The sequence below is a fragment of the Oncorhynchus clarkii genome, chromosome 21 (genome assembly GCF_045791955.1).
Source record: "Oncorhynchus clarkii lewisi isolate Uvic-CL-2024 chromosome 21, UVic_Ocla_1.0, whole genome shotgun sequence".
NCBI lineage: Eukaryota > Metazoa > Chordata > Actinopteri > Salmoniformes > Salmonidae > Oncorhynchus > Oncorhynchus clarkii.
In genome coordinates, this window is record NC_092167.1 from 10,169,880 (window position 1) to 10,241,968 (window position 72,089).

At 43.8% G+C, this 72,089-nt stretch overlaps 1 protein-coding gene across 1 annotated transcript; it reads left to right on the forward strand.

The window, feature by feature from the left end:
• Window positions 1-3,011: 3,011 nt before the first annotated feature.
• LOC139378508 (guanine nucleotide-binding protein G(i) subunit alpha-1-like) lies at window positions 3,012-28,210 on the forward strand. The gene is made up of 9 exons (XM_071120732.1): window positions 3,012-3,630; window positions 11,423-11,465; window positions 13,080-13,221; window positions 13,450-13,607; window positions 14,864-14,992; window positions 17,390-17,519; window positions 20,443-20,596; window positions 23,304-23,524; window positions 27,294-28,210. Exons 1-8 carry the CDS (start codon window positions 3,450-3,452, stop codon window positions 23,492-23,494), a joined length of 1,128 nt encoding a protein of 375 aa, XP_070976833.1. The 5' UTR covers window positions 3,012-3,449; the 3' UTR covers window positions 23,495-23,524; window positions 27,294-28,210.
• Window positions 28,211-72,089: the final 43,879 nt, after the last annotated feature.

The window sequence follows — 72,089 nt, forward strand, 5'->3', positions numbered from 1 at the left end:
TCTGTCAATGAGCTGATTGTTTAGGAATTGAATGAGTGTGCATTAACCCATTGAGACATGACATCATATCTAACCATGCAAATGATCAGAGGCTTGAAGATAATAGTTGCAGGATTTGAACCCATGCCTCACATGACGGAGATGTCTGTGTTAACCCGTCCTGTTCTTTCTTCACCTTTGCTAATAGCCACACCTTTCCTCCCCACTATCCACAGGGGAGCCAGTGCCCCCATCTACCCCTCCCCTATGGGGTATCCCTACCAGTGCACCATCCTGGGCAACCCCAGCCCACTTACCAGATACTGGATCCAGCAACACCACCTCCTACTTCACCATGAAGGAGAGACAGACTGAGTGGGACTCAAACCCACATTGCAAGAAATGTGACCTTGAAGTGCTGGGTGTGTAAAACCCAGCATATACCTCATGAGCCACTCCTGAGATCTGACAAGTGCTCATCTGAGATATTTAACCAGACAAGTCTAGAACACTTAAATACAAACATCTTGGACAAAGCTAGCATTCAAACCCATGTTGGAGTTGGCTTGCCACTCCAGCACTAACCTGTTGAGCTATCAAGGAACTCAGGGGTTGAGAGCTTCAAATGAGTATTCATAACTATGTTCTCTTCACTTGTATTCTCCACCAGATGGCCACCAGCATGATCCTGTGCAGTTTAAATGAGAGGCCACTCAAGGCTCCAGTGTATTAGTAAGTGAAAAAGATCCCGTTCATGGCCAAGTCAATTTTTTAAAATTGATATCACTGTAACATCTGCTTCCAGCTCACACTCTCAAACACCTAGATCCCCTGAACGTAGCTCACTTTCCAGCTCACACTCTCAAACACCTAGATCCCCTGAACGTAGCTCACTTTCCAGCTCACACTCTCAAACACCTAGATCCCCTGAACGCAGCTCACTCTCCAGATTCCAATCATCTGAATTATAATCACCTGTTCACTCACCTGTATGTCATTTACACACACTATTTAGTTCAGTTCTTTGCACCCCGTCATTGTGAGGTATTGTTTGTTTTGTGACACATGTTGTTCTGAGCACTGGGGGTTCCGCTGTGATTTATGCCGCTTGTGTATGATAGTTTTTGCCTGTACTTTAGCCTATCGGATTTACTGTTATCTGCCTATTGCCTGATCTCCTGGACTAGATTACTAGCATTTTCCCTGCCTGTACTGTTGCCCTTTTATAGCCCCTGTGTATGACCTTCTGCCTGCCCCTGGACCCAGCTACGTGCCTCCTCCTGTGGTCCTTTGCAATAAACACCTGCTGTGCCCTGCACTTGAAACCTGTTCTCTGTCTCACCTTGTGTTCATTACAATCACAAGATCTTTTATTTTGGATCTTGCTGAGGGCTTAAGCATATTCCGTTGGACAGCTTGGTGGTCGAGTGTTGGTTTGTGAAGATGGGCCCCCTATGGTAGGAAGTAGGTTATAATGTTCATTCACAGCATCACAACTCAGGCGAAGGACAGTATAGCTAATTAGACTGCTGCCCAGGTGTGAGGTTAGAGGCTAAAGCCTAGAGAGAGTCACTGTCCAGCAGGTCTCAGCTCCTGTTTCACCATCCTCAATGTCCTTGCCCACATCTGGGTCCTCAATGGTAGGAGTGATCTGTGGAGACAGACGCTTCCACGGCAGCCTTTTTTTAAATATATTAAATCAGTTTAAATTGAATTACATTTGATAATTGATATGCTCCTCAAACTTTTATCCAATTTGTTGGTATGAATTCAAATGATCCAACAACTGGCTCACCAGAAAACTGAAATGGCAGCTGTACAGGAATCTTACTGAATAATTCCACCTTTGTTGTCCAGAAACAACAACCATTATTCATTTCTATGCAACTATCCCTCAAAGTGGGCCTGAATGTCTCACGTTTTGTAATATGATTCAATGGGCTTGTTGAGGTGAATGGGTGAATGGCTTCTTGTTGACCAGGTTGGCACGGGGATCTTCCCAGAGCCGGTCTTGGGGAGACCTCTGACAATCAGCACCTTCCTGAAAGCAGCCACTAGATCGATGGTCTCTCTGACCAGGCTCACCATCTCCATCACCACATCTTCCTGGCTATTCTGTAAGACAGACAGACAGACCACAGGTGGAGAACCACCTCCAACTGGGCACGGACATCCGAGAATGAAGAAAGTATCACCCAGAACAGATTAGTTGAAAAATGGGCTTTCCATTAGCCAAGCTGTAACACTGTATGGAGCTGTCTCATACCACATTATAATTCTGTATCTACCTCTTATACTTTCCTCAGCACCTGGCCTGTATCTGTGGTCACAAAGGGAAATCTGTTTATAGGAAACCATTAGAATAGCAGGGGTCACCACCATTATTTTGCATGTACTCCTAAACATCCCCATTTGAAAGTAAAATTATATGTAAAAGGCATGCTGGAAATGTTCCCTGCATGCCTGGCTGGAAATAAATGAATGGAATGGTATCAAACACATGTTTGGTACAATTACATTCACTCCATTCCGGCCATTGTTATGAGTCATCCTCCCCTCAGCAGTCTCATGTGATGCAGACTATTCATATGTATCTCTATCAGAAGGTGGAGATGAGGTCTTTCCATGGAGTTTTCTCTCTAAAACCACCAGGTGGCAGAAATGCAACTACCACTCAGGTGTTGCATACCCTTTTGATATTGTTTTATTATGGAATTAAATGTTTTAAATCCAGAATTAATTTAATTAATTATATGTGTACTGTATATTAACTTTAGACGTAGGCTACTAGAAGCAAAGAATCTGGCTATGGAATAAGAAATCACGTATCTTTTAACAACTCTCATGGTTTGATAATGAAAATATATTATAACACCCTAGTAGCCTAATAATCTGCATGAACCGTATAATATATCTCTTGAGGTTTCTCTTGGGGGTGAATAGCATGTTTGCCTTGGTTTAGCTATATCGGTGTCAGAAGTGGGATGGCCCCAGTGTTCCCTATAATATTTTATACACAGACAAGAAACAGTAAAGTACAGTACATTGTTTTCTCGCGTGATATCAAATGTCACTTACAGTATTAGGCATTTGCAAAGACCACAATATATTGACTCAAAGGTCAGTCTGGTATTTTGACAGAAAAAAACTGAAACAGGAAGTATTTCGTGTAGCCAGCTGGTGGTAATTGTAGTTGAATGAGCAGAGCTCACTGTGGCAGTGAAAGACGGACGTGCTGAGACAGAGAGAGCAATTCGCCGTGGAACTGTTTTCATTTACAGCTATTTATGCCACGACGAGAGAAATAGCTTAGACTGACTGAAAGCGTAGAAATATAGTGGACTAAAGAAGCACACTCCTGGTCCTTTTTTTTATCTTAAAAAAAAAGTATAAATCCAAGCGACCCGATAGCTTCCACACAAGGGCGTGTGTGGGTCTCCGGGAGCAGCGGCTCGCTTTTTAACCCTTGCATGTTGGTACTGTATATATTTGATATTTTTTGCATCACTTGGGTCCGGAGGATTTGCTTGAGGATGGGGTGTACCCTGAGTACGGACGATAAGGCGGCGGTGGAGCGCAGTAAAATGATCGACAGGAATCTGCGGGACGACGGGGAGAAAGCCGCAAGAGAGGTCAAGCTACTGCTTCTCGGTAAGGGAAGTGGTTGTCCTTGCTTCGTCCCGCAACGTGAAACATTGTGGGACGAAACAATGGTTATCCGTGAACTTCACAAACTGTAATATTAGCTGCGATTGCGACATTGTAACTAAATGTCAAACGCACTATTTACAGTGATAAACAATTGGTCTGCATACATATAATGGCAACAATTTGAATTGAGAATTCTAGCACGATTTCATACAATTCCGCATAGCACACAAGCTGTCGTAATCACATTTAAAACATTGTCAACTTTTGCATAGACCTTGAAATCAGAGCACATTGGCGAAATTGGACGACCTAATAAAACAAAAGTTTAAGATTTTTTTTCCCCGATTTAGCCTATAAGCAGAACAAAGGTCGTTGTCCACGCTGGCTCATCAGTTCCAGCCTTCGGTATGTTATCACCCTTACAGGCAGTTGCAACAAAGTACCCCCTCTTTGTTACGCTTGTTCAGCAACACAAATGGTTTCTATGGGCCATATTCATTGGCTTAATCCTCCAGCATTTGACACCTTTTTTGTCGCCTCTCTGCAGCATTGTTTGAATGCGATGTCCAGCTGAGTGCATATGATGTTTCCAACTTGGTAATTGGCCCAGAAACTGTTGGAATAACGAATTGCAATAACTGTACTACTATGTTCAAAACATTTTTGTTTGAGACCTCATCGCCTTTTTTGCTACTTCAGGCATGGATGGATGGATGTATGTTGTTTATGATTCCGCCATTTCTTAGATAAACATAGGTCAAAATTAAACTTCAGGCTCTTTCTTACCGCTACTCTCATTGGTTGTTGCAACAGTGGATGGACTTATCTCTGAGTTTAGCCTACTGCACAATGTGTTTCACCTAACATCAATTAAAACCGTGGACATTCCATTGACAAACAAAGAAGCCCATTTCCCTTGACAGAAACTAGTGATTGTTTTTGAAATACTGCTCTACCATCCACTCCATTGGGGAAGAGAAGGACTATGTGTCTTCTCTATAAATATGGGTATTCTTCACTGATGCCATGAGCAAGAATGGCTGTCCTGAAATACCTGTATAACTGTAGGCCTGTCAGTGGATGGCTATGAAAGCTTTTGGCGAGGACATTGTCCCTATGTTTTTTGTTTTGATTTCCTGCTATTTTCTTCTAGTTGTACATGCTGATATTTATAAACTGGGTGGTTCGAATGCTGATTTGCTGACACCTGTGGTATACCACGAGTATGACAACTTTTATTTGTACTTTTCTAATTACGTTGCTAATCAGTTTATAATAACAATAAGGCACTTCTAGGTTTGTGGTCTATGGTTATATGGTATAAGCCTCTTCCTTGTTGTTGAGAGCCTAGGCCACATTCATCTGTATTGCTATGAATGATGAAACTGATTCGAAGCAAGTCGGGTCAAGTACTATGGTCTGGCTGCAGGCTGCGACTTAGGTCTCCAAATATTCCTCTGAGTGAAATTATAACGTTTGTGTAAAGTCGATCCCAGACCTGTGACGTCCAATATTTTGAACTCTTTTGAAAACGGTGTCTCCCAAAATCATTTACTGAAGAAAAATATAAACACAACACGTAAAGTGACATTTTCCATACACACAAAAATATTTTCTCCTTTCCATACGCACAAATTGTTTACATCCCTGTTAGTCAGCATTTCTCATTTGCCAAGATAATCCATCCATCTGATGTGGCATATCAATAAGCTGTATTAAACAGCACGATCACTACACAGGTACACCTTGTGCTGGGGACTATATAAGGACACTCTAAAATGTACATTTGTCACAACACAATGTCACAGATGTCTCAACTTTTGAGGATGTGTGTAATTGGCATGCTTGCCTGCAAGTATAGTGTACACCAGAGCTGTTGCCGGAGAATTTCTCTACCATAAACTGCCTCCAACATCGTTTTAGATAATTTGGCAGTACATCCAACCGGCCTCACAACCGCAGGCCATGTGTAACCATGGCAGCCCATGCCCTCAACATCTGGCTTCTTCACCTGTGGGTAGTCTGAGACCATGCACCCGGACAGCTGATGAAACTGTGGGTTTGTACAACAGAAGAATTTCTGCACAATCTCTCAGGGAAGCTCCTCCTGCATGCTCGTCATTCTCACCACTTGACCTGACTGCAGTTTCGTGTCGTAACCGACTTCAGTGGGCAAATGCTCACCTTTCATGGCCACTGGCATGCTGGAGAATTGTGCTCTTCATGGATGAATCCCAGTTTCAACTGTTCCGAGCAGATGGCAGACAGTGTGTATAGTGTTGTGTGGGCGAGCGGTTTGCTGATGGCAATGTTGTGAACAGAGAGCCCCATGGTGGAGTTATGATATGGGCAGGCCTAAGCTTACGGTCAACGAACACCGTTACCTTTTATCAAGGACAATTTGAATGCACAGAGAACCTGTGACAAGATCCTGAGGTCAGTTGTCGTGTCATTCATCTGCCACCATCACCTCATGTTTCAGCATGATAATACACAGACCCATGTCGCAAGGATCTGTACACAATTCCTGGAAGCTGAAAATGTCCCAGTTTTACCATGGACTGCATACTCACCAGACATATCACCCATTGAGCATGTTTGGGATGCTCTGGATCGACCTGTACGGACGACCGCGTGTTCCCGTTCCCGACAATGTCCAGAAACTTCGCACAGCCATTGAAGAGGAGTGGGACAACATTCCACAGGCCACAATCAACAGCTTGATCAACACTATGCGTCAGACTTTGTCGGTTGGCAACCAACTTTAAGGTGCATTACCACCACTGACTGGTGTGTGGACCGCAGTTCATCTTTCAATCACCCACGTGGGTATATGCTCCTAAAAACCAATGAGGAGATGGGAGAGGTGGGACTTGCAGCACGTCAAAAATCGAACCAAGTTCTATTTTTCACCTGGCCATGCAGATGTTCGTTGACGCGCGTGAGCAGTTTAGATGAAATGATTGACTAACATGTATTTGTCAATTTATTTTGCAATGCAAGGTCAGCATGTTAGAGCTTGCAAGAAAGGCATTTCACTGTACTTGTGCATGTGACATTGAAACTTGTTTGCGTGTTGGCACCCTGACCTGCTTCCTGTGTCAGCCGTTCAGGTTGGTAACCAGGTAACACACCCAGCCTCGTCAGATGACCGTGAGATATGCTAATAGAGGAGCAACAGGAAGGAATGTTCTAGATCAGGTCTAAACTCTAACACTCATTATAAATTGAGGTGTACTCATGGAGAGGAGGAAGATGTTTTGGTTTCTGTTTGTTTACATATTAGTATTTTCTGTTACTATACTTCTGTCACAAAAGTCTCAATTCCTCTCATCTGCCTCCTAGTCGCCCCACTAAACATACTTTGTTTAATTACATCCTGGTCAAGAGGTCACAGCCATATCAGTGATGCTGATGGTGCATACATCGGCACAGGCAGCACCTCAGAAACGGTGGTGAATATTAACAATTAAATCACTTCAAGGACACCAAGCGTCAAGCGTCTGTGTTTTACATTGTGTGGCGTTGATGAGCTGACCCTGTCCATGTCTGTGCTGTGGACTTCATGGGGGGTGGTATACGGTAGGATGCACGCACAAATACAAAACAATTGTTGTATTCTCCAGAAAGGAACCTGCATGTAAGCATTTCATTGGCCAGTGTATACCATGTGTATCCTATATGACTCATAAAACTTAACACACACACACACAGCATAATGAGCCCTCTGTCAGCGGAGTGTACCGGCATCCTGCTGTCAGAGGAACAATCATTTGTATGAGGAGTGCTATGAATGTTTGGGTGTATGCTGTCAAGTCTGTACAAGCAACATCTTGTCTATATTAGGCTGACTAAATCCAACCACATTGGTGTCAAGATGTTTCTGTAGGTGGTCTATGTAACATTTTATGTACAGCGTTATGGGTAGTACTTTTATTTTACAGTACTAATGCTTCCACTTGTATTTCCTGGATGTTTGATTGGAAACTGTCTTTCTTGTACTTCAAATAGTTCAACACATGGTGGTTAATTATCTGTTACCAAATGTGTAGTTATAACTCTCAAATAAACAAACAGGCAATTCCTAGGTTATCACTATCTGCTATTTTTACCATGTCATTTATCACATCGGGTGATTTATGTAGGTCTACTGTAAACTGAAGTGCTTATGAATTATGAGGAATTCAGTAGCTTCCACTTCTCCAGCACCGTCCCGTTAGATCTACTACTGTTACTGGTCTCTTCCAGTAAAGTATCGGTCTGCATGTAGTTTGTTTCCTAAATCTATTATCTATTGTTCTGGATGTGGGCAGATGAATCCAGCTGATTGAGCTACATGACTCCCTGGTGGGTTAATGCTCCTGTAACTTCCTGGGTTCCCTTGTGAGTCACTCACAGGCTCAACAGCTCCCAATGGTAACGAGGGATGGTGCCAGCTAATGTGGCACCACTAATGTGGTTCACGGAGAGCGAGCCAGGCCCAGCTGTAAGCCCATTCAGCCCTGCCCCTCACTGCCTCTCTCGCCCTGTCCCCCTCTCCCAGAGAACTTTATGCCCTGGCCAGCCTAACTGAACCCCAGGCAGGACGTGCCCTGGTTCTTCTGGTGACTCAGACAGAAAACCCCTCGGATCATTAGATCTGAAAGCCCTCAACTCCGGGACAGGCAGAGAGACTGAGCTCTGAGAGAGTGGGAGGAACTCCAAAAGTGATTCTCCCCACCCTGGTATTATATAAAAGCTCCAACTTAATCATCATTTAAGATTAAAATACAACAGCGCTGTCATTTGGAATGAAGACTTGATTGTAGCCAATCCTACCACAGCACTTTAAAACTTTCCTTCATTGTCGACATGCTTGTCCTCTTTACTGTCTGTGGAAAACCACCTTGGAGGAAGTTCCAGGAGAGATGGGTTGGATGGTTGGTGGGCTTTAGAAGTACTGTTCTGTAAACGTCCATTTAGTTTGCAGGCCTCAACAATTTTTCTTAAAATACATTCTTTTCCCAACCGCCAGAAAGCAGCTGCCTCGCTGTGGTTTTGGTCTGGCTCTTTGATGGGTGGGTAACATGACTCTGTCTATCCCAGCCCACGAGGTCCACTTTTCTGCCTTTGCTTTCTTTAATGGCCCATGTGGCTCAAATCAGGGCCATTAGACTTTAGTGATGTAATAGGGGTGTGGCCCTACACCAGTAACTTTAGAGTTGAAGGACGGAGCAAGGTCAGTCAGTCCAGACTGGAGCGTTTGTTTGCCTTACTTAAAGAAATGTCATAAGGGAAAAGTACCTTGGCGATATCATTCAATAATTATTCCTATGACTTGCTAACGTACATTTTGTTGACACTATGCAGGGTTTTGTGTCCCATATTAAGAAATCATGTGTGTCGGTCAGACAGTAAAACATATCTAGAGGGAGGGTTCAGTGAACACTACGGCCTGTAAAGAGGGTATGTTTATTCTAGATTGAGAGGCAGCCAGTCAGTGTGGTAGGGAGTGAAATGCTGTGTTGTGTCGCTGCCTTGGCACCGAGGCCCTTAGCAGAAGGAGGGAGATGACTTTACATGCTGCCAATGCTGTGTGTCTGTGTGCGCGCACGTTTGTTTTTATGTGTGTGTGTGTGTGTTACAGTGCACGTGTGTCTGCTGTCTCGTAGTCCCTCTGGGGTTCTTAGTGGCACATGTGACTGTTTGGCTCCGGAGCAATGAGATGTGTTAGTCCTCCTCTCTGGGGCCAGGGCCACAGCAGTGACATGTAATTAAAACAATTTGTCCTCCGGTGAAAGCCATTCCAATTAGGCTGAACAGTAGGAGGTACCTGCCTGGCTTGCACACTGTTAAAACACACACATTCTCACACACACTCTGTATCAGCATGCTCTAAGGCTCTGGAGAAAGGCTTGTCCACAGGAATTCACTTCTACATGTTGGTTTCAGGTTCTCTACTGCGTTAGAGAAAGTTCCAGGCCCCCAAGTTTCACTTGCCACAACGAGAAGCCCTGACGTGTGTGTGTGTGTGTGCATGTGCTCATTGTCTTGCTGTAATGTAATACTAGCTGGGTCTTGCGAGATGGGAAGATTGGGTGTTACAGAACTAGCTTCCTCCTGGCAACTCAGATGGGTGTTAGTACAGCCTGGACAGTTCTGAATAAACAGTGAATAACTTTAATCACACTAGTAACAACAACATTGTATTAAAATGTTATATACTACTTTGGTAGTTGCATTTTATTGCATAGCCATGGCGTTTGTAATTACACAACAAAAATTGGGACTTTTTTTAATCCTCTACTGAACTTCTATAGAATTGGTAAGTAATACTAATGAGTAAGGTTTAGACTGACATGGCTACTGCTCCCCTTTTTCTGACTGTGTTTATTGTGTGCGAGCTGAGCAACCCCTATGGGAAGGGACTTAGCAAGCCCACGAAACAAGTGAAAACAATATGTTTGTTTTCAGGGACAACCCATATTTCCCAGTGGCCAGTGACTGTCCCTGAGTGGAAAAACCCACCGGTGGATGTTATGTCGAGGAGGGGGCCTGGCTTAGTCAATCTCCATGACACATCCTCTACTTATGTGTTATGGGGGCATTGTGTGCAGTTTGGGGACATTTGCCTATCAATAATACATGCCCGGGCTATGGAGATGAGCCATCACTACACAATCACCCCTAATCCTCCTCAGCTGACCGTGTGGCGAGCGCTGAGATGTCTTTGGTAACGGAGCCGGTTGCCATGGCAGTGTGCCATGTGTGACGGAGGCACGGAGCCCCTAGCAGCAGCCAGGCCCAAGCAACGCTTATTCTGTGTTCCCTGCCTCTCTCATAGGAGTATTGCCATGTCAATCACCTCTCCGCCTCACACTCATTGGATGCTAGCTTTAGTGTCCACCCTCCCAGCTCTTGTCCTCGTGAGTGTTTTACACAGCCTATCAGTCAGTAATGTGTAATTCAATATAGAAGGCTTGTACCATCTTGAAGTAACACAATATGTGCTCATAGGCCCATTAAGGCAAACCCTGGTTACAACTGATTGTTGTCAGCTCTGATATACCACCAGAAAGACAACTAACTAATTTAATGTACCAATGACCAGATATTAACTGGTTGATGGCAACGTTGTGTTAGTGGTTGCTGGAAACTACTGCAGGCTGCATGCTTCACTGCTGTTAATGAAGATGAGGACTGTACTGCCAGTGATTTGGCCTTTGCAATAATACTGAGGACCATAATGTATTCACCTCTGTCCCTTCACTGTACTCCCATCCCAACACACACACACACACACACACACTCATCACTCTCTGAATGTTACTGTGTTTGGCTATGGTGCGGCTCATTCAGTGAGTCTTGCGACGCTGCCTGAGATGGGTCATTGGTTCCTGCTGCAGTAGGTAGGTCCATAATGCTGTGTTAGTGCTGCTGTTGAAATGTGCCGATAAAGGGAGAGGTGGGGAGGGTCCGTATCGACCGGACGGCTGCAGAGCGACGCTGTGGGTCAGAGGCGTCAATACAGAAACACAGGAAGGGAAATGATCAGAGTGTTTGACCACCTCGGGGTTCTCCACGATGGTCCATTTCAAAAGGAGTTGCATAATGGCCTGTAATGAGTAGCTCTTTACAATTGGACTTTTCTTTCTCAGTATGTCAGTGTTATCCCATACCAGGCAATCAACATTATGGTCAGTGTTGGCTTGAAATTCCACTGCAGATTCGGAACACATCGCTCTTATCGCATAATTGCAATTAGTTCCATTATACGCTTTGACTAGTTTGGTAAATGTGTTCTCTCTCTCAGGTGCTGGTGAGTCGGGGAAGAGCACAATAGTCAAGCAGATGAAGTGAGTATGTTCCTTCCATTCTTCCAGATGCCATATCTGCCACACCATCAAAACAAAGCATTGTTTTTGCCCTTCTGTGTGGACAGTTCTCAAAAATTAGTCATTGTTATTGTCCTAGTGCCCCATTCAATTCAGATGCTGTAAACATTGTTACCTGGATAGTGTTGTTATCAATGTTTGCTTTCCCCCCCCTGTCATTTTATGATGGAAAGGTTGCCATGGGTTTGGGGGTTATTGGTCTGCTATTTTCCTGTCTCATTTTTTGCTGTTAATAAAAATGAACGTGTTCTCAAAAACAGAAAGTGTTGCTCCATGTTCCTCATGGTGACTGACTGACGTGTTGCTCCATGTTCCTCATGGTGACTGACTGACGTGTTGCTCCATGTTTCTCGTGACTGACTGACGTGTTGCTTCATGTTCCTCATGGTGACTGACTGTGTCGTGTTGCTCCATGTTCCTCCTTGTGACTGACTGTCGTGTTGCTCCATGTTTCTCCTTGTGACTGACTGTCGTGTTGCTCCATGTTTCTCCTTGTGACTGACTGTGTTGTGTTGCTCCATGTTTCTCCTTGTGACTGACTGATGTGTTGCTCCATGTTCCTCATGGTGACTGACTGTGTCGTGTTTCTCCTTGACTGACTGTGTCGTGTTTCTCCTTGACTGACTGTGTCGTGTTTCTCCTTGACTGACTGTGTCGTGTTGCTCCATGTTTCTCCTTGTGACTGACTGTGTCATGTTGCTCCATGTTTCTCCTTGTGACTGACTGTCGTGTTGCTCCATGTTTCTCCTTTTGACTGACTGATGTGTTGCTCCATGTTCCTCATGGTGACTGACTGTGTCGTGTTTCTCCTTGACTGACTGTGTCGTGTTGCTCCATGTTTCTCCTTGTGACTGACTGTGTCGTGTTGCTCCATGTTTCTCCTTGTGACTGACTGTGTCGTGTTGCTCTGTGTTTCTCCTTGTGACTGACTGTCGTGTTGCTCCATGTTTCTTATTTTGACTGACTGTCGTGTTGCTCCATGTTTCTCATGGTGACTGACTGTGTCGTGTTGCTCCGTGTTCCTCATAGTGACTGACTCTGTCGTTGCTCCGTGTTTCTCCTTGTGACTGACTCTGTCGTGTTGCTCCGTGTTTCTCATGGTGACTGACTGTGTCGTGTTGCTCCGTGTTCGTCATAGTGACTGACTCTGTCGTGTTGCTCCGTGTTTTTCATGGTGACTGACTGTGTCGTGTTGCTCCGTGTTTCTCATGGTGACTGACTGTGTCGTGTTGCTCCGTGTTTCTCATGGTGACTGACTGTCGTGTTGCTCTGTGTTTCTCCTTGTGACTGACTGTCGTGTTGCTCCGTGTTTCTCATGGTGACTGACTGTGTCGTGTTGCTCCGTGTTTCTCATGGTGACTGACTGTCGCGTTGCTCCGTGTTTCTCATGGTGACTGACTGTCGCGTTGCTCCGTGTTTCTCCTGGTGACTGACTGTGTCGTGTTGCTCCGTGTTTCTCCTTGTGACTGACTGTGTCGTGTTGCTCCATGTTTCTCCTTGTGACTGACTCTGTCGTGTTGCTCCATGTTCCTCATAGTGACTGACTGTAGTTGTGTCCTCCGTCCCGTGTGTCAGGATCATCCACGAGGCAGGCTACTCGGAGGAGGAGTGTAAACAGTACAGGGCTGTGGTCTACAGCAACACCATCCAGTCCATCATCGCCGTCATCCGAGCCATGGGACGACTCAAGATCGACTTTGGAGACGCCGCCAGAGCCGTGAGTGGGCTAGACATGATGATGATGATGATGATGGATTGCATTTATCAAAGCCTTCTGACTAAAACTATAAACACACCCAATCACATGCCCAACACTGATGATGCCATGGCAGTATTATTAATGCTATTGATGGTGATGATGGTAGGGATGATTTTCACAGTGGAACTGATGGTGACGATTTGATGGTAATAGTGATGGTTGTGCTGACGGACTGCTCTCTCCCAGGATGATGCGAGACAGCTGTTTGTGCTGGCGGGGTCGGCAGAGGAAGGCTTCATGACGGCGGAGCTGGCCGGGGTCATCAAACGCCTGTGGAAGGACGGAGGGGTACAGGCCTGCTTCAGCCGCTCACGAGAGTACCAGCTCAACGACTCTGCAGCATAGTGGGTCACACACACACACACCACCTTGTCCTGGTCAGACAGTCTGCTCCCCTTGGTCTGATACACACACACTCACACACAGAGCTCCTGAAGTTCCTCTTCCTCCTTAATTCTCTTCTGCTGGAAGTAAATACATTCTCATTCCTCTAAAATAACCAAAGGCCTTGAGCAGTCCATTTATTACAGATGCCCGCCCACTCTCTGGCAAACATGTATATCTCTACTGCCTACAGTCCAGTCCGCTTGGTGTTTCAACCTTGAGTGAAACTGTCAATATTTGTTTTGTGTGGGGGTGTCACCCCTGTAGCAGGACTGTAACACGCAGGCTGCTGCGTGTCTGCTGAGTCCTTGACCTTAGACGGCTACATGAGCTAAATGCTAACAGCAGATTGGCCAGGGCTGTTGTGTTTATCAAACCCTGGTAGCAAAACACCACAGACAGAAGAGCTAGAAAACATGTCCAAATCCCTTTGTCAGTGGGCAGCGTTTGAGCTCGAAACTCCCTCGGTTCAGTTGTTTTTTCCTGAAGTGGTTGTTCTTTTTTCGTCCGCATTGTGCCACAGCCTTTCCATAAGCCAGTGAAGTCACCAGAGGGGCAGCCCCTGCGGTGTGTCATGAGAAACCCCTCTACCTTGTTTTGGAACGGAACAGACTTCACCGATTGGCTCTCTGGCCTCTGGTGCCGCAGCTGCTGGCCATTTCCAAATCAATACCCAGAATCCTTTTGGCCAGGGCTACCACACACACATAGAGAGGCACACATACCAGCGTCACGTAGCCTGCCGACCGGCCTCTACAGCGAAGCAGCTGACACCGATCTCTGCTGTTTGTTTGGGTTAAAACACCAGTGCTGCTGAGTAGTGTGTAATTACTGCTGCCGTGATCTTTTGGAAGAGTAATACAGGGTAGGCTGTTTGAGCTGGGGGGGGGGGGGGGGGGGGGGGGGGGTTCTACTGTAGATTTCACTGTTGAGGAAGGGGCAGGTGTGTGCGACAAGTCCAGAACTGAGCCCTATGTGGAAATATTGGATGAGGGACCGTTCTGAGGCAACAGAAGGGGGCACTGATAGTGTGGAAGAGTGGAAAAAATGTCACTTGTTTTTCCCAGTTCAAGATATAGAAGCAGACATGGTTCATGGCCAAACAAGATCTGTTTATTATTAGAATAGCTTATTGTCCTATTGTTCCATTGAAGTATGTGTATTGGATGCATTGACTCCCATCTAAACATTCTCTCTCTCCCCCTCCCTTCTCCAGTTACTTAAACGATTTGGACAGGATATCCCAAGCCACCTATATCCCGACCCAGCAGGATGTCCTGAGGACTAGAGTCAAAACCACAGGCATTGTGGAGACACATTTCACATTCAAGGACCTCCACTTCAAGTGAGCACTTCCCCCAAATCCCTTTTTAAGTGTAGTCATATTCCCTACTTTAAACAGGATAACTCAATCTACTTCCCTACTGTGCCTATTGAATCTCTCAAACCCATAGAAATGTCCTTAGTCCAGTGGTTCATTGTGACAGAGCTGAACCATACGACATAAGCAGTGAATCATATCTGTTCTAGTGTTCCATTGGCTGATACCAGAGAGGAAAGGGGAACGATTGGCTCACTGGTCAATACCCATATTTCCAGTGTTGGGGATTAGTGAACTACATGTAGTTCAACTAGTAATTGAACTGCATTTTACAGTAGCTTGGTGGTAGATCAACTAAATTCAAATCTAGGTAGTGTTTTCAGTAGTGAACTGTTTTACTATGTAGTGGTGTGGCTAACTACTGGATCTGCACACAACTTCTTTACCATATAGCGGTGTAGCTAACTACTGGAACTATACGCTACTTCTTTACCATATAGCGGTGTAGCTAACTACTGGAACTATACACTACTTCTTTACCATGTAGTGGTGTGGCTAACTACTGGAACTACACACTACTTCTTTACCATGTAGTGGTGTGGCTAACTACTGGAACTACACACTACTTCTTTACCATGTAGTGCTGTAGCTAACTACTGGAACTACACACTACTTCTTTACCATGTAGTGGTGTAGCTAACTACTGGAACTACACACTACTTCTTTACCACGTAGTGGTGTAGCGAACTACACACTACTTCTTTACCACGTAGTGGTGTAGCTAACTACTGGAACTACACACTACTTCTTTACCACGTAGTGGTGTAGCTAACTACTGGAACTACACACTACTTCTTTACCGTGTAGCTAACTACTGGAGCTGCACACGACTTCTTTACCATGTAGTGGTGTGGCGAACTACTGGAACTACAGACTACTTCTTTACCATGTAGTGGTGTAGCTGACTACTGGAACTACACACTACTTCTTTACCATGTAGCGGTGTAGCTAACTACTGGAACTACACACTACTTCTTTACCATGTAGTGGTGTAGCTGACTACTGGAACTACACACTACTTCTTTACCACGTAGTGGTGTAGCTAACTACTGGAACTACACACTACTTCTTTACCACGTAGTGGTGTAGCTAACTACTGGAACTACACACTACTTCTTTACCACGTAGTGGTGTAGCTAACTACTGGAACTACACACTACTTCTTTACCGTGTAGCTAACTACTGGAGCTGCACACGACTTCTTTACCATGTAGTGGTGTGGCGAACTACTGGAACTACAGACTACTTCTTTACCATGTAGTGGTGTAGCTGACTACTGGAACTACACACTACTTCTTTACCATGTAGTGGTGTAGCTAACTTCTGGAGCTACACACTACTTCTTTACCGTGTAGCTAACTACTGGAGCTGCACACGACTTCTTTACCATGTAGTGGTGTGGCGAACTACTGGAACTACAGACTACTTCTTTACCATGTAGTGGTGTAGCTGACTACTGGAACTACACACTACTTCTTTACCATATAGCGGTGTAGCTAACTTCTGGAGCTACACACTACTACTTTTGCAACAAACAAAAAAATCATACCTGCCTAATTGTCACTTGAAACAGTTTTTGTGTTATATTGGCTAAATTACACATTCAAAATAACTTTAGTTAAGTTAACTATGTTTTCCTTAATGGTAGCATTAGTGTAGCTTAACTTCTTCCAGTGTGAAGTAATCGGTAGCTCGGTAAACTATATTTTCAGAGTAGCTTCCACAACACTGCATATTTAGTTGTTTTATCATGTCTGTCCCCCACTCCACATCCTAGTTGAATAGCAAGCCCTTTAAAAATGCTCTTCCTCAACAGTTTGTTCAGCCAAGCCACTCAGTGCAACTCAGCAGAGAGAACTATGTGGAGCCATTCCAATGCAAACCATATCTAAGTACATTAGAGCCCCACAGCCGTCTGTGTGCCAATGGGTGGAAACTGGCTCACAAAGCGGGTGACATTATTAGGGCTTGTTCCCTTGGGTTACGTTAATGGGTTATACAGCTCAAAGTGCAAATTGGTACGGGTATAAACAAGAATGTTATTTAAAATACAAAAACATTACATTTAACAAAGTGTATCCATGTATACCCCATAAAACAATTATACCCTCCCTTCTAAATATTTTATTATGTGTTGAACATTTCTACTGTGTACCATCTCTCCACAACACAGAAAAGCATCCAAAAAATGAATGTATTCTCTGTCATTTCCACCTGGTGGCCTGTTAGATGGTTAAACACTTAAACCCAGAGCCCTAGGCCACAGCTCTGTTTTCTCTAGTGGCCAATGGCCAATAAAGTTGTTTGTCTTGTGTGCGGCATGCATGGAAACATACACCGTCTACATTGTCTGGTGCTCAGGATGTTTGATGTTGGAGGTCAGAGGTCCGAGAGGAAGAAGTGGATCCACTGCTTCGAGGGTGTCACTGCCATCATCTTCTGTGTGGCGCTCAGCGACTATGATCTGGTGCTGGCTGAAGATGAGGAGATGGTGAGTTCCTGTCCAACGATGGACATTAAATAAGAGTACATGTACAGTACCAGTCAAAAGTTTGGAAACACCTACTCATTCAAGGGTTTCTTTATTTTTACTATTTTCTACATTGTAGAATAATAGTGAAGACATAAACTATGAAATAACACATGGAATCATGTAGGAACCAAAAAAGTGTTAAACAAATCAAAATGTATTTTAGATTCTTCAAAGTAGCCACCCTTTGCCTTGATAACAGCTTTGTACACGCTTGGCATTCTCTCAACCAGCTTCACCTGGAATGCATTTCCAACAGTCTTGGAGTTCCCACATACGCTGAGCACTTGTTGGCTGCTTTTCCTTCACTCTGCGGTCCAACTCATCCCAAACCATCTCATTTGGGTTGAGGTTGGGTGATCTGATGCAGCACTCCATCACTCTCCTTCTTAGTCAAATAGCCCTTACACAGCCTGGAGGTGTTGGGTTATTGTCCTGTTGAAAAGCAAATGATAGTCCCACTAAGTGCGAACCAGATGGGATGGCGTATTGCTGCAGAATGCTCTGGTAGCCATGCTGGTTAAGTGTGTCTTGAATTTGAAATAAATCACTGACAGTGTCACCAGCACTGACAGTGTCACCAGCAAAGCACCCACCCCCCACACCACACCACACCATCACATCACCTCCTCCATGGAAACCACACATGCGGAGGTCATCTGTGTGTCTCACATTGACACGGAGGTTGGAACCAAACATCTCAAATTTGGACTCATCAGACCAAAGGACAGATTTCCACCGGTCTGATGTCCATTGCTCGTGTCTCTTGGCCCAAGCAAGTCTATTCTTCTTATTTGTGTCCTTCAGTAGTGGTTTCCTTGCAGCAATTCGACCATGAAGGCCTGAATCACGCAGTCTCCTCTGAACAGTTGATGTTGATATGTGTCTTACTTGAACTCTGTGAAGCATTTATTTGGGCTGCAATTTCTGAGGCTGGTAACTCTAATGAACCTATCCTCTGCAGCAGAGGTAACTGTGGGTCTTCCTTTCATGTGTCAGTTTCATCATAGCGTTTGATGGTTTTTGCAAATGCACTTGAAGACACTTTCAAAGTTCTTGAACTTTTACAGATTGACTTACCTTCATGTCTTAAAACCAGTTGCGACGAGCAAACCCGGATCCGGGATCCTATTTATAGCCTCAAGCTCATTACCATAACGCAACGTTAACTATTCATGAAAATCGCAAATGAAATGAAATAAATATATTAGCTCCCAAGCTTAGCCTTTTGTTAACAACACTGTCATCTCAGATTTTCAAAATATGCTTTTGAACCATAGCTAAACAAGCATTTGTGTAAGGGTATTGATAGCTAGCATACCATTAAGCCTGGCATTCAGCATGCAACATTTTCACAAAAACAAGAAAAGCATTCAAATATAATCATTTACCTTTGAAGAACTTCGGATGTTTTCAATGAGGAGACTCTCAGTTAGATAGCAAATGTTCAGTTTTTCCAAAAAGATTATTTGTGTAGGAGAAATCGGTCTGTTTTATTCTTCACGTTTGGCTGAGAAAAAAAACTGAAAATTCAGTCATAACGCAAACTTTTTTTCCAAATTAACTCCATAATATCGACAGAAACATGGCAAACGTTGTTTAGAATCAATCCTCAATGTGTTTTTCACATATCTATTCGATGATAAGTCACTCCTGGCAGTTTGGTTTCTCCTCTCTTCAAAATGGAAAAATGCGTGCACCTGGAGATTGCGCAATAGTTTCGACGGAGGACACCCAGTGGACACCTGGTAAATGTACTCTCTTATGGTCAATTTTCCAATGATATGCCTACAAATACGTCACAATGCTGCAAACACCTTGGGGAAACGACAAAGTGTAGGCTCTCTCCTTGCGCATTCACAGACATATAAGGAGACATTGGTACACAGCGCCTCAAAAATCTGTCTCACTTCCTGTATGAAATTTCATCTTGGTTTCGCCTGTAGCATTAGTTCTGTGGCACACACAGACAATATCTTTGCAGTTTTGGAAACGTCAGTGTTTTCTTTCCAAAGCTGTCAATTATATGCATAGTCGAGCATCTTTTCGTGACAAAATATCTTGTTTAAAAAGGGAACGTTTTTCATCCAAAAATGAAATACTGCCCCCAGAGTTTCATGAGGTTAAATGAATGATGGACTATCGTTTCTCTTTGCTTATTGGAGTTGTTCTTGCCATATTATGGACTTGGTATTTTATCAAATAGGGCCATCTACTGTATACCACCCCTATTTTGTCACACAACTGATTGGCTCAAACGCATTAAGAAGGAAAGAAATTCCACAAACTAACTTTTAACAAGCCACACCTGTTAATTTAAATGCATTCCAGGTGACTACCTCATGAAGCTGGTTGAGAGAATGCCAAGTGTGCAAAACTGTCAAGGAAAAGGGTGGCTACTTTGAAAAATATAAAATCTATTTTGATTTGTTGAAGACTGTTTTGGTTACTACATGATTCCATATGTGTTATTTCATAGTTTGATGTCTTCACTATTATTCTATAAAGCTAACTCTGGAATGAGGAGTGTGTACAAACGTTTGACTGGTACTGTATATCTGTATGAAACCAGCCAAGTCCTGAACAAAAAATCGTTCTCAATATAATATTTACATTGAACATGCATTTTACTGGGTCTGTGAAACTGTCTCTACGAGTCCAAACGTGTTTCTGAGTATATCTCGATAGTTTAAAAAGGCTTTCTCTCCTCAACTCCTTTCCTTCATCTGTACTGATCTGAAAACATAGGATAAAGCAATATGGTGGACGTCCTAGCATGTGTTTGCTTTCACTTGTCCCGTTATTCCACATCAGTGCAGGTGAAGTCCTGTAGCTCGAAGCCCCACAAAAGCTATTGTCCAATGTTGCCTTCTTCTCGCCCCAGAATCGGATGCATGAGAGCATGAAGCTGTTTGACTCCATCTGCAACAACAAGTGGTTCACAGACACCTCCATCATCCTCTTCCTTAACAAGAAAGACCTGTTTGAGGAGAAGATCAAGAAGAGTCCTCTAACTATCTGTTACCCAGAATACGCAGGTACAGTAACACAGCCAACCAGCCATGGTAGATTTATAGAATGATTGGGGATAACTGTGAATTGTGTGTGACTTATCGCTGGAGTTGTCTGTACATTTTCAATGATTTCTTTGTCATTTGCACACTTGAACAAATATAATTGAATGTCTACATGATTGGAAAGAGGATCTCATATAAACATGTACCGCCGGTAATATAGTGTAGTTACTGAACATATTCAGATGGTATGTTCCACCGCATCAGTGTTGTGACAGGAGACGTTCAACAGACATTGGTCACTTCTACCTTTTTAAAAACTTCTTCGGGATCGGTGTTCATTCCACAGGACGGTTGAGCTAACGTAGGCTAATGCGATTAGCATGATGTTGTAAGAAAGAAGAACATTTCCCAGGACATAGACATATCTGATATTGGCAGAAAGCTTAAATTCTTGTTAATCTAACTGCACTGTCCAATTTACAGTAGATATTACGGTGAAATAATACCATGCTATTGTTTGAGGAGAGTGCACAGTTTTGAACATAAAGTTATTAATAAACCAATTAGGCACATTTGGGCAGTCATGATACAACATTTTGAGCAGAAAAACAATGGTTCATTGGATCAGTCTAAAACGTTGCACATGCACTGATGTCATCTAGTGGCCAAAGTCTAAATTGCACGTGGGCTGGGATAGGCCATAATGTATTTTCTCTTGCATTTCAAAGATGATGGTACAAAAAAAACATTATTTTTTCTTTGTATTATCTTTTACCAGATCTATTGTTATTCTTCTACATTCCGTTTACATTTCTAAAAACTTCAGTGTTTCAAATGACCACCCCTCATCACTGTCAAACTCTCCCTAAAACACTTCTGCGAGCAGGCCTTTCTAATCGACCTGGCCCGGGTATCCTGGAAGGATATTGACCTCATCCCGTCAGTTGAGGATGCCTGGTCATTCTTTAAAAGTAACTTCCTCACCATTTTAGATAAGCATACTCCGTTCAAAAAATGCAGAACTACGAACAGATATAGCCTTTGGTCCACTCCAGACCTGACTGCCCTCGACGAGCACAAAAACATCCTGTGGCGGACTGCAATAGCATCGAATAGTCCCCGCGATATGCAACTGTTCAGGGAAGTCAGGAACCAATACACGCAGTCAGTCAGGAAAGCAAAGGCCAGCTTTTTCAAGCAGAAATTTGCATCCTGTAGCTCTAACTCCAAAAAGTTCTGGGACATTGTAAAGTCCATGGAGAACAAGAGCACCTCCTCCCAGCTGCCCACTGCACTGAGGCTAGGTAACACAGTCACCACCGATTTTAAATCCATGATAATCGAAAACTTCAACAAGCATTTCTCAACGTGAAATAAAAAATTGAAAAAGACGGTTGGGTAATTAAGGTCACAGTTATGAAAACTTAGGACACTAAAGAGGCCTTTCTACTGACTCTGAGAAACACCTAAAGAAAGATGCCCAGGGTCCCTGCTCATCTGCATGAACGTTCCTTAGGCATGCTGCAAGGAGGCATGAGAACTGCAAATGTGGCCAGGTCAATAAATTGAAATGTCCGTACTGTGAGATGCATAAGACAGCGCTACAGGAAGATAGGACGGACAGCTGATCGTCCTCGCAGTGGCAGACCACGTGCAACAACACTTGCACAGGATCTGTACATCTGAATGTCACACCTGCAGGACAGGTACAGGATGGTGGCAACAACTGCTCGAGTTACACCAGGAACGCACAATCCCTCCATCAGTACTCAGACTGTCCGCAATAGGCTGAGAGGGGCTGGACTGAGGGCTTGTAGGCCTGTTGTAAGGCAGGTCCTCACCAGACATCACCGGCAACTATGGGCACAAACCCACCGTCGCTGGACCAGTCAGGACTGGCAAAAAGTGCTCTTCTCTGACGAGTCGCGGTTTTGTCTCACCAGGGGTGATTGTCGGATTTGCCTTTATCGTTGAAGGAATGAGCGTTACACCGAGGTCTGTACTCTGGAGCGGGATCGAGGTGGAGGGTCTGTCATGGTCTGGGGCGGTGCCACAGCATCATTGGACTGAGCTTGTTGTCATTGCAAGCGATCTCAACGCTTTGCGTTACAGGGAAGACATCCTCCTCCCTCATGTGGTACCCTTCCTGCATCCTGATATGAGCCTCCATCATGACAATGCCACCAGCCATACTGCTCGTTCTGTGCGTGATTTCCTGCAAGACAGGAATGTCAGTGTTCTGCCATGGCCAGCGAAAAACCCGGATCTCATTCCCATTGAGCACGTCTGGGACGTGTTGGATCGGAGGGTGAGGGCTAGGGCCATTCCCCCCAGAAATGTCTGGGAACTTGCAGGTGCCTTGGTGGAAGAGTGGGGTAACATCTCACAGCAAGAACTGGCAAATCTGGTGCAGTCCATGAGGAGGAGATGAACTGCAGTACTCAATGCAGCTGGTGGCCACACCAGATACTGACTGTTACCTTTGATTTTGACCGCTCCCCCTTTGTTCAGATATTGCATGTTAAGTTTGCTAAATAATAAATGCAGTTGACAGTGAGAGGATGGTTATTTTTTTGCTGAGTTGATGTACTGTCTTGCACTTCAGTTGAATTCTCACTCCTATTAACATCAATTCATGACATAGTGAGAATGCCTGAAGTAGAGGCTGGGACTACGCCTTATGAGGAAAGTCATTAGAAATGTGGGGGTTTTCTTGTCTTGCGGCTAGGCTCCAACACATACGAGGAAGCTGCGGCCTACATCCAGTGTCAGTTTGAGGACCTGAACAAGAGGAAGGACACCAAGGAGATCTACACCCACTTCACCTGCGCCACCGACACCAAGAACGTCCAGTTTGTCTTCGACGCCGTCACTGACGTCATCATCAAGAACAACCTGAAGGACTGTGGGCTCTTCTAAGACCTGGATTTCATCGATGGAAGTTTTCTGGTAAGCCCACCTTTTTTTTTCGTTCCCTTTCTCCATCAATCTGTCCCTCTCTCTCCCTTCTCATCACTTCTCTATGTGCAACATAGCCCTGCCTACGCACTGCAGACAAATCAAATCAAATCAAATTTTATTTGTCACATACACATGGTTAGCAGATGTTAATGCGAGTGTAGCGAAATGCTTGTGCTTCTAGTTCCGACAATGCAGTAATCTAACTAACAATTCCAAAACTACTGTCTTGTACACAGTGTAAGGGGATAAAGAATATGTACATAAGGATATATGAATGAGTGATGGTACAGAGCAGCAAAGGCAAGATACAGTAGATGGTATCGAGTACAGTATGTACAAATGAGATGAGTATGTAAACAAAGTGGCATAGTTTAAAGTGGCTAGTGATACATGTATTACATAAGGATACAGTCGATGATATAGAGTACAGTATATACGTATGCATATGAGATGAATAATGTAGGGTAAGTAACATTATATAAGGTAGCATTGTTTAAAGTGGCTAGTGATATATTTACATCATTTCCCATCAATTCCCATTATTAAAGTGGCTGGAGTTGAGTCAGTGTCAGTGTGTTGGCAGCAGCCACTCAGTGTTAGTGGTGGCTGTTTAACAGTCTGATGGCCTTGAGATAGAAGCTGTTTTTCAGTCTCTCGGTCCCAGCTTTGATGCACCTGTACTGACCTCGCCTTCTGGATGATAGCGGGGTGAACAGGCAGTGGCTCGGGTGGTTGATGTCCTTGATGATCTTTATGGCCGCCTTCCTGTGACATCGGGTGGTGTAGGTGTCCTGGAGGGCAGGTAGTTTGCCCCCGGTGATGCGTTGTGCAGACCTCACTACCCTCTGGAGAGCCTTACGGTTGAGGGCGGTGCAGTTGCCATACCAGGCAGTGATACAGCCCGCCAGGATGCTCTCGATTGTGCATCTGTAGAAGTTTGTGAGTGCGTTTGGTGACAAGCCGAATTTCTTCAGCCTCCTGAGGTTGAAGAGGCGCTGCTGCGCCTTCTTCACGATGCTGTCTGTATGAGTGGACCAATTCAGTTTGTCTGTGATGTGTATGCCGAGGAACGTAAAACTTGCTACCCTCTCCACTACTGTTCCATCGATGTGGATAGGGGGGTGTTCCCTCTGCTGTTTCCTGAAGTCCACAATCATCTCCTTAGTTTTGTTGACGTTGAGTGTGAGGTTATTTTCCTGACACCACACTCCGAGGGCCCTCACCTCCTCCCTGTAGGCCGTCTCGTCGTTGTTGGTAATCAAGCCTACCACTGTTGTGTCGTCCGCAAACTTGATGATTTGAGTTGGAGGCGTGCGTGGCCACGCAGTCGTGGGTGAACAGGGAGTACAGGAGAGGGCTCAGAACGCACCCTTGTGGGGCCCCAGTGTTGAGGATCAGCGGGGAGGAGATGTTGTTGCCTACCCTCACCACCTGGGGGCGGCCCGTCAGGAAGTCCAGTACCCAGTTGCACAGGGCGGGGTCGAGACCCAGGGTCTCGAGCTTGATGACGAGCTTGGAGGGGTACTATGGTGTTGAATGCCGAGCTGTAGTCGATGAACAGCATTCTCACATAGGTATTCCTCTTGTCCAGGTGGGTTAGGGCAGTGTGCAGTGTGGTTGAGATTGCATCGTCTGTGGACCTATTTGGGCGGTAAGCAAATTGGAGTGGGTCTAGGGTGTCAGGTAGGGTGGAGGTGATATGGTCCTTGACTAGTCTCTCAAAGCACTTCATGATGACGGATGTGAGTGCTACGGGGCGGTAGTCGTTTAGCTCAGTTACCTTAGCTTTCTTGGGAACAGGAACAATGGTGGCCCTCTTGAAGCATGTGGGAACAGCAGACTGGTATAGGGATTGATTGAATATGTCCGTAAACACACCGGCCAGCTGGTCTGCGCATGCTCTGAGGGCGCGGCTGGGGATGCCATCTGGGCCTGCAGCCTTGCGAGGGTTAACACGTTTAAATGTCTTACTCACCTCGGCTGCAGTGAAGGAGAGACCGCATGTTTTCGTTGCAGGCCGTGTCAGTGGCACTGTATTGTCCTCAAAGCGGGCAAAAAAGTTATTTAGTCTGCCTGGGAGCAAGACATCCTGGTCCGTGACTGGGCTGGATTTCTTCCTGTAGTCCGTGATTGACTGTAGACCCTGCCACATGCCTCTTGTGTCTGAGCCGTTGAATTGAGATTCTACTTTGTCTCTGTACTGGCGCTTAGCTTGTTTGATAGCCTTGCGGAGGGAATAGCTGCACTGTTTGTATTCGGTCATGTTACCAGACACCTTGCCCTGATTAAAAGCAGTGGTTCGCGCTTTTAGTTTCACACGAATGCTGCCATCAATCCACCGTTTCTGGTTAGGGAATGTTTTAATCGTTGCTATGGGAACGACATATTCAACGCACGTTCTAATGAACTCGCACACCGAATCAGCGTATTCGTCAATGTTGTTATCTGACGCAATACGAAACATCTCCCAGTCCACGTGATGGAAGCAGTCTTGGAGTGTGGAGTCAGCTTGGTCGGACCAGCGTTGGACAGACCTCAGCGTGGGAGCCTCTTGTTTTAGTTTCTGTCGGTAGGCAGGGATCAACAAAATGGAGTCGTGGTCAGCTTTTCCGAAAGGGGGGCGGGGCAGGGCCTTATATGCGTCGCGGAAGTTAGAGTAACAATGATCCAAGGTCTTTCCACCCCTGGTTGCGCAATCGATATGCTGATAAAATTTGGGGAGTCTTGTTTTCAGATTAGCCTTGTTAAAATCCCCAGCTACAATGAATGCAGCCTCCGGATAAATCGTTTCCAGTTTGCAGAGAGTTAAATAAAGTTTGTTCAGAGCCATCGATGTGTCTGCTTGGGGGGGGATATATACGGCTGTGATTATAATCGAAGAGAATTCGAATTGAACTTGTGTTCGTATGTGTAGAGTGCTGGGGGATTGATGTTGGCGCTACATGGTTGAGGGCACATGTCTGACTGGTGGCTGCCATGAGTGCTCACAGTGCCAGTGTTGAGGACTTACAAACATATATTGTTTGACCATGCCATGATCATCTCCCAAACATCTTAATGGTGCAGAACATTTAATTAGACTCCCAAATCAATAGGGCTTCAAATGTCGCAACCACCAGTTTGATAGCTGAAACTGTTGGTACGTTGTCAAGGTTGGAGGTCACGTGTGTTGCGAAGCAGAGGATCAAGCCCAGAGGTTCGAGCCCAGTATGGGGACAGGGAGTGGAGGAAGCCAAACTGTTAGCAGCACACTGAGATCCGTTACACTAGCATGCTGCAGTCATAGCCAAGGCCGGTTTCAGGCAGGGTGCACGGTATTATCCACATTGCCAGTGTGCTAAACTAGAATGCTAGCTTTCCCAGATGGTGAAAGTTATCCACAGGAGCTCTTGTTGTCGTGTGTATCTCTACCTCCTGACGACTGGCATCCAACTTCAAACGTTTTAAAATCAGTTGACGGATTTGATTTGTAACAAGTTGAGCTGCTTCCAGGCTGCCTCAGAGATGCAGTTTAACCCTTTCATGATCAAACGCGTGTTAAATCTAATCAGCTGAAATCAAGGCCCTCTTGATTCGGGAGCCTAATCAAATGTTCTGCTCCATTAAGATGTTTGGGAGATGATCATGGCATGGTCAAACAATATTTTAAGGATATTTGAATGGAAGGCCGTTTGTACCGCCAAGCATACAATAAGATCTAATTGTGTCTATTTCTCTCTCTCACTCTTTCTCTATTTCTCACTCTTTCTCTCTCTAGGCGGTGAAAAGCCAGCATAATGTGCGTTTTCGGGGAGAAGTTCACAAGAATCTGATTGGGGAGAATCAATTATGGACCATTGCTGTACTATATGCCACTTTTAACAGATTTATTTATGTTTTTGTCTTGGAACAATTTGAATTAGCGTTTAAACATTTGTGTTGGATGTTTGTGTCGTTGTAAAATCATTTTCACACTTTTTTTTTTATTTTTTGGAAGAGCAAGCTTGTTTTATTTAGTTTGTTCCTTTTTTAAGCCCTCTCTAGAAAATGAAGCTTGCATTTTGGTGGAAATATTCCTTTTCTCCCTCCCCAATTGTTAGGGGAAAGGGATTTGAGCTCAGTTTGTTTGTACTTGTGCCTTTTGCATGTCCTTTTTCTCTGCAGTCACTGACCAAATTGCTATTTTTTTTGCCTGCTGAAATCGTTCCAACATAAACGGTGAAACGTTTCCTGAGGGATATTAACAATCTTTTGTGCACATTCCCAACCAATTTAGTGGCGAGATTCCTCGTGGTCCAAAGGTGTGTATGTGTGTCTCGATGGTGACCAACACAAGCCCTGCCCACAGGCTGTCCCATACTGACAAAGGGATGTGGTTTTTAACAGTACACCATATCCTATGTGTATCCAATATGAACCCTAGCTAGGTCAGGGAGCTTACGTTATGCTGTGTAATGACAGAATAGCTCAATCGGAGTCATATTTTACTGTATATTTTAAGATTTATTTAAGGTGGCTTCGGGGACTTGGTCTCTGCGAACACTGCAGAATCACAATTGTAAAGTAAAAATGAATGGGGAACAAGCACATGGTTATGGTCTGTAACCAGCCACAGCTGTCTGTGTGTTCTCCAACAGACAGGGAGCCTTTGTACACTCATTCCCTTATTTTGCTAATAAAACCCTTTACAAACCATTCAGTGAACCTGGCGTCTTCAGTGCTCTCCTGAGTTACAGTTGGTGAAAAGGTGGAGGGAGTCAACTTACTTCAGGTGAGTTTGAGCATTTCTTCTAGTCACCCTCATGTATTCATCCTTATGTCATGTTATCATTGTTATGTCATGTAGTCATCCTTATGTCATCATTTATGTCTTACCATCCCGTTTCTTCATTCCATGTTGATGTCACACTGGCTGCCATGTCCAGTTAGCTGGGAACCCCAAAATGAATTATTCTGTTTCACTTTAGTTTTACTGCACACGGTGTGACACACTTCACTGTGAAACAGAGGTATAACGGGAGTGATTTTCCCACCGGGCTAATTCCCAGTGTCTTTGTTCCTTAATTCTTTAACGTAGCGTAACATTTTTGAAATTCAAGTGTTGAGTGTTTGGCACAAACACATACAAAACACATCAGATCATAGTGTGTGTGATCAAGGAAACTGGCAAACTGGAGACAATTCTCCTTGTCTCTAGATTATTCTCCTCTGGTGGCATTTCCCTGTCTGTTTGAATATACATGTGGAGTGTGGCACTAATGTTGTTTGTTGGGTGTTGAATGATTGGCATCCTATTGTCATTGGGGTTGTGGGTGACTTGAGGAGAGGCAGAGTCTAGTCAGTGGCCATGGTGACATGTTTAGTCATAGTGATTTTTAAAAAAATGTAATGTCATTATCTCGTTTCTCTGATCTCATTAGCCAGATTACCCTGCAGGGCTATTGTTGGTTTGGGTTTTCGGGGGAAACAAAATGTGTTTGTGTAGTTTACAGGTTCTTTCATAACCTTTTGATGTAGCTTACAGTAACCTCCCACTGGGGTCACACTGGTTGAATCAACATTGTGTGTGTGTGTGTGAGATACACCTACTCAGTTTCCATATTGTGTGAGCTTGTTAAGATTAGCTGACAAATTTGTATTGGTCATAGATGTTATCCCAGAAACACTGTTTGCAATGTAAATGAGTTGGCACTATACATAGGCAGAGACCACCACTGTCCACTTCTGTGACACGCTCTTGTGCCTTCCCATATCCCAAGTCAGATCTGGGCCACCTCAGGGGAACCCAAGGAGGCATTGGGCTGGCACAGATGCCCCTTAGCAGCCACACAACCCTTCAACACTGTGTAGCGTTCACTACTTCTTCCATACATCCCTGGACAGATTGGAGATCCCCGGGTGGAAGACATTCTCAAAGGACTTTCTAAGCACTGGGTCAGGCACCATAGTTTGCATAATGTGTGCACATGATAGACACGCTGATTTGCATCTATAGATGTGCGCACATCACTGTGGCAGCGTGTCTGTGCGGGAAAGCTACATTTGCATAGTTTAGCTGTCATTACAATATGACAGAGAAGGAGGGAGAGACAGACGTGTGACGGACAGAGGGAGGAAAATGTGTTTATGTGAAGCGGGGCTCAGGGATTTGCATCCCGTGGGCGCCACGTTTGGCGGGAGATATTTTTAGCACCCCCGCAGCAGCTTCGGTGTGAAACACTGTAAAACAATAGTGACACTGTTAATGAATGGGTAACGCTGAAGAGCAGAGGGAGGTTGTTGTGTGTGTGACAGAACAATGGACACATTATTCCTGTGCTGCCTGGAACTGTACAGTGTTTACTCTTTGTTTACTGTGTCTGGTATCTCTGTATGAAGCAGCTGGCCGCAGGAGGGAGAAGACAGGCTTATCTGTGTGATCTGCTCCCGGTGGTGGTTGTGATGGACCGGCCACGTTGTTAAACTAGCCACACTTTGTCTGTCTGGCTGCCACCTCCAAGTCACTATGGGGTGCTGTATTCACTCGCACGTACACGCACACACAATCTGCAATGTTTTGCTTTCAGTCTACCAGTGTAGACACATTCACCATCATGCAAGGACTCACCCCCCCCCCCCCCCCCCCCCCACTCACACACATTGTTTGTATTACAACCTTGGGGAGCACCAACACACTTCTGCATGTCCATATAGAGCACAGCTGATTGGAGACTATAGTCAGTGCACAGCATCAGTGTGGCTATTAGCAATTCAAAACCAGTTAAGATACTATATGATACACCACTAAAGTGACATGAGAAAGAGAAATTGATCAATGTCACTTTCTAAAGCCTGGAAACTGTCCACAGCTGACCAACCCTGGTCTTACCAGTTCTACTGTTATTACCAATCAGAGGACCTGTTGTGTTTGGATGGTCTCTCTCTGTAACATTGTGGTGTGTGTGTGAGACGGTGCTTCCCTGAAGGATTTTAGTCTTTTCACAGATGTGTCATAGTTAGCGTGGCAGTCAATCAATTAGCTATGTCAAGAAAATAAATGTTGATTGGGAAGGTAGTTTTGCCAGCTGTCTATTTTTGTAGTAATCATGGCTGAAAACTGACCAGGGGCCCTGACCTCCAGGGGGCCCCCCATTTTCATTTTGTTAGTCAATCTCACTCGGATATCATTAACACGGCATTAGTCATGGCATAATGTGTAGAATTGCAGGGAATTAGCTTTAAAACTGAAAGCATTTCTCCACCCCACAAAAATGATTTTTAATGGCAATCGATTTTGTTCCCCACAAGGATAGTTAAACGTGTGTGTGTGTGATATCAATCTACTACTTTATCTGTGTGTTTGCTATACAGCCTTTGGTGACACTCCTTGCTTATCTTTTTTTCCCCAGCCCCCCACAACACGTCACCTGATCTTTGTTGCTCTTGTTCAGTCCCCACGACTCGCTTTCATCTTCGTCCTCTCCCCGTGATGTCATCGACGCTGGGCTCCATGGCAACAGGCAGAGATATTCCTTTAGACAGGCATTACCTTCAGCTCAGTGGAGAAGAGACGTGTTATAAATAGCTCCTGATGTTTCTATGTGTTGGGAAATGATGGGACGTAAGACGCCGTCGGTCGTCACCAAGCTATTTTCTGCATATTGAACATTGGGCCTTTGTGACGAAGCGGTCATGTGATTCTACGGGGCCAATTGAAGAATGACGCCGACCCAAGATTTAGTAAAAAAATATTTGTATTATCAATGACAGCACTTCTCCTTCAGTAGAGTACATGCATTGAGCCAAGAAAAGTGCTTCACGTAATCGTCACAACAGCATTGAGCAATGTTGTCATTTCCAACTTTTTTTCCAGTTCTTTTTCCAGTTCTCATTCATTCTCTCCTGTCCTTGACTGCTATGTGATAATACTTTAATTTAGTTTGATGCAGAAACACCAACAGATTCACTGATCACTTCTCCACTGCAGTGTGTGCCAAAATCTAGTAATGCGTGTGTACTACACTATGCCGCCACCACCACCCACATCAAATCCATAACACAGCGTGTGTGTGTGTGTGTGTGATAAAGAACCCATCTTCTCCGCAGGCCTCGGTGCAGAGAGCCCAGGGACCCAGATGTGTTTGGAACAGTTCCAGCTCTCACACCTCATCCACTCCTTGCTGCAGCCTGAACAGTAGTCCAGGGAGAGTTAGCTCTCTGTGCTTTGATATAAAATGCCTGGGATTAAACAGCCTTTGCAGACTTAACATTCCTGTGTGCCCACTGCCTGGGCTTACCAACAACCCATACCATACTTCGCTACTATGGCCTATTTATTGCCTTACCTCCTCACGCCATTTGCACACACTGTATATAGACTTATTTTTCTATTGTGTTGACTGTACGCGTGTTACTTCCATGTGTAACTCTGTGTTTGTGTCGCACTGCTTTGCTTTATCTCGGCCAGATCGCAGTTGTAAATGAGAACTTGTTCTCAACTAGCCTACCTGGTTAAATACCTGGTTAAATAAAGGTGATGCATGACTGGCTGGGGTAGGGGGGTGGTCATGGAGGGTCAAGGGTTACCTACCTCCGGACAGGAGTTTGTGCCCACCAGGCTGCCGCAAAGGCTTATGGAAGATGAAGTCCGGTGCCAGGCGGTGTAGTTTGGTTTACCACTATGGCTGCTCACTGGGCCACCGCTGAGGAACTCTCAAGCTCCCGCTCTCTGTCTGTCCGTGGGTGGGCCTCTGCTGATTTCCTGTGAATGAATCATTCATTATGCAAAAGATTATGGCTCATGTACTTATGTCCTACTTTGGAAAATGGTGCAATGGTGATGTCATGTATTTGTTTGTGTACTATGCTCATAGAAACCAAACTGTCCACTTTGTAAGGATGCTTGCGACCTGGCTGGTGTAACTATACCTCTCAGGCTGATGGCTACTGGAAGCCCTTTGGAGTTGGAGTCAGGTTTCTCCTTCCAGACAGTGATGGGTTGTACTCAGACCAGAGCACCTACTTCAGCCAGGCTAAGTAGCCTAATAGCCCACTGTACATATGATATGGAATGCCTTCTCTGACCATTGCTTCTTAAATTGCTTCTTCCGGTTATTGATGGTCATGCACCCATCAATAAATGGTTTGTGAGAACTGCCAAATCCCAATGAATAGATGATGAATTGAAAAACTCCAGGGCTGAGATGGATGACGCAAAGGGAATAGCAAATACATCTGGCAACACAGCAGATTGGCAAACATACTGTAAATTGAGAAATCACGTAACTAACAAAAACAAGAAGAAACTATACTATGGAACAAATTATGAATGATAGTCAAAAGCTCTATAGAGTACCTTAAATATAATTATAGGCAAGAAGAACAAACTAAATCTAGCCCCATCCTTCAAGCAGATGGCTTGTTCATAACAAAACCCTTAAATATTGCAACCACTTTTAATAACTTTTATTGACAAGATTAGCAAATTGGGATTTACATGCAAACAAATGCTGAGCCTAAATATTTATGCATAACGGACCAAGTAACGAACGACAAGCACTGTAGTTTTAAATAACGCAAAGTTAGTGTGGAACAGGTGATGGCAATAATATCATCAATAAGGACAAACCACCTGGTGCCGATAACATGGATGGTAAATTACTGAGGTTGGTAGCGGAATACATTGACTCCTAAACTCAGCAAAAAAAGAAACGTCCTCTCACTGTTTTTATTTTCAGCAAAATGAACATGTAAGTATTTGTATGAACATAAGATTCAAAAACTGAGACAAACTGAACAAGTTCCAGAGACGTGAAAGAAATGGAATAATGTATCCCTGAACAAAGGGGGAGGGGTCCAAATCAAAAGTAACAGACATGTATCTGGTGTGGCCACCAGCTGCATTAAGTACTGCAGTGTATCTCCTCCTCATGGACTGCACCAGATTTGCCAGTTCTTGCTGTGAGATGTTACCCCACTCTTCCACCAAGGCACCTGCAAGTTCCTGGACAGTTCTGGGGGGAATGGCCCTCACCCTCCAATCCAACAGGTCCCAGACGTGCTCAATGAGATTGAGATCCGGGCTCTTCGCTGGCCATGGCAGAACACTGACATTCCTGTCTTGCAGGAAATCACACACAGAAGGAGCAGTATGGCTAGTGGCATTGTCATGCTGGAGGGTCATGTCAGGATGAGCCTACAGGAAGGGTACCACATGAGGGAGGAGGAGGTCTTCCCTGTAACGTACAGCATTGTGCTTGCCTGCAATGACAAGCTCAGTCTGATGATGCTGTGACACCCCAGACCATGACGCACCCTCCACATCCAAATCGATCCCACTCCAGAGTACAGGCCTCGGTGTAACGCTCATTCCTTCAACGATAAACGCAAATCTGACAATCACCCCTGGTGAGACAAATCTGCGACTCGTCAGTGAAGAGCACTTTTTGCCAGTCCTGTCTGGTCCAGAGATGGTGGGTTTGTGCCCGTAGGCGGTGTTGTTGCCGGTGAGGACCTGTTGAGGACCTGCCTTACAACAGGCCTACAGGCCCTCAGTCCAGCCTCTCTCAGCCTAATACGGACAGTCTGAGCACTGATGGAGGGATTGGGCATTCCTGGTGTAACTCGGGCATGTTAATTACCTGTTTATGGTTCATTGAACAAGCATGGGAAACAGTGTTTAACCTCTCTGGTACCAGTGGGACGGTAGCATCCCTCCTCGACAACAGCCAGTGAAATTGCTGGGTGCCAAATTCAAAACAGAAATATCATAATTAAAATTCCTCAAACATCATTTTAAAGATAAACTTCTTGTAAATCCAACCACAGTGTCCGATTTCAAAAAGGCTTTATGGCGAAAGAACACCATGCTTTTATTTGCGCCTAGTCACAGAAAACCATACAGCCATTTTCCAGCCAAGGCGAGGGCTCACAAGTCAGAAATGGCGATTTAAAAAAAAAAAAATTAATCACTCACTTTTGATCTTCATCAGATGGCACTCACAGGACATCATATTACACAATAAACGTGTTTTTTTTGTTAATATTTGTTCATCTTTATTTCCAAAAACCTCAGTTGAAATTGTCTCAAACAAACATCTGGTGACATTTCAGAGAGCCACATCAAATTACAGAAATACTCATCATAAACATTGATGAAAAATACAAGCTTTATACATAGGATTAAAGATAAACGTCTTGTTAATCCAGCCGCTGTGTCAGATTTCAAAAAGGCTTTACGGTGAAAGCACACCATGCGATTATATTAGGTCAGTGCCTAGCCACAGATAACATACAGCCATTTTTCAACCAAGGAAAATCAGAAATGGCGTTAAAATGAATCACTTACCTTTGATCTTCATCTGGTGGAACTCCCAGGTCTCCATGTTAGACGATAAATGTTTGTTTTGTTTGATAATGTCCCTCTTTATGTCCAAAAACCTCAGTTTTGTTGGTGCGTTTAGTTCAGTAATCCAAAGGCACAAAGCGCGCTCTCAACATCCAGACGAAAAGTCAAAAAAGTACAATAAAAGTTTGTAGAAACATGTCAAACGATGTTTAAAATCAATCCTCAGGTTGTTTTTTGTCATAAATAATCAATATTTCAACCGGACAAAATCTACGTCAATAGAAAAGGATAAACAAATGCGCGCTCCCGATCACACACTGGACTTATGTCTGGAAATTTCCACTGTCCACTCATTGAAAGTGCTGTATCTCCCTCATTTTTCAAAGATGTAGAAGAAGCCATAGAGATCGTGAACTGGGTCCTAAGTATTTGTATGGTGGATAGGCTTTCAATGGAAAACCAGCCTTTCAAAATAATAGTACTTCCTGGTTGGATTTTCCTCACGTCTTCGCCTGCCATATCAGTTCTGTTATACTCAGACATTATTTTAACAGTTTTGGAAACTTTAGTGTTTTCTATCCAAATCTACAAATTATATGTATATCGTAGCTTCTGGGACTGAGTAGCAGGCAGTTTAATTTGGGCACGCTTTTCATCCAAAATTCTGAATGCTGCCCCCTACCCTAGTGAAGTTAAACCCTTTACAATGAAGATTTGTGAAGTTATTGGATTTTTTTTTTTATTGGATTTATTGGGTCCTGAAAAAGGGACGTTTCTTTCTTTGCTGAGTTTATTTGCCAGATCTTCAATTTAAGCCTAGAAGACTGAGTGTGCTCTTGGGCCTGGAGGGCCTGAGGGCACAGGTCATTACGAAGGTCATTCCGCTGCTCAAGAATAGCAAAGCACCCTGTTTTTAATGGTTCAAACAGCTGACCAATCACCCTGTTCACGGTGTTTAGCAAACTTTTGAAAAAATACTACAAGGATATTTTACGTTTGAAAAAACTATCATTGATCATAACCTACTGCCGGAAAAGGTAGGTGTTATGGATTTCCATCCTCTGTCTTGTCATGGATGGAGAGTTGCCTATCTAATAGAACAGTGTTTTCTTTTATGGAAGCCTCAAATTGGCTACAGGTTAGGCAAGGTAATTTGTAAAGTGACTATGCATAGATAATAAACAGTGAATAGCAGCAGTGTAAAAACAAAGTGGTGGGGTGGGTGCATTGTTTTCTGTTTTTACTAATGACCTTCCACTGACCTTGAATAAAGCCTGTGTCTATGTACGATGACGACTCAACAGTATACACATCAGCTACAACAGTAAAATAAATAACGGACATCTTTAACAGAGCTAGAGTCAGTTTTAAAATGTGTCACTAGCAATAGCGTCGTGACTTTACATTCAATAATCTGATTACTGTTATTTATTTAATCAACTATGCTTAATTGTTACCCAATTTTAAATGAATCATGTAACGATTAACTCATTAGGATTTGGGGCACCACGAGAGCGGTTGTTTTAGAGTTTAATTCGGGAGTTGGTAACTCCTTAAAGGTCTTTTCCTATCACATCCATAAAACAATCATGACCTCTTATCAGTCGTAACCTCATGCATCTGCAAAAGCCCAGCCTTAATCATGATTCAGTACTACACAAATTGGTTTATTTATTTATTAACTTAGGGACCTGTTTCTCGTGTTAATGGACCGACAACATATGGTGGCTTGTTACACAGAGAATAAAGAGGTGAGAGAGAAAAGGCGACACTTATCGTTGATACATTTTAGAACTATTCTCACAGTAATAATTTACTTTGCACATGAACCGTCGCCCATTTTGGAGTAAAAAAATCATGAATGTATTTACATGTGAATGCCTTCTCTGTCGGAACTAGCCCTCCTTAGGAAGGGTGATAGGTTGGCCTTTCAGCGGCACGCTTGTAAGGCTTGGATTGTCCGAAAGGGTCCGGACCCATCTCTTCTACTGTTGTTCACTCTGGAAGATGCTCCTGGGAAGATAGCTAGCCATGTCGATGGTTCCCTCAGGGTGATGAGAGTAGTGTACTAAGGTGATCTGAGAAGAGTAGTAAAGCAGGATTTGAAGAGCAGTAGGATGGTCCCACCTTAGATTCTCTTTTTTAGATATTTGACTCAAGACAGCTAATCCGTCATACCAGTGATTGTCCGAGAGGAGTTTTCTCCTGTCTCCACCTCGTGTTGATAGTCAGTTTGCACCCCGTTACACGTGCAGCTGCAGCCTGGCGATGTTTTGGTCTAGTCTGGGAGGTAAGTTTATTTCCTTCACCTCGTCTTGAGGTTCAAAGTTTCAACATAGCTCCACGCTTTTCTGGTATAATGTTAATTTCTGTTACCAACCCTTTTTTGCACTCTGGCCGAAGGGACGTTTCCGTCAGTCTGACATCACTCGGCGTGGCTTCTAACTATGCACAGTTTATAGGAGAGAGATTCTCTTATACCTCCTAAAATCACATTCCCATCTTATCAAAAATACGTAGACAACGTTGAGGATGGATACTTGACAGATAAAGGGGACTTATTTTCCAAGTTACAGTATTTCCTTTAACTTTTTTAATGACATCGCAAAATAAAAACCAATATGACAGTTTTCTATAGATAATTTCTGATCAGTCCCTACGTTCTTATGTTAGAAATATTGTTCCAATATTCACTTTAGAATGTGTTAGAGATTCGGAGGGAAGACTGTTAACAAAAATATTATTTTGGTTAATGCTGGTGGGGAAAACCCTAGATCCCCTCTCCTTTAATTTATGACAGGGTGTGAGCTGTGGAACCGGCAGTAATTCCCTCCTCCACTCTTCTCTGGGTGACAGAGGGTCTGGTTATTGTCGTCCATTGCCGAGCTGATCTGACCCATTCAGATCCTCACAGGCCAGTCATGACAATATGCTGGTGCTAAATAGCTCAAACTAAAAACATCTTATTTCGGACAAATCAAACCTAAACCTCATCTACATCTATTATTGAATAATGTGGCCATTGAGCAAGTTGAGGAGACTAAACTGCTGGGTGTAACCCTAGATAGCAAGCTGTCATGGTCAAAATGTATGGACTCAATGGTTGCTCTGCTTTCTTGACATCTCGATCAACCAGACAGGTCCCACAGGCCCTAGTTTTGTCGGACCTATACTACTGTTCAGATGTGTGGTCAGGTGTGGCAAAGGACATATGCAATGTGAAGTTGGTCCAGAACAGAGCAGCACGTATTGCACTTAGATGTACACGAAGGGCAAATGTCAACATGCATGTAAATCTCCCCTGGCTCAAAAGTTGAGGAGACACTGACTGCATCACTATTGGCCTTTGCAAGTTGTTGAAGGTACCGAACTGTCCATTCAAGCTGTTTGCACACTATTCAGACACTCATCGGGTTCCAGACAAGAGATGCAACCAGAGGTCTTTTTACAGTCCCCAGGTCAAGAACAGAGGCTGGGAAACACACAGTATTAAATAGTGCCATGACGACATAGAACTCTCTGCCACCCCAGGTAACTCAAGCTTGCAATAAAACCAGATTCAAAAACAGGACTCGCCTGGTTGTCTTGAGATGAATGCACTAGCTGTGTGTCGCATCTGGATGGGAGCCTCTGCAAAATGGTCAATTGTAACAAATGTAGTGCTATGTATTTTATTTGTTGTTTTGATTCCTGTTTGGACCCCAGGAAGAGTAGCCACTGCTGCGGCAGCTGCTAATTGGTGATCCTAATAAATACTACTGCTTGAAGGCTCCTTTTAAAACGGGCCTAAAGACCTTTCTCTTTAGAACGGCCTTCTGTTGATAGCTATGCTACTTGGTGTCCTTGTCCCGTGTAGCGTCAGCTGTCTTCTTTGTGTTGTTTTACCCTGTCTAGTTGTTTCCATTTTCTTTCTGTTTCTTTTACAATGCTCTATAATGAAAAGCGCTTTACAAATTTAAATTGTTCAAAACATCCAGTACAGTAAAGGAGGATAATGGCATTGCTAATTCTAACACGTAGATCCTTAATTAATATTCATCCTCTATACATCATGAATAGATGGGGCCTAATGGATGCATGGAGCCAGAGAGAAACCCATCTATATTTCAGAAGATAATTGGCCATTTAGAGCCACTGGAACCTGATGCCTAATTCAAAGGAAAAATCTTCCCAAGGCAAAGCAGAAATCAATAGGCTACCGTTACATAACACAGAGACAGTAATTATCAACCCCTCTGTCCAGCTCCCACGTCTATTTTAATGTCTGGAGCAATTTACTTACATTATTTGTGGCATTGCATGATTGTTTACGGGCCTCTGGTGATTTTTCTGGAAGAGTTGTCTGTCAACCTGGTGTCAGGTACATACGTAACATCTTACTACATAGCATACATAGTAACATCTTACTAAAAGCGGTGTTATGTATTAATTTGTGGATGTCCATGCATTTCGTATGATATGAATTACAATTCATATGATACGTTACAAAATTAGCAAAAGGTACAATATGTTATGAATTTGAAAATGTATGATATGTAAAAAATTGGTTGTGGTTAACGTTAACTAGGTGGCTAATGTTAGCTAGTCTAGGGGTTAGGGTTAAGGATAGGAGTTAGGATAAATGGTTAAGGGAAGGGTTACCGAACACGATAAGTAACTAAAAGGTTGTAAGTTGAAAAGTTGCTAAAATACTGAAGTTATCTGTGATGATTTGAAAACACAACATTTGGTTTGCTAGACATTCACATTATGTGTCCAACCAACTACCCTCCTTTTGTTTTTTCCTTAAATGTTTAGTGTAAGATGTTGGGGGGTGCTAAGCTGAAATATGGAATTGTTTTAAGACTGGATAATTTAGCAAATTTAACTTATTTGCTAAAATATTGATTTTGGGCATTACTACTAAAGCCCATAGAAACGCATTGAAGAACATTCATAAATTGCAAAAAGGAGAGTACATTTTTTTTTATCATAGGACAAGGTTAAGTGTCTGTCCCCGAAATCTCAGGAAATATATACAGTGTGTATGTACAGTGTGTATGTATGTATGTATGTATGTATGTATGTGTTTGTATATATACAGTGGGGCAAAAACGTATTTAGTCAGCCACCAATTGTGCAAGTTCTCCCACTTAAAAAGATGAGGCCTGTAATTTATCATATGTACACTTCACAACTATGACAGACAAAATGAGGGAAAAAAATCCAGAAAATCATGTTGTAGGATTTTTAATGAATTTATTTGATTAAAGGCCAAGTCCATATTACGGCAAGAACAGTTCAAATATGCAAAGAAACGACAGTCCATTACTATTAAGACATGAAGGTCAGTGAACTTCGAAAGTTTATTCAAGTGTATTTGCAAAAACCATCAAGCGCTATGATGAAACTGGCTCTCATGAGGACCACCACAGAAAAGGAAGACCCAGAGTTACCTCTGCTGCAGAGGATAGGTTCATTAGAGTTCACTGCACCTCAGATTGCAGCCCAAATAAATGCTTCACAGAGTTCAAGTAAGACGCATCTCAACATCAACTGTTCAGAGGAGACTGTGTGAACCAGGCCTTCATGGTCGAATTGCTGCAAGGAAACCACTACTGAAGGACACCAATAAGAAGAACAGACTTGCTTGGGCCAAGAGACACGAGCAATGGGCATTAGACCGGTGGAAATCTGTCCTTTGGTCTGGAGTCCAAATTTGAGATGTACTACCGTTCTAAAACTTTTGACCGGTATTTAACCCCTTTTTTGGTTAGGCACCAAACTACCTTCATACTTCCATTTATTTTTGAAACCGGTACCAGTTACATTCAGACTAGTCCTGTGACACTTGTGGAGGGCGTTGAGCACCTCCACAGGCGCTACAGAGGGTAGTGCGTACGGCCCAGTACATCACTGGGGACAAGCTTCCTGACATCCAGGACCTATACACTAGGCGGTGTCAGAGAAAGGCCACAAATTGTCAACGACTCCAGTCACCCAAGTCATAGACTGTTCTCTCTGCTTCCGCACGGTAAGCAGTACCGGAGCACCAAGTCTAGGACCAATAGGCTTCTTACAGCTTCTACTCCCAAGCCATAAGACTCCCGAACAACTAAACTAATCAAATAGCCACCCGGACTGTTTACATAGTCACTTTACAAATGACCTCGATTAACCTGTACCCCCGCACATTGACTTGGTACCGGTAACCATTGTGTATATTGCCTCATAATTGTTGTGTAATCAATGTTGATTTTTACTTTAGTTTATATAGTAAATATTTGTATGAACTCTTTCTTGAACTGCATTGTTGGTTAAGGGCGTGTAAGTAAGCATTTCACAGTAAGTTCTACACCTGTTGTATTCGGCGCATGTGACGACGTTTGGTTTGAAGACCAATTTTCAGGATGTCTGAAAAACACAGCTCTGCCACCTTTCACCGCAGATACAGAAGTGTGTTACTGGAAGATGAGGTGGATTGAGACGCATGCAATGCAAAACAACTGATATCTCTAGCTTCAACTGACTGACTTGATGGGGATTTTTTTTGTTATGTAACTTAGATTGATGCAGCAGTGTGTTAGTCGACTCTAGAGGGTTGCAAACGTCTGCCTTATGTAACCATGCCAAACGTAACATATCATACTGATGTGAGTGACCCAGATTTATATTTACTATGGTACGTCTAGGCTATGAGACCAGGCTGTGTCTGTAGAACTGAGCAGAGTTCTGAGGGAGTGAAAGAGAGAGAGGATTGGGGTGTTACTGTAAACCATTCACTGAGTGCTCAGGGTGTCTAGCACTTAGGCTGCTGCTAATGGTGGGTTTGGGTCCTTTCCAAGGTAAAACTACAGTAATCATACTGTTCTGAGTCTGATAATGAGGTGCAAGGATTGCTAAGTATTTAGCCTGAAATCAAGGTTTGAGATGGATTGAAATAGATTGGAACTTTCACACTTGTTGTTCTACAGTATAGTTTTACAGTTTTAGACAGGCTTGAACAATGGCTGTGGACTCGACAGCAGACCTGACTCATAGGCTATGGCACCCCCTGGAGCCAGACTACTATAGCACCCCCTGGAGTAGAGAGATGTAACCTCTCGCTGTATGTAATTAAAGGCACGGCTATGCTATCGTCATCAGCATGACAGCATTGATTTTTCTCACTAAAGGATTGGCCAATAAGTGCTGATGTAGCCATAACAAAGCTGCATCATTATCACTGGAGCAGTCAACCAATCCCAAGAATGAAGTGCCAATAATTATCATTCTCTTCAAAATATGTATTTTTAAATTTTTGTCAAGTTATTTTTATAGTTGCATTTTTATAATCTATTCAGTGGACAAGATGGATATTTCAAGAAAAAGTGTATATTTAGTTAACAATGGGATCTCGGACCCAACTGGTCTGTGAAGTAGTGTTGAATGGTTATTAACAGCTCCCGTGTCTTTTCAATAGTTCTATAATGTGCTCTGACTAATGAGCGTGGTGATTGAGACTGCACGGCCGTCTCCTCCAATCCCAACTCGCATCAGAACTGTAAACTCTTATTAAATCCCTCTCACCCTTCTGTAACCACCTTGGAATAATTGCTTTCTGTTTGCAGAGATGCTTCCTGCTATTCACAGGACCTATTCATGTGTTAACAGGAAGCCATCTTTCTGTCTTCATCATTTTTTGATGAGAAGGCTGTTTTTCAGTGTGAGGGTTGAAGGAAATGGTTTGTGTGAGATTAGATTGATAACGACTTCAAAGGAAGATGATGGTTTAGATTCACCGTCCAAATAGGATTTCATTAAACTTTTGTCATCCTGAACACAAAAATAACCTTCAAACAACATAACAGCCTTTTAGGGGGAATTGAGAAGGAGATGCTAATGCATGGTAAGGATCTACTAATGGTCCACCCTGTGGGTTTCCTAACCATTAATTAGTCTCTAGGGCTGCAGTGTGGTGAGTGGAAAGGACTCAATGCAATTAATGGAAACGACTAAAACGCTTGTTTTAAAAATAGCTTTACGAAGTAAATTGAAACCAAGCCAATGTCAGACAAGCCCCCCCCCCCCCCCCCCCCCCAAGCTATGGTGGGCTGTTGCAAATAGAACTGCAGTTAGTCAGAAGAACTATGATCAACGCCTTTACAACAATATCTTGTCACTATCTTATTGAAGCAAGTCTCATCAGAATCATATCTCATCAGAATCATATCTCATCAGAATCAAACCATGTCAACAGGCAATAAACACATTCAGCCCGTTCTGCTAAACAGACCATTAGGCTACTGAAATGTGTGTACCATTCTGGCCATAACTGGGCATGAATGAGAGGGCTAAAGGTGTGTAAGTCAGGGTTATTTCAGGGAGTTATTTAGACCAGACAGGGTTGGGCTATTTGCTTGCAGGGTGCTCACATCGTCCTAGGCAGTTGACCCTCATCTTGGCCAGCCAGAGCGGAGTAGTAATCTACAGATGGCTATTTAAAGCCTCCTATCTGAGCCCGCTCTGGCTCTATGGCATAGCAGCCCTCTCCATATCATAAGGACCCTGTTGCCAGTGGAAACGGCACATCAACCAAGGACGTGCATGGGAGCCAACAAACGCTGGACACCACAGCCTCTTTGTGAGAACAGGGGTGTATTTACTGGGAACCAAATGTAAGTAAATGGGACGAAACAGAGTGGAACCTACCTTCATTCACCAATAGACTTGTTTTTGTTTCAACGCTTTACTACGGTTCGCTACAGTGTGCATTAATGCATACACCCGTTTGCCACAGTATCATTTAAATTCCTCATACGTGTTCCAGCTGAAGGTCTGAAGTGGAATTCTTCACAGGATTGTTTGTGGTGAAAAGTGGTTGAGAAAATGAACAGATGTCCCTTCACTTGATAAGGAACAGTTTCAGTGGTTGTCATGAACACCAGTCAACATGTTTACACGTCACGCTGCACGGCAAAATGGTACGCCAACTATAGACTTGGATTTGGTTGATTGTGTGGTAGCCTACAATCCCAACCAACAGAAGCTTTGCTTGCTCCAGATGGGAAGCATGTGGAATGTTGTATTTGTCTCCCACAGCCCTCCTTATCGATTACAGCTCCACAATACCCACTTGTTTCCCACAAAGGGAATCATGTCTTACTGTTTGTCAATCAACATATTTTATTCTGTTCACAGGATTACACGCACAGCATAATGTGTACATCACACAGTGTACAAACATTAGGAACACCTGCTCTTTCCATGACATAGCCTGACCAGGTGAATGCTATGATTGATGTCCTTATTGATGTCACCTGTTAAATCCACTTCAATGAGAGTAGATGAAGGGGAGGAGACAGGTTAAAGAAGGATGTTTAAGCATTGACACAGATGGTGTATGTGTGCCATTCAGAGGGTGAATGGGCAAGACAAAATATTTAAGTGCATTTGAACAGGATATGGTAGTAGGTGCCAGGCGCACCGGTTTGTGTCAAGAACTGCAAAGCTCCTGGGATTTTTGCGCTCAACTGTTTCCCGTGTGTATCAAGAATGGTCCACCAAGCCTCCCCAGTGGCGCAGACACTGTATCGCAGTATTGTGGCATCACTACAGCCTGGGGTTCGATCCCATAGGGCGGCGCACAATTAGCCCAGCGTTGTCCGGGTTAGGGAAGGGTTTGGCTGGAGGGGGGGTTTTACTTGGCTCATTGTGACTCCTTGTGGCATGGCTCATAGTGACTCCTTGTGGCGTGGCGGGCGCTTTCAGGCTGGCTTCGGTCGTCAGGTGAACTGTGTTTCCTCCGACACATTGGTGTGGGCGGGTGTTAAGAAGCGCGGTTTGGCGGGTCATGTTTCGGAGGATGCATGACTCGAACTTCGCCTCTCACGAGCCCGTTGGGGAGTTGCAGCGATGAAACAAGATCATAATCACAAAATTGGGGAGAAAAATGTTAAACAAATAAAAATAAAAATTGTCCACCACCCAACTTGACACAACTGTGGGAAGCATTGGGGTCACCATGGGCCAGCATCCCTGTGCAATGCTTTCCACACCTTTTGTAGAGTCCAGGCCCTGGCAAGTTGAGGTTGTTCTGAGGGCATAAGGGGGGTGCAACTCAATATTAGTAAACTGTTCTTAATGTTTGTACTCTATATTTCATGGACTGTCTGCTTATATCTTAGCCACTAGATGGCAGTATGGGCTCTTCACTCCCTCAGCCAAGTCTATTTGAATTTCCATTTTAAAAGTCAAAGACATATCCCTTGAAATGTGCTCGGATTTGCTTTGCTTCTAACATTTCCTGTGTGCCAGTCTGAGAGAGACTGAATGTGGAAGTTGATGCTTGGGCATGTAACAGATGCCCTCCTTCACATCATCAAATATACATTTGGGGCGGCAGGTAACATAGTGGTTCGAGCGTTGGACTAGTAACCGAAAGGTTGCTCGGTCGAATCCCCGAGCTGACAAGGTAAAAATCTGTCATTCCGCCCCTGACCATTGTTTCTAGGCCAGCATTGTAAATAAGTATTTGTTCTGACTTGCCTAGTTAAATAAAATAAATATAATATATATATATATACACACACATGATGAGATTACTGTACCTGTTGAGCAATAGACAAATGTTCATGGCTCATGTAAACAAACAAACAAACAGGAAGCATTGGTTGAATATGATCCAGATTACCCAATTTATAGTTACATTCAAAATATAATGCAGAGGTAGGCTATCTGAGCCCGCTCTGGCTTTCTGGCATAGCAACCCTCTTTCCATGTGATAAGGACACTGGTTGCCCGTGGAAACGGCACATCAACCAAGGATGTGCCCCCCCCTTGGGAGCATGTTTTTGATTTGACACAGCTGATTCAAATAACCAACTATCAAGCTTTGATTATTTTAATCAGCTGTGTAGTGATAGGGCAAAACCCAGAATGTGCACGGGGAGAGGGAACCTCTGCTCGACTGGACACCACAGCCTCTCTGTGGGAACAGGAGTGTATTCGCTTGGAACCAAATGGAAACAAACGGGGAGGGACCTACCTGAATTAGCCAAAAGAAACTAGTTCGAAACAGTTTGCTATGGTTCGTTACATAGTGCACTAATGCATGTACCCATTTGCTGCAGTATCATTTCATCACAGTAGATGTGTTCCAGCTAAAAGTCTGAAGTGGAATTCTTCATAAGGTTGTTTATTCTGGTGGAAAGTGGTTGAGAAACTGAACAGATGTCCATTAAATAAGGAACGACATTTCAGTGGTTGTCATGTAAACCAGTTTACACTTCAAGCTTACAAGAACACTTGACGGGTTATGTCAGACCCTTAGAAAAATCTGTTTATCTCTGCAAGACAAAAATGTTATGCCAACTATAGACTCTGATTTGATGGATTGTGTGGTAGCCTACAATCCCAACCAACAGAAGCTTTGCTTGCTCCAGTGTGCATCAGCAGCACCAGTTACTTAAATAAAAAAACGCTCAATATTTTCAAATCAATTATTTAGCAGTGGTTCTCATCTTACCTGTAGTTTCAACAAGTGACTATTGTGTCCTGTTGATCCCATCGAGTGTGCGTGTGCGTGCGATCAGTCGGTGTAAACAGCCATTGAACCGTATGTGGAGTGTAGTATTTGTCTCCCACAGCCCTCCTTATCGATCTGATTACAGCTCCACAATACACACTTGTTTCCCACAAAGGCGATCATGTCTTACTGTTTATCAATCAATCCACAACAGCATCCCATTTCTGAGAAATTGTCCTTGGACTGTCAGACACTCATTGAAAACCCTGTCACAGGTGCAACACAGGGCTGAGAATGAGACGGACAATGTATTGTTTTAGTGTGCAGGACACATCTCAAAAAGGAATATGGATACGTTCCAAATGGTACCCTATTCCCTGTATACTGCACTATTTTGGACCAAGACCCATAGGGATATACTGTAGGGTGCTATTTGGGACAGCCTGTGAGTTGTTTCAGTGCGCTGGCCACATTTTGAAAATAAATTGCATTCTGATGCAATCTGTTCTCTGCCCGCATTTTAGTAATTAGAAAATCATATTAAATGGATTAAGCCGTGGCTGGCTCTAGGCGGTGATAATATCTTATTATGGCTATGAAATGTATCTTAAATCACATGGTGATAGGCCAGTCACATGGCTGGGGCTGTACAGGGGACACAGATCAATAGGAGACGATCTAGTCTGTTTTGGTAATGGCGGTGTGGAGATGCTGCTGAATCGATGATACACTCATCCACTGCCCCGGGGGAATACGGGGAACGCTCAGCGTCATACCGTGTTTACAAGTGTGTGTGTGTGTGTGTGTCACAGTGTTTACATAGATGTGTGTAACATATATTCCCCTATTATATTCTGTTCTCGGGATTACACACACAGCATAGTGCATGCATTTCATAGCCTACCTGCTTATTTCAGCCACCTTCACTCCCTCAGCCAAGTCTATTTGAATTTCCATTGACGTTTCAGAAGTTGAAAACCTAATCCCTGAAAAATTGCTCTGATTTGCTTTGCTTCTAACATTTCCTGTGTGACAGCCAGAGAGAGACTGAATGTGGAAGGTGATGCTTGGGCATCAGTCAACACCAAGTGTGCGGTTGGCCTCTTACTGAGAGGGCTTGTAATAGAGACCTTCCTTCACATCATCAAATATACATGATGAGATTACCTGTTGAGCAATAGGTAAGTGTTCATGGCTCAAATACAGGTAAACGAACAAACAGCAGTCATTGGTTGAATATGATCCAGGTGTCCCAACTGAAAGCCTACCTTTGCTTTATATTTGGAATGTTACAGTACAGCCTTCCTTTCTGAGTCGGTACTCCACCCACCCTTTCAGAGAGATTTCACACCAGACCCGAGGTCCTTCAGAGGAGGAGAGAATGGATTTTCGCTTGAGTTCTCTGTTCTCGTAGGTCGTCTCTGAGAAGGAAAAGGTTAAACGCTCTGCCTGCAAAGAGCGAGCGAGAGAGAGCTGCATCTGTTGATTTAGCCAGGAGTCTGGCTGCTAGTGGCCAACGTGTTTCATGGATCAGTGGAGCGCGAGGGGAACATGCGTTGTGTTCAGTAGTGAGCACACACACAGACAGAGAGGATAAGAGCAGTAGAGCCCACACCATGCCTGACACACAGGGACAAGGGCAGGCTTGTTGATATCGATGTGGTTGTGGGTATGCACTTTGTGTCTATGTGGTTGACTGTTACTTCTGTGTAGTGCTTCATTTTCTAATCATCTCCCTCGGGCTGTAATGACATGGTGTTAAATATGAGCAGCTTGTGTTAACAGTATGGATTACTCCCTAAAAGCAATTAGCATAGTATGCAGCAGTGAAACAGCCTTTGTACCTCCAAGTATACAATAAGATCTAATGGTGTCTCTCTCTCACTCTCGCCTCTACTCTCTCACTTCTCTCTCGCCTCTCTCTCTCGCCTCTCTCTCTCGCCTCTCTCTACTCTCTAGCCTCTCTCTCTCTACTCTCTAGCCTCTCTCTCTCGCCTCTCTCTAGCCTCTCTCTCTACTCTCTAGCCTCTCTCTCTACTCTCTAGCCTCTCTCTCTAGCCTCTCTCTCTCTACTCCCTGGCCTCTCACTCTCTGCTCTTCTCTTTTTGCCTCGTTCGCTCACTCTCTTCCACACACTCAATTCTTCTCTCTGTATCACCTCCCTCTTTTCTCCTTCATCTCTCCCTAGATAGATTGGTCACTTTAGATAGAATCATCCCAGTGCACGATCCATCTCTCAACCAATCAGGTCTAGATTGACCTATCCAGCATACCGCCACATACACCTCAGCTGTACCCCTCACAGCTCCTTGACAGAGACAGCAGTGTGTGTGGGTCTGGGAGAGAAAGTCTTTAGAGCCTGCCAGTGTAGAACTCAGTGGAGTGAGAATCCGTTAGTTGGCAGCGGCACAGACGAGGCAGATGCAGATCTGTGATGAGAGTTCTGGAGGAAAGGCAGAGATTTAAGAGGGAGGAAGGTGGAAAGAAAATGGATGCCAGTGAAAACTCTGGCACCGTTTCGTCCTGTTGGTGTGGATTGAAATGGAGCTGCCCTGTGACTGCTGTTCTGGGGTTAGTGTATGGCTGTACTGTTAATGATCCCCTATGTCACTTCTAATCTCAACGGATTAGTGCACTGAGACTCAGACTGGCAGCCCTCTCTCTCTCCCTCTCTCTCTCCCACTGGAGGAAAGTCAAGGATAGAAGCAGACAGGCATCAGGAGGGGAATAAGGACTTGAATAACACATCACTATGCAAAGCCAGTAGCAAGTGGACACACACACACACACACACACACACACACACACACACACACACACACACACACACACACACACACACACACACACACCTTTGAGACAACTCTGCCTCTCTGCACCTCATGTTGTAATGGATGCATGTCATGGACCCTGTCTATCTACCTCTGTGAGTGAGGCTACACAGGGGAGAGGCAGACAGACATCCCTGAGAGGGAACAACCTTGACAGGGCTCTCTCTTAAATCAGACTTTGACTGAAGGCACTGTCTTTTCCCCACTACTAAGCCTCAGGGCTTTTTGGCCCAGAGATCCCCACTCCTGCACTTGAATAAAGCCATGTCACAGCTAAGGGCCTCGAACAGTCCAAACAGGGCCCTGGCTGTCAGAGTCCATGCTTAGCAAGAGACACTGTGTTCTTTAGGATATAGTGGAGCTGATGAGGACAAGTTGAATATCCAAGGACAGGAGAGCAATGTAGCGTGCTTGTCATTCTGTAACCATTTACATGTGTGTTTTCCACACGGTTTGATCTGCCTATACTGTAGAACTTGATAAACCATCAATTTCAGGTCATTATGTCTGTTTTTGCATCAAGAAGATAACAAACACACACACACACACACACACACACACACACACACACCCTCTTATCTGCCTCTACACATTTTTTTTCTCATTCTGTGATGATCTACAGGACGAAGTATTCCAAAAACAACAAATGGGAAAAAAACTGATTATTTATTTTTCTGGATAATGAAAAGGGAAAATTTAGTCTGGAGCCTCCGACAGAAGGTCTGTAAGGATTCATCTCAATTCAGTCATCAGTAGGTACAGAATGGTGAAGATTCCCTGCTAGACGAGTGGGAAGAGGAGGAGGAGAGGCTGAGCCAACATAATCACACAGAGAGATCAATCTGACACAGCATAGCAACCAAGCAGCCTTGGTAAATAACAAACGTAGCCGCAAAAGTGTGTTCACACGTTGAAGCTATACATTCCTGGGCTTTCTTGTCTGGATGGAGAGAGAATTCCGCCCCGGTGAAGCACTAGCCTTGTGAAAAATAGATATTAATTTACTATGGCTCATATTGCCTCGTTCTATTGATAAATGACAGGATTGAACAGAGAAATGTCACCCTCAGCACCTCTCCATTTTGGGGACATAGCCCGCCAGTTGCAGAGGGGAGGAGTGGGGTGACTTTGCCTTGAGAGGCAACTGCAGCATGTGTGTGGCTCTCCCAATACTGAAGGCCTCTGTGACTGTTATGAATGTTTGTGCTGGACGATGTATGCGGCAGTGGGTAATTAATTAGCCCGGCGTGTGTTATCTGCACACACACAGGGACCAGGGCCCTGACACTCAAGGGGAGAGAGATCTGTCATCCCTCCCTCCCTCCCTCCCTCTCTCTCTCTCCCTCCTCCTGTGTGGGCCTGAGACATGGGGATTGTGGCTGCGAGGGGAATGCATAATCATACACACACACACACACACACACACACACACAGTCATCCTTGTGTGTGAGAGTGCCTTTGGTCCCACATTCTGCAGAGTTTACTTTCCCTCGTTTCACCTCACCTTGTCTGTACTTTACCTTGTTTCCTTCAGAAACTCCTGAGACACCAGTCACCAGTCCATGCTGTCCTCTCTTCTCTCTCGGACTGTCCACTTTGAGGTGCTGAGACAGAGTGGCTATATGGTCGAATGGATCATATATGACCAGGGCCCGCTACCATTATAACCTAGACAGCTGTCAGATGTGGACGTTAACAAGCAAGAACTGAGACGGAAAGATAATGGTGGAGAAAGGTCAAGAGGAGTTATTTTTGTATAGAGGGAGGGGATTATATATGTTATGCAAAGACAGAATACACTAAAGGCAGGACTCTGTGATATGAGAATGTAGCTTTTTCCATGGAATGGCTCTGCTCTGTTACTCTGTAGTAGTCTAAACTGAATCTACAAGCTCCGGTATCTGTGCAAATATTTGACTCAATATTTTCCACAACAGAAGTAGTAAATGTTCTTCTTCACGATTGGCTAATCCCTCCCGGTTGGACATGACTCCAACAGGGTCAGCAGGAGGGATCAGTCAGTGAAGTTGAAAGTCCCACCCAGTTAACTACATTGAAATGGTGGAAGCCCTCAATGGTACTGCTCATATTGATACTGCCTTCTGGCCACTAGAGGCCTCTATTATTCTCTGTGTTACAGCCACACACATTGTTTCATAGCTCATCTTTTATGCATGGCGCTAGGCCAGTCTCGACCATCACTCTTGCCCCTTATTGTTTATGAGAGTGAAATGGCTGTGAATGAGGGCGGAGGAGGGAGAAGTTATGGCGATGGCACACTTTGCTCTAAGAGAGCTCTTTAGAAGTGGACTGAAGTGGAAACAGGCACTCAGGCAGACGGCCTACAGACCTACCTCTCCTCTCCTATCTCTGTGTTTCACGTCTGTGTTTTAGAGTCACAGATCCATGTGACCTTTGCAGGCTGTGTGGGTAATATCATGACATTTCCACCCATCGAGCTGAAATTGTTAGTCTGACCTTCTGCCGGGGCTAGATCATCAGCAGCAGCCGCCTCGCGAGGGGGCCGTTTGAAAGAACCACTTCCAATAGAAAGAGTCTGATAGCTGTAGCTCTTTTTGAGCAATTTGGAGCTGTCACTTTCACTGAGGTTAGGGATATTGACATAAACTACATCCATAGCAGCTGAGGTGAGAGAGACAAAGTTAATCACAGATAGAAACATCAGTACTATTCTGAAAGAGTGGACAACAACCCACAACACTCTTTCTGCTCCGCTCTTACCCCTCTTCATGGAGAAACAGAGGAGGAGGAGGAGAGACGTGATCAATGGTAGGGATAAACACAACAGGCTCTGAAGAGAGTGAAATAGAGAGAGAGAGAGTGAGGCACGGAAGCAGGTGGGCGAGAGGTGACACTCAGAGGAGCCCATGAAAGGCCACTCAAGTGAGAGGCAGGTGAGGCGAGTGCACTGCTCAGAACCCCTTGACATGCTCTCTCTCTCCCTCTCTCTTCCTGTCAATAGTTCAGGGGGATAAACTCAGATGATGGTGAAGTGAGTTCGTCAGGGACTGAAACATAAACCGTATTTTGAGAGCATACCTCAGGACTGACAACAACCCAAAACATTGACGCTGGTCAGTGCTCATCTTAGCCTCTCTCTGATAAACACCCCTACACAATGAATAGGAGGAAGAAATGGAAGAAGAGAGATGTGAGAAATGGTGGGAACAAACACAGCAAGCTAGAGAGAGGGAGAGACAATGTGAGAAGTGAGGCATGAACTCAGGTGGGAGAGAGGTGGTACTTAGAGAGGGGGCCATGAAACTCCACTCAAGTAAGAAGCAGCCAGTTGAGTGCTCAGGACCCCATACCCTGCATCCCCCACCCCCCTCTCTCTCTCCCTCACGCTCTCTTTATCCTTCTGAAATGCCAGTTACGGCCTGTCTGAGTGTTGTTCGTCTGGAGCTGGAGCTAACACATACTCACTGGCTCGACTGGACACACCTGCAAAGTGCTGCTGTTCTCCACGTTAAAACACTCTCCTAACATGTCTGGTTTTGTGACAGTCAACACACCACAACATAATGCTTATGTGACAAATAAGGGATAAATAACAGAGAATTCAGGGGCTGTGACAGATTCATGATTGTAAGGTTACACTGATGGTGGTGAAAGCAGTCTGTCGCTTAGACACTGCCGTATGCAGGTTGGGAAGACTCACTGCAGCTGGGGTCACCAGCATCATACACAACATCATCTTTTCAACAAGGCCCCTTGGCAGTATGACTCATCTGCGGATTACAAGATGACAGGGAACTTGCATGGCCAGTTGAATGCATTGGAATACCGATCTTGATATTGGATGTCCTGTGTTTTGTACTACCCTGCTGCAGCAGCCAGACTCTATCATCTGGATTTACAACAAGTGTCGTACACATTTACAGCTAGCTAGCATTTAGAGTAACTTCCCAGCCTCATCTTCCCTTTGATCCCAGACTAATGTGTACTGAACCCTCACATCCAGACGTATATGGTTACAAAAAAACAGAGGATTCTTCATTGAAAATGGATACCACATAGCTCGACACTTAATTCTGGCTTCTTTTATACAACACATAGAGAGAGGACTTCAGAACCCATTTAGACAACAATTTGAGAGCTCTTTATTTTGGCAGCATTCCTAGTTATTGGTATTGGTATTCATTGGTATTCCTGCTCTGCAGTTGTTGTTGTTGTTGTTGACTGAAGAGAAAACCATTTCCCCACAGAGTGCCTGCCTCTCCTGTATTCTTGCAAACAAACAGTGGGGGGGCTCTCCCTATTACCTCAAGCCACTGCTTTGTTACATATACTTAAATTCTCTTCGTAGCTCAAATGAGGGAGGTCTCTTGGAAGCCTCTGCTGTTCAGAGCTGGGTTCAAATAGTATTTGAAATCATTTCAAAAACATAAGCTCTCGTTGATTGAACTTGCCTGGCGAAATGGGACCAGGAAAAATGGTCTCATAAGTGTTAGCCACGCCCATCTGGCACTCCACGCAGGCTTAAGCACATGCTCAAAGTATTTGGAGCATTTCAAACAGTATTTGAACCCAGGTCTGCTGCTTTTTGCCACCAATTACATGTCCATCTCCTCATTACTCTGTGTTGATCAGTGTTTACCTCTTTGTTAACGTTATCACAGTGTGTAATTAATGAAAGATTGTAGGGTTTGTCAGAAGCTATTTCAATTACATGTCCATCTCCTCATTACTCTGTGTGTTGATCAGTGTTTACCTCTTTGTTAACGTTATCACAGTGTGTAATTAATGAAAGATTGTAGGGTTTGTCGGAAGCTATTTCAATTACATGTCCATCTCCTCATTACTCTGTGTTGATCAGTGTTTACCTCTTTGTTAACGTTATCACAGTGTGTAATTAATGAAAGATTGTAGGGTTTAGTCGGAAGCTATTTCAATTATCCAGTGTGTTTGCTTTTCGACGTGTCTCCGGCAGTTTAATAGTTAGTTTCTGATTTAAGATGCAAACTGCAAACTGGAGGATGGGGTGGAACTGTCTGCAGATCTGTTTGCCAACTGGACCACATGATGAAATATTACAAATCAAATCAAAATACTGGTGGCGTGCACAGATTTGCAGATGTCATCACATGTGCAGCGAAATGTTTTGTGTTTCTAGCTCCAAAAGTGCAGTAATAACTAGCAATACAAACAAAATCCCCAAAATATAAAGAAAGAAATGAAGAAATATCAGAATGAGCAATGTATATGTACACTGAGTGTACAAAACATGCTCTTGTCATGATAGACTGACCAGACGAATCATATCAAATCAAATTGGAGTCATTAAAACTCATTTTTCAACCACTCTGCAAATTTCTTGTTAACAAACTATAGTTTTGGGAAGTTGGTTAGGACATCTACTTTGTGCATGACACAAGTCATTTTTCCAACAATTGTTTACAGACAGATTATTTCACTTAATCACAATTCCAGTGGGTCAGAAATGTACATACACTAAGTTGACTGAGCCTTTAAACAGCTTGGAAAATTCCAGAAAATTATGTCATAGCTTTAGAAGATTCTGATAGGCTAATTGACATCATTTGAGTCAATTGGAGGTGTACCTGTGGGTGTATTTCAAGGCCTACCCTTCAAACTCAGTGCCTCTTTGCTTGACATCATGGGAAAATCAAAAGAATGACCTCGAAAAAAAATGTGTAGACCTCCACAAGTCTGGTTCATCCTTGGGAGCAATTTCCAAACGCCTTAAGGTACCACGTTCATCTGTAAAACAAGTATGCAAGTATAAACACCATGGGACCATGCAGCCGTCATACCGCTCAGGAAGAAGACGCGTTCTGTCTCCTAGAGATGAACATACTTTGGTGGGAAAAGTGCAAAACAATCCCAGAACAACAGCAAAGGACCTTGTGAACATGCTGGAGGAAACAGGTAGAAAAGTATCTATATCCACAGTAAAACGAGTCCTATATCGACATAACCTGAAAGGTCGCTCAGCAAGGAGGAAGCCACTGCTCCAAAACCGCCATAAAAAAAGACAGCTTACGGTTTGCAACTGCACATGGGGACAAAGATTGTACTTTTCTGGTTTGATGAAACAAAAATAGAACTGTGTGGCCATAATGACCATTGTTATGTTTGGAGGAAAAAGGGGGAGGCTTGCAAGCTGAAAAATACCATCCCAACCGTGAAGGACGGGGGTGGCAGCATCATGTTGTGGGGGTGTTTGCAGCAGGAGGGACTGGTGCACGTCACAAAATAGATCATGAGGTAGGACAATTATGTGGATATATTGAAGCAACATCTCAAGACATCAGTTAAAGCTTGGTCGTGAATGGGTCTTCCAAATGGACAATGACCCCAAGCATACTTCCAAAGTTGTGGCAAAATGGCTTAAGGACAACAAAGTCAAGGTATTGGAGTGGCCATCACAAAGCCCTGACCTCAATCCTATAGAAAGTGTGTGGGCAGAACTGAAAAAGCGTGTGTGAGCAAGGAGGCCTACAAACCTGATTCAGTTACACCAGCTCTGTCAGGAGGAATGGGCCAAAATTCACCCAACTTATTGTGGGAAGCTTGTGGAAGGCTACCCAAAACGTTTGATCCAAGTTAAACAATTTAAAGGCAATGCTTCCAAATACTAATTGAGTGTATGGACATTTCTGAGCCACTGGGAATGTGATCAAATAAATAAAAGCTGAAATAAATAATTCTCTACCATTATTCTGACATTTCACATTGTTAAAATATAGTGGTGATCCTAACTGACCTAAGACAGGGAATTTTCCTAGGATTAAATGTCAGGAATTGTGAAAAACTGAGTTTAAATGTAATTGGCTAAGGTGTATGTAAACTTCTGACTTAAACTGTACATGTAGGTAGACTTATTAAAATGACTATGCATAGATAATAACAACAGAGAGTAGCAGCGGTGCAAAAGGGGGGGGGGGGGGTGAAAATAGTCTGGGTAGCCATTCGATTAGATGTTCAGGAGTCTTATGGCTTGGGGGCAGAAGCTGTTTAGAAGCCTCTTGGACCTAGACTTGGCGCTCTGGTACCGCTTGCCATGCGGTAGCAGAGAGAACAGTCTATGATTAGGGTGTCTGGAGTCGTTAACCATTTTTAGGTCCTTCCTCTACACCGCCTGGTATAAAGGTCCTGGATGGCAGGAAGCTTGGCCCCAGTGATGTACTGGGCCGTATGCACTACCCTCTGTAGTACCTTGCGGTCGTAGGCCGATGAGTTGCCATACCAGGCAGTGATGCAACCCATCAGGATGGTGCAGGTATAAAACCGTTTGAGGATCTGAGGACCTATGCCAAATCTTTTCAGTCTCCTGAGGGTGAATAGGTTTTGTTGTGCCCTCTTCATGACTGTCTTGGTGTGCTTGGACCATGTTAGTTTGTTGGTGATGTGGACACCAAAGAACTTGAAGCTCTCAACCTGCTCCACTATAGCCCCGTCGGTGAGAATGGTGGCATGCTCTGTCTTCCTTTTCCTGTAGTCCACAATTATCTCCTTTTGTCTTGATCACGTTGAGGGAGAGGTTGTTGTCCTAGGCTGTCTCATCATTGTTGGTGATCAGGCCTACCACTGTTGTGTGAGAACTTAATGATGGTTGGAGTCGTGCCTATTAGTGTAGTCACGAGTGAACAGGGAGTACAGAAGGGGACTGAGCACGCACCTCTGAGGGGCCCCCATGTTGAGGATTATTGCGGCGGATGTGTTGTTACCTACCCTTACAATTTGGGGGCGGCCCTTCAGGAAGTCCAGGATCCAGTTGCAGAGGGGGGTGTTTAGTCCCAGGGCCCTTAGCTTAGTGATGAGCTTTGAGGGCACTATGGTTTTGAATGCTGAGCTGTAGTCAATGAACAGCATTCTCACATAGGTGTTCCTTTTGTCCAGGTGGGAAAGGGCAGTGTGGAGTGCAATAGAGATTGCATCATCTGTTGGTGCCGTATGCAAATTGGTAGTCATTTAGGCAGTCGGTAGTCATTTAGGAAGGTTACCTTAGTGTTCTTGGGTACAGGGACTATGGTGATCTGCTTGAAACATGTTGGTATTACAGACTCAGACAGGGATAGGTTGAAAATGTCAGTGAATACACTTGCCAGTTGGTCAGCGCATGGTCAGAGTACACGTCCTGGTACCTAGTCACATCGGCTGCGGAGAGCGTGATCACACAGTCATCTGGAGCAGCTGATGCTCTCATTCATGTTTCAGTGTTACTTGCCTCGAAGCGAGCATTTAAGTTATTTAGCTCGTCTGGTAGGCATCTGTCACTGGGCAGCTCTCAGCTGTGCTTCCCTTTGTAGTCTGTAATAGTTTGCAAGCCCTGCCACTTGTCGGAGCCGGTGTAGTACGATTCGATCTTGGTCCTGTTTTGATGCTTTGCCTGTTTGATGGTTTGTCAGAGGGCATAGCTGGATTTTTTATAGCTTTCGGGTTAGAGTCCCGCTCTTTGAAAGAAGCAGCTCTACCTTTTAGCTCAGTGCTAATGTTGTGTGTAATACATGGCTTCTGCTGGGGTATGTACATACAGTCACTGTGGGGACGACGTCCTCAATGCACTTATTGATAAAGCCAGTGACTGATGTGGTGTACTTCTCAATGCCATTGGAAGAATCCCGAAACATGTTCCAGTCTGTGCTAGAAAACAGTCCTGTAGTTTAGCATCTGCTTCATCTGACCACGTTTTTATAGAAGAGTCACTTGTGCTTCTTGCTTAAATATTTGCTTGTAAGCAGGAATCAGGAGGATGGTCAGATTTGCCAAATGGAGGGCGAGGTAGAGCTTTGTACGCGTCTCTGAATCCAGGTGAAAGATATGATCACTTATTGATGTCACTTGTTAAATCCACTAGTTCGAGTGTGTCAGAAACTGCAACGTTGCTGGGTTTTTCACACAACAGTTTCACATGTCGCGTGTCACGAATGGTCCACCACCCAAAGGACGTCCAGCCAATTAGACACAACTGTGGGAAGCATTGGAGTCAACATGCGCCAGCATCCCTGTGGAATGTTTTCGACACCTTGTTGAGTCAATAACACGACGAATTGAGTTTGTTCTGAGGGCAAAAGGTGATGCCACTATTGGTATATATACAGTGCATTAGGAAAGCATTCAGATCCCTTGACTTTCTCCACATTTTGTTAAGTTGCAGCCTTATTCTAAAATGGATTTTTTTTAAATCCTCATCAATCTACACACAACAACCTATAATGACAAATAAAAAACAGGTTTCAGAAATGTTATTTTAAAAAATGTATAAAAAAAATGGAAATATCACATTTACATAAATATTCAGACCCTTTACTCAGTACTTTGATGAAGCACCTTTGGCTTCATCAAGCCAAGGGTGCTTCATACAGTCTTGAGTCTTATTGGGTATAATGCTACAAGCTTGGCACACCGGTATTTGGGGAATTTCTCCCATTCTTCTCTGCAGATCCTCTCAAGCTCGGTCAGGTGGGATGAGGAGCGTTGCTGCACACTTATTTTCAGGTCTCTCCAGAGATGTTCGATTGGGTTCAAGTCTGGGCTCTGGCTGGGCCACTCAGTCTGAGGTCCTGAGCACTCTGGAGCAGATTTTCATCAAGGATCTCTCTGTACTTTGCTCCATTCATCTTTCCCTCGATCCTGACTAGTCTCCCAGTCCCTGCCGCTGAAAAACATCCCCACAGCATGATGCTGTCACCACCATGCTTCACCATATGTATGGTGCCAGGTTTCCTCCAGACGTGACGCTTGGAATTCAGGCCAAAGAGTTCAATCTTGGTTTCATCAGACCAGAGAATCTTGTTTCACATGGTCTGAGAGTTTTGGGTGCCTTTGGCAAACTCCAAGCAGGCTATCATGTGCCATTTACTGAGGAGTGGCTTCTGTCTGGCCACTCTACCATAAAGGCCTGATTTTATTTTTAATTTTTTTCTGCAGAGATTGTTGTCCTTCTGGAAGGTTCTCCCATCTCCACAGAGGACCTCTGGAGCTCTGTCAGAGTGACCATCGGGATCTTGACCAAGGCCTTTTCCCCCCAATTGATCAGTTTGACCTGGCGGCCAGCTCTAGGAAGAGTCTTGGTGGTTCCAGACTTCTTCCATTTTAAGAATGATGGAGGCCACTGTGTTCTTGTGGACCTTCAATGCTGCAGACATTTTTTGGTACCCTTCCCCAGATCTGTGCCTCAACCTAATCCTGTCTCAGAGCTCTATGGACAATTCCTTAAGAGTGTTATACAGTGCATTCGGAAAGCATTCATACCCCTTGACTTTTGTTATGTTACAGTCTTATTCTAAAATGTATTAAATCGTTTTTTCCCTCATCAATCTACACACAATTCAGCATAATGACAAAGCAATAACAGGTTTTTAGACATTTTTGCAAAATATTTTTTTTTATTAACTGAAATACAATATATGTATTTAGACATTTTGTTATGAGACTCGAAATTGAGCTCAGCTGCATCCTGTTTCCATTCATCATCCTCATGTCTCATGGCTTCATTTTTACTCTGTCAGCTGTGGGACCTTACATATGTGCTTTTCCAAATAATATCCAATCAATTGGATTTAGCACAGGGGGACTCCAAAACCAGTTGTAGAAACATCTCAAGGATGATTAATGGAAAGAGGATGCAGTTGAGCTCAATTTCGAGTTTCATTACAGAAAGTCTGAATACTTACAGTTGAAGTCGGATGTTTACATACACCTTAGCCAAATACATTTAAACTCGGTTTTTCATAAATTCCTGACATTTAAGAATGTGAAATGTCAGAATAATAGTAGAGAGTGATTTATTTCAGCTTTTATTTCTTTCATCACATTCCCAGTGGGTCAGAAGTTTACATACACTCAATTAGTATTTGGTAACATTGCCTGTAAATCACTTAACTTGGGTCAAACGTTTTGGGTAGCCTTCCACAAGCTCCCCACAATAAGTTGGGTGAATTTTGGCCCATTCCTCCTGACAGAGCTGGTGTAACTGAGTCAGGTTTGAAGGCCTCCTTGCTCACGCACACTTTTTCAGTTCTGCCCACACATTTTCTATAGGATTGAGGTCAGGGCTTTGTGATGGCCACTCCAATACCTTGACTTTGTTGTCCTTAAGCAATTTTGCCACAACTTTGGAAGTATGCTTCGGGTCATTGTCCATTTGGAAGACCCATTTGCATCCAAGCTTTAACTTCCTGACTGATGTCTTGAGATGTTGTTTCAATATACCCACATTATTTTCCTAAATCATGATGCCATCTATTTGCACCAGTCCTTCCTGCAGCAAAGCACCCCCACAACATGATGCTGCCACCCCCATGCTTCACGGTTGGGATGGTGTTCTTCCCTTTTTCCTCCAATTATCGCAATGGTCATTATGACCAAACAGTTCTATTTTTGTTTCATCAGACCAGAGGACATTTCTCCAAAAAGTACAATCTTTGTCCCCATGTGCAGTTGCAAACCTTAGTCTGGCTTTTTTATGGCGGTTTTGGAGCAGTGGCTTCCTCCTTGCTGAGCGGCCTTTCAGGTTATGTCGATATTGGACTCGTTTTACTGTAGATATGGATACTTTTGTACCTGTTTCCTCCAGCATCTTCACAAGGTCCTTTGTTGTTGTTCTAGGATGCATTTGTACTTTTCGCACCCAAATAAGTTCATCTCTAGGAGACAGAACGCGTCTCCTTCCTGAGCGGTATGACGGCTGTGTGCTCCCATGGTGTTTATACTTGCGTACTATTGTTTGTACAGATGAACGTGGTACCTTCAGGCGTTCAGGCTCTCAAGGATGAACCAGACTTGTGGATGTCTACAATTTTTCTCTGAGGTCTTGGCTGATTTCTTTTGATTTTCCCATGATGTCAAGCAAAGAGGCACTGCGTTTGAAGGTAAGCCTCGAAATACATCCACAGGTACACCTCCAATTGACTCAAATGATGTCAATTAGCCTATCAGAAGCTTCTAAAGCCATGACATCCTTTTCTGGAATTTTCCAAGCTGTTTAAAGGCTCAGTCAACTCAGTGTATGTAAACTTCTGACCCACTGGAATTGTGATACAGGGAATTATAAGTGAAATAATCTGTCTGTAAACAATTGTTGGAAAAATGACTTGTGTCACACACAAAGTAGATGTCCTAACCGACTTGCCAAAACTATAGTTTGTTAACAAGACATTTGTGGAGTGGTTGAAAAATGAGTTTTAATGATTCCAACCTCCAACCTTCCGACTTCAACTGTATGTAAATAACGTATATTTTTTATACATTTGCAAACATTTCTTAAAACCTATTATTGCTTTGTCATTATGGTGTATTGTGTGTAGATGTATGGGGAAACATAATTTAATACATTTTAGAATAAGGGTGTAACGTAACAAAATGTGGAAAAAGTCAATTGGTCTGAATACTTTCTGTTATGCACGTTATATCACTGTGTATCAAATAGTGAGAATATGCAAGATTGTGTGTGTGTGTGTGTGTGTGTCTCTGTGTAAAATAGTAGATCCAGCCCCTAACAGTAGCAACTAATCCAAAATGTACCTAAACAGATATTTAATCAATTAACATGTCACTCCAAAGTAAATACCCACTTATAACTATTTTAAATATCAATGCCCAATACATTTCAATATCTCAGGACATAATATCACAAACGTTCAACTAATAAAAATTAACCCTCAACAGAAGATTCTAATTACTGAGCGGGCGCATCTGCTGGATGCCTATCCACACGGGACCAGTGAGCATACTCTAAGAATCATTCCACAAACAAACAGTTCGTGGTTGGTGGTGAGTACAAGTCGTGGATACTATGGAGCTGTACTTGCAAACATTAGAAAAAGTTCAAACTGCAGCTAATTCAAATCGTTGACGTACGTGATCAAACACCTCGTTCCCATTACATAACCTGGCACTAACCCGACCAGGTGGCATTGATTATTTCCAATAGCAAATTCTGCATCAGCCTATCAAAGAAGTTAGACTTTATATCCATCAACCAATGGCATTTCTTAAGTCAACTTGGCCACCAAAGGGATATTTTAAACCTCCGAAGGTTTACTTTTGTTCCAATTGGTCTGTCTCATGTGAAGAGTGCCAATATTGCATGACGCGTCCTTGACTACGCTACTAGCTGCTAATGTTAGACAAATGTAAAAAGGCTTATGTTCGCATGTATGACAAAATCCCACATTATGCTCATCCATTTCACACACACATCCATGTGCTTTTACAAGAGAGAAAAAGAACGGAGGTCTATACAACATTTAAGTTCATCGTACATTGTAAAAGGTCGAAGAGCCTTGTGGACTTAGCAAATAACCATTATGTATCCTTATTGTCACTGTTTCCAGGTGGCACACACTGCTAAAGCTGTTGACTCTAAAATTATAGTGCAAATTAACCGTGGGTACGAGTTAAGCATTTTTGTTAAGGAAAACACTGTACACTGCTGGTCTTCAATGCTCGATTCAAATAATGCATATGTCACAAAGTTCTATGTAATATATGTTTAGGATAATCAACGAGGGGCTATGTGTTATATGGAAAATAATGTACGACATGGAAGGTGTGTGCCACAACGCATCTTTCTTTTGCCATAAGAATTATGCAGCTCCTCATTAAATGTATTCTTAATCTGCACTTTCAAGACGTTTCAACTCCTTTCTCAACACACTAACACAGTAAATGTAATTTACTGGGGGGGACTCATGTGGGATTCCAATCCTTGCCCCAATCTGAGACAATAACTGGCCGCTCTACACTGAAAGCTATTTGAAGGTGCCGTTGGACTTCTGTTGAGGACACTTTCATGAACAAGTGTTGGATCACGTTCAACTATTTTCACAAATATAATTGGCTGATACAGAATTTGTAACTACATATAATCACGGACAGCTGTACAGGTTAGCATAGGGCTAAATGTGTATTTTATCTAATGGAAACAGTTAACGTGTAGCGTTTGATCATGTGCAACTACATCAACGATTTTAATTGGCTGATGTGCATTTTGAGACAGAGAAAGTTTTCACTTAATCTTTTTCTAATGTTCGCAAGTATGGCCTGGCAGAACTTTAAACTCAATTATTTGGAAATAATTGATTACCTTAGATTTGAGCATTTGTGGCTGCCATTTTCTAAAATCCTAATTTACCTCAAATATCTCATTTGTTTTACCATCATCATTGATGTTACCATCATCATTGATGTTACTATTCTTACTGGTGGCACAATGTTATCATAAGGGTAACAATTATTTAAAGTCCTGTAGATACCATATTAGTTTATTTAGAATGGTAAGATGTACAATACCCAAATTCATTTAAATAAAAACAATCTAGAAAAATTCAGCAAATGTTTTCCCAAATACTATACCCAAATGCCACTGTAATTCAAGAAGCACCCATGAACGACTGCTCTCTAGTGCGTATCATCAGTGTGTGTTCCTGTACGTTCGTGCACGTGCACATATGCATTGACCTTCACTTTGATCTTAGCAAATTCTTCACATGAACTCCTCCAAAGCCCATGGGCTGTGATGCTGATTTGGAATGGGCCACACAAACTGATCTGATAGCAGTGCAGTCCTTAATGATGAAATATAGCCAATAAGAAAATTGACAGGAGATTATGGAAACGCAGAGAGAGACGAAAGAGAAATCTTAATTTATTTTGTTGGTCAAATATTTGGGGAAGCTTGGCTTCTCGTGGCATCCATGAATACACGCCCCTGATAGCCATAGGACGTATCATTGACCCTGTCCCATCCCATCCTCAAGGGCATGACAAGGGTTGACACAGATAGCAGATGCCATTTACCCATTGACACCCGTAAAAAACACTTTCCTTGACAGCGTTCTCTCGAAATAGGCCACTTCAAATAGGTCTGTAATAAGCCAAGCACAGTTCTATCATTCCCTGACACATTTCTCCCCCTTCATTTACAAAATGACAGCATGAGCTGTTTATCCTTCTCTGTCCGTGTCTAATCTGTGTAAATGTCTTGACCAAACCCCCTGGTCTTCCATAGTAAGCTAAATATGATGTGGCTTCCCATGGTTCTGATTTCTCTCTCCCTGTGTGTGTGTGTGTGTGTGTGTGTGTGTGTGTGTGTGTGTGTGTGTGTGTGTGTGTGTGTGTGTGTGTGTGTGTGTGTGTGTGTGTGTGTGTGTGTGTGTGTGTGTGTGTGTGTGTGTGTGTGTGTGTGTGTGTATTTGTGAGCGTGTGTGTGTGTATTTGTGAGCGTGTGTGTATTACCAGGCTAGCGCTGCACATCATTACAGTGCAATATGTAAATGATCTTCCTCTGTCGCTCTGTCCTGCGTCTCTTCATTGTCGTGATTACATTCTTCCTGTTATTCAATAGAAAATGCAGAGAGACAACAAAACAGCACTTTCCTAATGATATATCCAACCATCTAATGAAGCCCATAGGGGGAGGGCTGCTCATGTCTATTCTCCCTGTTCAGCCTCTCACACTCAGCACCAGCCTCTCGCACACAGTTTCTATGTCATTTCAGTGAAAAAAATCTATGCGATGACATTGAATCAATGTGGAAAACTGATTAGATTTGCAAAAAGTCATCAACATAAAGTCATTTAGTCTTTTTTTAGCCAACGTTTAACCTAAATCCAATGACATGGTGAAATGTTTTGTTGATTTCAAGTTGAAATCACATTAGTTGACAACTGAACCAACTGTAAATCAAAACTAGAGGTTGAACTGACGTCTGTGCCCAGTGGGCACTCGCTATGAGCACTAAACTTACACACTACACATCCATCAACAAATGATAGATGTTAGTCTACTCAGTACTGCTGAGGGTATGTGTGGTTAGTATAACAGTCAACAGCTGTAATCTCACACGACTTCCTCGTTCTTCGTGTGTCTCCATCATAATCTCCATCCTCTCTGTTCAGCATGTGTGTCTTTCATTTGGGTCTCCTCTCTGCTGTTGGATGAGGCTGGTTATTGGGATGCGGGCGTTGCTACTAGCCTTTGGGGGTTTACCTCTACTATTAGAGTTGTTTTCTCTTTGAGGAAAGAGGGAATCAAGTGGAGCAGTTTTTCCACGAGCGTGTGTGATGTCAGGGGAATTAGTCATGGTGCTTTGAGGGCTATCGTTCTCCGAGCAGAAAGCAATCTGTCAGCATGGTATTAGGGAAGGATATTTCTCCCATAGCAGAGATCGGAGCGCACTGGGTATGCCTACATGAAAAAACAGTCACAGCAAAGAGACAGAATGACAGAGGAAGAGAGCTATACAGAGATGCTTATTCAGTCAGTCTCTAGTTTGCAGCAATCCAGCCTGGCCTCAAAGACAAGGAATCATGTCATTTTCAAAACACTGTCTTATCTCCTGTAGTGAATGTAGAATCAAAGCGCTGACAAGATGTTACTATTGAGCTGAATGTCTGTCTCTCTTCCAGTGCCAGGTTGGCACTTTTAACTAGGCATTAGTGCCAGGCCAGCCTCAGACCACACTGTGTCTCTGAGGTAAGCCTACTGCCCTGGGATACTCTGATAAGAGATTGGGTCTGCTGCATTCAGACCCATAATTCCGTGTTTTATTTCCCCAAACAATTTGTCTCTCCTTTGAGGAAATGTCCCCAAAGGTTCACACTGCAAACATTGTCTATGGTCAGCTCAGGTGACCGGATCTAGAAAGTGTACTGACCCTGTAAATGGTTTGTTAGCAGTGGTCCTATAGTTTCTTTACTTGTGGGTCATTACAGTCCATTCCAGACGTAGGATCTTAATTTGACCAACCTGTTGCACGAGAGGTTTAAAAAGGCTTATGAAGTTTGTCATTTCCATTTGATTTTTCCTTACGAAAAATTTATCAACCCCTACATACTGTAAATGTCCATTAATTATAATCCACATAATAATTCAGGTTTACTGTTGCTGCAGGATTATTTTCCTGCTGTAGAAAACTTGTTCAAATTAAGATCCTACATCTGTAGCTCACCCCAGTAATAGACTCCCCAAATGGCAATATGATTTGTGTTAGTGAATTTGGACATTTCCACAGTGAAAATGCAATACTTGGATATTGATGAATAGTCTGGATATTCGTCTTTACTAACCTAGTGAGTTTATGAATATTTTGAGGTGGCCATTTTATTCAACAGTTGTGCCAGCCTGTCTCTCCCTCTTGGGATCCTCAGCTTCGTTTCTGAGTTTATAGAGAGTGATAAAAGTTTTAGAGGAGAGGGCGAAGTCGGGACATAGACTGACAGTCCTGACGCCATCACCTTACCTGTCACCCTGAATGACGCAAACCTCCCTGACGCCATCACCTTACCTGTCACCCTGAATGACGCAAACCTCCCTGACGCCATCACCTTACCTGTCGCCCTGAATGACGCCATCTTCCCGTCTCCCATCCTGTGAGCTCATTGGTAGACATGAAGTGTGTTTTGGCTATGTGGCGAGGGTAGAGGAGGGTATCTGGGCCCTCACATCAGCCCGTCCAGATAAGAAAGCCGATGGTTACCTGAGAGGAAGGAGAAGGGACTAAAGTAATGACTGTCCATGTCATCCCTCTCTCTTTCCTCCTCCCCCTTTTTATCCCTCCATCCCATTCCCCTGCCTGCAGGTAACATGGAAAGTCATCCTCAAACGTGCTCGCTTGTGGCCACCGGCACGGTATCGACCACTTTCCTATGTCCTTGTCTCACATTCGTTTGCTTAGTTTTATCTGGCCCTGTAGAGAAAGTTTCATCTTTACCTTATTGTCTGAGCGGAATCTTAAGTGGTTGACATCAGTGGCTCAGACAACGCTAGAGGCCTTTAGAGCTCATTCAGTCTGATAGCTGATGGTATGATTTGACCTGAATGTAAACGAGCAGTCTGCCTTCCTGAGCTGCCAGTTATGCTTTAGGTGTGCTGTAGCGTAGCAACCCATGTCACATATCTCTTCAGTGAAATACTTGAAATGGACCCAAGGTGTCCCCCAAATTTTCATCCTATTCAAACACAGAAGCGCGTTCCTTCGTTGTTAGAAATGCCTCCCAATTTCTTGGGGAGCTTTTAAGGAGCTAGAGAGATCTGATAAGCACCTCCTCTTACACCAGCACTCAAGCCTTCCTGCTCTGGGCTACCCACAACCCCCTGGTGCCTGTCTAAATCAACATCATTTTATGAATATAAACTCACAACTACTGAACACACACATTCCAGTGTGTCTCGCAGCTTTTATATGGCTCTGTAAGTGTTCTGCCTCACACTGAAAAAGCCTTTGATCTTCCAATACCTCTATGATACATATTAGTTGTGATGACAGGCGGATGATGTTCAGTATAAGTTCGTTGGAAGCCCAGGGCAGCTGCTCCTCTCTGAGTGTCTGGCGGTCAGGGCTGACGACGAGAGCCTTAAATCTTTCCTGGCGTCAGGGAATCTGTGATTATTCTTTACCTCTGGCCAGCCACATAAAACACATGGAGCGGTCACACATGCAGGACAGGATCAGTAAAATCACAAAGAATATCATACTGTCACCACCGGGTAGAAATGAGACGGTGGCCCCCAACCTTGGCGAATGCCTTGCATTAAGCCTGGGAAGAAAACACTTCAATTTGCTCAACTTGCCATTTGCTCAACGTGGCCATTGGCTCAACTTACCGCAAGGCAAACATTTTGACTATATTAGCCCACACAGCTACAAGAATGCTCTTTCATGCTAGGTTTAGGATCTCATATTGAAGCTTACAGAGACCCCAGCTGATGTAAAGAACAACCTTGCAATTATATATCGAAACCTCTAACACAATACATTGATTTGACTGGTTTTGGGACCTAACTTGCATAGCACCTTTCTATGTGTTTTCTTCCTTCACAGACTCCATGAAATGATCATTTCCTAAATATTTGGTCAAATTATACATTTTGTGTACGGTATCCTAGAAACAAGGGTGGCTCAACTTACCCGTGTGGCTCAACATTCCCCACTGTGCCCTACAGTGCAGTCAGTGACAAAAACATGGATGGACAAAGTCACACACAATGAGCCACACTGGAGCCAATTCAATAGCAAGTAAATAAGTACATTTCCTTTTGGGGAGGATTGTCTTCGACTTCAGAATAGCCTTTTGTCCTTCGGCACATCCTGTCACCTGTTGTAATACGTCCTGGTAGGAATCTCAATGCAGGTTGGTGTTAAATGTTGTCATGAATCTTGCCCTGGAGGCAGCTCTGCAAAGTGGTCACTAGCTGGCACAGCCACAAAGTCATCAAATCAGATTTTGAACCTAACCTTAACCCTAACCTTAACCACAATGCTAACCCAATGCTTAACCATAACCTTACATTTTTGTTTTCAAGATTTTTTACAATATAACCAATTTTGACGTTGCGGCTGGCCCATCTAGCAGAAATGCCTCCAGGGGAAGATTCATGACAATAAACGTCAACTTGCAATTTCAACACTGGAATAAGAGGGTCTCTACAGCAGGGGTCACTGTTGAACTAGAGCATTCCTTCTCGACTTCTCTCTCTCTGAGAGAATCTACCATAAACAAGGTTGGGAGAAGAAACGTGATTTAATATCTGGGTCATTTGAAATAATCTAATCTCGTCAGAGAAAATATTTATTGACCAGCAGTGAGCGACATGCGCTGCTGCGAGCTGTTATAAATCACAACTCAGGGATGAATTATAGAGTTGTGGTGTCACCCCTGTCATAGCCCACATCACCTCTTCAAAAGACCTGTGGGAGGAAAGGGGGAAGCAGAAGGGAAAACCAGGCCTGAGTCTCATTCATTAGAGAGGATCCGAAGAAGAAGAGGGAATCTTTAAAGAATAGGTTAGATGTTTGTCTGATTTTTGCTTCATGCAAAGGAGGAGAGTGAGAGTGTCTTATCTGTCTGATAGTTCTCTTAATCATTTCTCCCTCCAATAAACTCATTATTAATGGCAAAACACACAACACTATGCTTAGTTTCATTACTACCAACATTTGAAGTGTAATCCATATGTCTGGTTCATTTCAGTTGATCATGTCACTGGTTAAGTGCCTCAGCAAGGTACTAGACCAACACACGCCTGTGTAAAGTATAACACAATTAAACAATAATGGTACTGAATGGGAAGCATAGAAATAGCATGCATATAACAGATCTACCACTTCTTAGGCTTTTAAGTAGAATGATAGATCTAAAACTCACATTTCTATGTGAATTTGGTCTGGTCGCCCAAAAAGTGACATATTGCCAATTTAATCCATTTTACTGTGTTCATGAATGTCAAAGAGCATCATACCTGTCAAAACCATGAGCCTGTTCAACTGTTGCCAAAGAAAAACAGCCATACTTTTATTGTGAAACATGCCTATCATAGTCTCACACATTTCGAACGAACCAAGTTGTCTTGTCATTTGTTCAGTGCTTTGTCTGTTATTCATTCTAGGACTAGGTGGAGGAGAGAAGAGACATGGGCCTACCACCAGTAATATTAATGTCTACTTGTTTCTAAATTTGATACTATATAGTTAGGGCCCTATGTTTTGGACAATCATGTCACATGACCTGGATTTTTGTTCATCAAACTGCACCCTTTTCTTTTGATATCAAATGGTACAGAACCAATCCTCCAGCACCATCCTCCAGCACCATCCTCAGACTATTCCTTTCATTTTTGGTGTAATTCTCCTTTTTGGAAAAGGCTTTAAATAAAGGTTCAAATCGAGGCCCTGTGTTTTGGACATGATAGTCCAAAACACAGGGCCCAAGATATAGTGTATGACAGTGATGTAATACTGTACTGTGGACCTAGAGAGTAGACCAATGGAAGCCTTTAGGTGGGCTAGGCTGTATGAGAGGAACACAGAGAGGAGGACTCTGGGAGACCTGACTGACATTCACCAGCAGCCAGACTGATGCCGGCTCAGCTCAGTCCATGGGCTGTAAGTGAGAGCTCTGCCTTTGAACCAGACCCAGACAATGAGCACTACTGCCTGTGAGGTCCTATGAGCCGCCCTCCTAACCTCTCAACCTCCTTCCTTTTCAGCCCTCAGTAGACCCGGGTTCAAATAGTCAATTAAATATTTAAAATACTTTAGCTGTACTTGTTCGAACTTGCCTGACGCATTGGACCCACTTGTATAGTCCCAAACGTGCAAACCCCGTCCATCTGGAACTCCAGAAGGGTTCAAGCAAACGCTCAAATATTATGTGAACCCAGTTCTAGGCCTGTGGTGTTTCCTCCTTTTTCAGCCGGTCCCGCCTTCCCTCTCATAGAGTGAGCTCGCTGACAATGCCAGCCGATGCTGTCACCGCCCCGGGCTTGGCGCTAACTAACGACCTCGCAACAAGGACGCCCTTTGGATCGTTCCCTGTCACCGTTGGTGAAGTGCTTTAATTCCTTGCCCTCTCCGCCTCTGCCACTGCACCACACGGCCCTGAACGGCATGATTAAAGACTGTCATCTGCCACTGCATCACACGGCCCTCAACGGCATGATTCAAGACTGTCATCTGCCACTGCACCACACGGCCCTCAACGGCATGATTCAAGACTGTCATCTGCCTGTGCCTCATCACGGGGTTATGCCAGGTCGAGATGAAACACCCACAGCCAACAGCTGAAGGTGGCTGCTGTAACAGGACTAATACTCCCATGTCTTTAGAATTACACCTGATAGAGGCGATGGGGAAATGTCAGGGTTAGAATTTGCAGGCTTTACCTATGAGTCATGGATCACAGAGCGCCACAGAGAGATCCTATGTTGAAACTGTGTAATAAGGCTAACCTACATGCATTCTTCTAAAGGCCAAAAAAAAGAGGTTGCCATGCTTCAGATATGACCTTTGACACTGTTCATGTAGCGTTGTTGTATTCATCTTCAGCAGCAGCTTTGGGTGGTAATAATATCAGTGAAAGGAGTATGGTCGGTGAGATGTCAGAAGAGTAGAAAGGTGTCACAGTTCGATCTGTCTCTACGCGTTTGTCAGACATGCTTTGTGACATGATGTTAAAGCCAGTTCCGGTTAAGTCCATCAAACCGTAGGCGTGGCGTTGATTGTGCAATAATGACAGCGTTCTGCGTTGATGGAGGAGGGGCCCTGGGACGTCAGTCCATGACAGATTACACCGTATGACTGGAACTTTCCCTCTCATCACACCATAGAATCAGCAGAGGACTACACTAGATACAGCAGTGGGAGGCTCTGTTTTTAGATGACCTGACCCATGTGTGTAACTAAGAGTGGTTAAAAGCCTGGAGTGTTGGGAGAAGGAAGGGGAACTTATCTCTGAGCCGATAGGGAGGAGACACTTGTCCTCATTTATGTCCTGAAGCAGTGTGTGCTTCTCACTGGGACTCTCCAGAGTGACTGCCCCTCGCTATTGCTACGCTGTGATTCCGCCTCAATCACTCGCTGTAAAAGCCCTAAATATATCCTCCAGTCACCGCTAGCCCAGCGCTGGGGAATGAGGGAAGAGGAGAAGGGGGGGGTGGAGGGAGGGAGGTCATCTGCCGTTCATTGTTTTAAAGAGGAGCAGCTTGTCAGAGCTGGTAGACTGATTCAGGTCCTTGCCATACAACAGGTGGTGGTGTTTCTCATTCACACACTGAGTACCGTGAGACAACTAAAAAATACATGGTAGTGTGGCAAGGGACTCCGCTGAAGGAACAAAAGAGTTTATGAAGACCAGAGCTTCGTACATGAAGCAGTCTCCAGTACATAATGTGGAACTCCTCAATGAGTTCCTTTTTAGAGTCTGTGGACATCAATCAAAACAGTGTTCTACTAGCTAGATCCCCCCCCATTGAAAGGTATGAATAATACAACTCTGAGATGTTCTGTTATCTGAGAACATTGTGAGGCGGTGGTGTATCGACTGATTCATTGGTGAACTGAACATTGCAGCTCAGTTTTTCAGGCCTCTTCCATTTCTCCCTCAGTAAACAGTAATACAGTCACTGTGACATGTCCTTGGCGCATTTCAAGCACAAGGACT

What these genes read in the sequence shown, in the direction of transcription:
- LOC139378508 (XM_071120732.1), top strand. Translation starts at nt 3,450, where the DNA reads ATGTTGGTACTGTATATATTTGATATTTTTTGCATCACTTGGGTCCGG. An exon ending in TTGGAGACGCCGCCAGAGCC is followed by an intron (nt 13,222 to 13,449) that starts GTGAGTGGGCTA and finishes GCTCTCTCCCAG; the next exon opens with GATGATGCGAGACAGCTGTT. An exon ending in TTCAAGGACCTCCACTTCAA is followed by an intron (nt 14,993 to 17,389) that starts GTGAGCACTTCC and finishes TCTGGTGCTCAG; the next exon opens with GATGTTTGATGTTGGAGGTC.